This window comes from Colius striatus, chromosome 2, assembly GCF_028858725.1.
Source record: "Colius striatus isolate bColStr4 chromosome 2, bColStr4.1.hap1, whole genome shotgun sequence".
Lineage (NCBI taxonomy): Eukaryota > Metazoa > Chordata > Aves > Coliiformes > Coliidae > Colius > Colius striatus.
This window is the reverse complement of record NC_084760.1, coordinates 60,124,650-60,196,738: the sequence shown is the minus strand read 5'-3', so window position 1 is coordinate 60,196,738 and position 72,089 is coordinate 60,124,650. Positions and strand designations below refer to the sequence as shown.

Here is a 72,089-nt window from a genome sequence, read left to right as displayed (position 1 = left end):
CTGACTGTCACCCAGTACTGATGACTCAAATTTTGGAAATGGCTCTTCTATGAATAGCCTTCTAAAGCTGGCCTTCTCTACAGCCAAAAAAGCCATCTGTGCTCTTGGTATTTCACAGCTTTGGGAGGGGAGAAAACCAGAAGCCTTTCTGCATGTTGTGTTTCATTTGTATCCTGAGGATTCAGTAGTTTGGTGGAGTCATTTTCACCACAAGTCTAGGGACCTCCTCAGATCCCTGAACTCTTCTCATCTTGCTACTTATGTTCTTGTTTTCTGCTAGTGCTGCAATTGGATTGAAAACATGAGGACTGGAGCAGAGGCAGATGATGCTAGGAAGGCTTGTAGGAGGATTAAGAAGACCGAAACAGTGGCATCATAGTAATGTTAAGAAATTGAGATATACAGGCATAGTTCAGTTTGGCTATGCATCAATTGTTACAAGACAAAACGTGTACCAGTCTTGAAAGTTAGACGTTTAGGAAATCAAAATTTCAGGAAAGCATAGATATATTCATCTTGACAGCATTTTTAAGGTTGCAGAATGTCCAAGTGTGTTGATATTTGAATTACTTCTGATTCCAGTTTGCTTTTGCATCTCCTTATCTCTGCTGTTCTGTCAGGGAGGAGCTGGTGAAGGAAATGGGCAGTTCCAAGTGCACATTTGTTCATTTGTGGTTTTCACCACGATTCCCTTGCACCAACATCATATCCGCAATACTCTTATGTTATTCTGTAGGGATGTTTCTAGCAAGAACAGTACCTGAAGCTGTGTTATCTGCTCCCATTGAGCAATTACAGTCTCCAAAACAACACAGGGCAAGGTATGAAAAGTTGAAAAGTGTATTCAAAATGCCACTGCAGGCACCAAAGATGTAGTAAAATCCTATGCTTATCTGAGATGCTGCACTTTGATGCCAAGGACACATTGAATACTTTCAGCTGGCAACTAAACCTTTTTGGGGTTTTTTTTGATTCACAAATTTGGGCTGGCCTTCAGTAGTCATTTGTAAAAGAAAAAGGGAGAAGTTGCCAGAGTTTGATCCTCAGTCTTTCCTAGTTAGGCTTTTCCATGTAGATACACAGAGGATCTTTTGATGAAGTACTTAACAAATTCAGCTCAGAAGTGTTTAAGGTAGGCAAAAAGTACATTATCAAACACTTTATCAGGAAACTTTTTGTTTGATCAAAAATTCGTGAGCGCTAATGAAAAAAACATATGAAGTTTATAAATAAAAATGAGATACAAGAATGCAAATTTAACAAGATTTAATGTAGCTGCTAACACACACTCTTTTTAGGAACTGTGTGTTGAGTTGGGTTTTTTCTGTTTATCCAGGGTTGTAAAATTTTCCATGGATATGCATTACAGAATACTTCCCACTGTGCTGAGTGGTGCTTAATGACTATTAGTCATTACGGTGCTAATAGTACTGATTTGCTTTTAGTGCCAAAGTACCTTGAATGTTTACTTTATTAAAGGTGCTGTGAGCAAGGAGATGAAGTAGACTTAACAGGGCAGCAAGAGACTGGGGCTAGACTGGACTCGTGCATTGGTGTCACCTCTCATGAGAACAAGTAGGTGACAACTGCACCTCAGAACTCTGCTGCATCCGAGCTGCTGATGGAGAAATCATTTATTAAAGAAACAAACAACAAAATGAGCCAAACCAACCAACCCAAACTGATCATTAGCTGAGATGAATATTAGCTAGAAGACTAAACAGGTGACTGTGGATGTCTCTTGAACCAGCCATGATGTCCTTCACACAGAAATCTCTGACAGGAGGCTGTGAGCACGCAAACTAGCAATTTGCAGGGAAGTTTGGGTTGGGACTGTAACCTCACATTGCACCAGGGTTAACAAGAGCATGGTGTTAAAATAATACAGAACCTCCTGGAAAATGCTGAGGAGTCAGACTCTGATCTATACTTAGCACAGTGAAATTGCAGTACAGCACCAACAAACCAAAGTTCATTACTCACAGACCATCACTTTAATGGAAAACGGAGAGTTTGGCTGTCTCAATGTCAAGCTTGTGAGAATAGGGAAAGATTAATGAAGCTAAACAAAAAAGACATTATGATTTAAAGTTCATGAAATGTCCCTATTTACTGTAAATGACATATGGGACAACTAGATTGGAAAGAAGTGGTCAGCAACAGCATTGGTATCACATGAGTCTTCTGAGGTTGTGACCACAGATGGATGTGTATTGTGACTGCCTTCTCCAGCTTCCACAGAGGGTTTAAGGGAGAGAGATGAATTCACTGCTTCCTCAAGGACCTCTCCCTCAAAAGCAGAACTATTATGTGCCCAGATATGTGAGATCCAGAGCATTTTGCTGCCAGATCAAATCATTGTCTGCTGGCAGTAGTCTTATTGGTATTTTACAGAAAAGTCTGTAAAACACTGATAGGGCAAGGGGCCATCAGAAAGAAAATGTTTGCTGCTAATTGCTAGTAGTGTGTTGACTGGGAAAGGAAGATGTGGTATTTGGAACTGTTGTCTCTAAAGTGCTTGCCTTCCAAGATGGAAATTCTGCAAAGCAGTGGTGGAAGTGCAAGTTCCTCGGGCAGAGCCCCTGGGACCAGTCCCTGATAGAAAGAGAGCTTCTCTGTGACCAGAACAATTTGCCAACACTGCTGACTCAGTTGCCTGTCTTACTTCATCGTGTATCCCTTCCCAAAGGAGAAAGGCTGATCTTCTCTAGTGGAATTCCCCCTCCCAGCAAGGATTGCAATCCCCTGCAGTCTTCTCTACTGAGCAATATCCGCATTGGTTGATCTCAGTAGGATGATTTTTCTCTTATTTGAGACAGAAAAAGAGAAAAAAAAAAAAACAACAAAATTTCTTTTTCTGCTCTGAGCTAGTGTACCATCAGGGGTCTATGTGGAGCCACTTTTTGCTTGGTAAAAGGAGGAGGGAACTGAGGTGCTGGTCCCAGTAAGCAGTCCTTGAAACATCCCCTCCTCTGAGGTGGACCCACCTCCAGCCTGGCTAGGCCAATTCAGCACCTCTGCCATCACTATTTAAGAAGGGAAATCTGAGCCAGAAGAGGTGGTGGAGGAGTGGTACAAGTTGGAGGCAACCATGCGGACCCCATAGTCAGAGAAGAAGGAAAGAAGGAAGAGTGCTGGACCGGAGACCCCTCTGCAACCCATGGTGAGAACACAGGCTGTACCCCTGCAACCCATGGAGGGCAATGGCAGCAGTGAGTGCCACCAGCAACTCTGGGTGAGTGTGCCCAGATAGGCAAGAGACTGTGTGAGGAGGCTGCCATGGCACAGGCCATGCTGGAGAGCCTGCAGGCCCCTGAGCAGACCCACATAGGAGGCAGAGAGGAGCTGCAGCCCTCGGGATGAACACATGTTGGGGTGACCTGTGCAGGGCTGCCAGGTGTGTGAGGGACCCTGCTGTAGGAGGACCAGTGAGGAGCCCCGTCTGCCTTGAGGAGAGAGAAGTGGCAGGAGCCATCAGGAAAAGACTGACTGAAATCCCCATTCCTTGGCTCCCTGAGCCATTCATGGAAGGAGTAGGTAAAGACACGAGGATCAGGGCTCTGATATAGGGAAGAGGGGAAGGATGGGGAGAAGGTGGTCTTAAAAGGCTGGTTGTACCACTCTATGTTGTTTTCTGTTTGTTATATTTTAGGGATTTATGGTTTTAGTTGGTGATGGATTAAATTTTTGTTTTCTTCCCCAAGTTGAGTCGTCCTGTCTGTTTTGCCTGGGACTGTAAGTGGCACTTGAGCCCTCCTTGTTCTCAGGGATTTCCCTAAGGTGCTTACGGCTGATCATGGTCCTTTGTTCCTAGATGGGCCCAATCCAGGATATGTATGAAAATATTAGTTGTTTTCAAAATGCAAGGTGCTTCACAGGCCATATCATCACACGGCATTACCCAAGTCAGTCGCTTGAAACTGGCACCAGCATAGGGCATTTAAGGTGTAAAACACACAATCCTTTGCAAAAATATGGTTTGGGGATGCCTCTGGCCTCCACTGGGAGGGAGTTGTGAGAAGATTGTTTTGTACACAGGTATCACTATATCCAGACTGCACAAAAGCCACAGCTCTTATATTTGCACCATTAATAGTTTGCATGTGCCGTTGCTCCAACACACCCCTGGAGCTGCTGGTTTTGTGAAGGAATACTCCTGTTGATTTACAGCTTGTAGACAGGCTAGCTCTAATCCTGCAGGAATGAGGATCAGAGTTGGTTTCCTATCTTTATGTTTTTTTATCACAGAAATCTTTTCTCTTTGTAAGTGGGGAAAGGACAGCCTCTGCTTTGGTGCTTCTATATGAGTGTAGGACCAGGGAGGAGAGGGCTTCCACGTCTTCTCCTGCAACATTTTCCCTGCTTTCCTCCACCGCAATCATGTAGCAACGACACAATCGGACGAAAACAATTTAGATTCAAGAAATCAGTCTTGATCCTCATATTTAAATGTAAATGTTTTCCTAAATTAACATAAATATTTAACATTTTTCACATTAAAGAGCTACTGTTTCTGGAAGTTGAAAGGAAGCTTGGTTATGGGAAGAGGTCTTTTCTTTTTCCCATAGCCCAGAGATGTTTTGTCAAAATGGAGTTATATATGTATTTCGTTAAAACCTTGACTGGTGACTAATACAAAAGGAATTAAAGCCTTTGTTAAAAAGCCAGTTGCTTCTGCATGATCTTTGTTTCCCCTCACACCCACACAGTTTGGCACGCCTGGAGTAATCCAATGCTTCATAAAGAAAGCAAGGATCCAAGTTCTTATCATCAGCAGAAAGTGTTAAATACAACCCTACCCAGAAATTCCTGCGAGTAGTCAGTGGCTATTGAGCTCAGCTGGTACAGTCACATGTTGAAAGGATGCTTATGTAAGTATAGGTTTCAGGCTTCAGTCTTGTGGGTATATTAACAAACCTACAATTGCCAAAAATTTGAATAACATGTATTAGTGCTTCAATGGTATTGTGTGCTCCAAGTAATGATTTGTTCAGTTTTCTTTTGAAAATATTTGAGCTTACGAACATTAGACAGCTGCAAATCTGTACAGTAGTGCTCATGTGCAAAGATCTGATGGCTGCTTTTCTCCTGATGTTTACAAGAGACGTCCATGACTTGCTGTGGTCTGGGCTTAAGCTTTCTCAAAAAGTCTAGAAATCTCTCCATCATACTTATTTTTTCTTCTGCAACATTTGCATGATGTCTTTGAAAAAATGTCAGTAATTCACAAATGTATACTTATGATGCTGAGATGAGGGAGAAACAATGTTGGTGAACATTTGTGATTCTGCTGGGAGAGCAATCTTTTTATCCAGTTTAGATGCAGTAAGAACAGGACAAATAAGACAGTCTGAACATGCTTGTGAGTTTATCTTTTTCTGCACTTCATGTCATGGTGTTGCATTTTTATATTCCTTCTTCAAGTCTGCTTTTTATCCCCTGAAATTAGGGATTCATTGCTGGCATCACCAATGTCAAGAAGTGATGTCATTTGCTAATATTAAGAGTTTTAATTTCATTGCTTTTTGTCATATTTCTTTCACTTTCATAGGTACAGTTCTTGTCATTCTAGGTTTGAAACTTGACATCAGCATTCATGACCGTGAAAAGCATCTCAAGATATCCAGGAATAAAATCAAGACATTTTAAAGATGACCACGTGAATCTTAACAGTAAACTTCCCTTCAAATAGACAGGCAAAGACCTCATTCCTCAACCTGTGTACACTTTAAATCCATAAACTTTCTAAATAAACTCCACATTGTAACAAAACTTTCCTCTTTGCTTAAATACAAACCATCTTGTGTATGTGTAAGTGTTTGGAGTGTGCGTTATATATGTAGGAGCAAAATGGATTACATTGGTTCTAACTAAAAAAACCTCAGCTCAGCAAAGTGTTTGAAAGTTTTAGAGATGGGCATTTTTTTCCAACGAGGAATATTTTCCTTCTAAAAAGCAAGGTTACTTCTCCTATTTGCATTGGGAATTTACCGCTGACTCCAGCGGAGACAGGATTGGGTTCAATAGTATTGAAACATTCTAGAAACTTTTATGTGATGGAGTAACTGCAAGCTAGTCTTCATAATTTGTTGGGAAGGCAGATATTACTGTTTTTATCCAAAGGATGCAGTACATTGGGCACCCTCTTTCTGCTCTACTTTTGCTTCTTGTGGGTATTTATAGCTTTGACTGGCTATGCAGGCTGTTTGCACAGAGGGTAGGGCACCGGGATACTCTCCAGTTCTTCAGAACAACACATTCCCCTAAAGGCACTAAGTCCCACCTCCTGCTCCCCTTCTGGTTTGTGTTTGTTCTGCTAATTTTGACATTCTAAATAAGAGAGGGAAATTAAACACAGAGGTAAGTTATGGTCTCTGAATCCATCTGTCCAATTAGGAAGGAAAAAAAAAAAGAAGTAAAGATTTTTCATTTAGATTTAGAAAACTGGATACTAATTGAGCTTTGTGAAGGCTGCAGAGGAAGGATGGTATTCAGCTTCTTAGAAAAGTCATAGAGATGGAAAACCTATATCCACCAGTTGACTTCTGAACTATACCGAGACAGAGTAGGTGGTAGTGAGGGGTAGGGATCAGGAAGCACCTCCCTCCCCACCAAGAGCACCTGTGTTGGCTTCCACAGGCAAATATATACATAAGGTGCAGAACAGCAGTCATAAGCTTAAACTGCTGCTTCCAAAATTAGCCACTTACTAGAGCTTTCTACTGAGAAGAACAACATTGCATTGGAGTGTATTTGATCCAAAGGGAGAAGGAGAGAGGAGAAGAAGAAAAAAATCTTCACTGACAAACATTGTGAAGGGAAGGCTAGACAGACACCTCTCAGGTCTGATGCAGGGAAAAGGTGATCCTGCCCCACTGTCAGGTTGGATTAGATGGTCTTGGGAAGTTAGTTCTCACCTGGGAAGTGCATTACTCTGATAAAGACTTTCATTTTGATTTTAACTAGTCCTGAGTTAAGGGGGAGGGGTTGGAAATAATCAACAAGTCTATTCTCAATCTAACAATTAATTGTCAATCTGTATTATTTATTTTATTTAGTAAAAGAGAGATTCATATTAAATCATTGTTAACCCATTAGCTTATACTCTGTCTCTCAGAAATTCAGTATTATGGGGAGATAGCAAAAATGTTTAGTTAACCAATAAAATCTATGATACTCTGTCTACAATCTTGTTATAACCTGTAAAACAAATGAGTTGAATAACCTTGTTTTTCCAGATTTCCACTCATGTTTGAAATTACAAAGATACAGTAAAGAGAAACAGTTTAACTCATTCTTTTTTCACTTTGTAGTGAAAGTCTACCTGGCACCAGACTTTTCTTCCTGGGTCTGGCTAACTTCCTACACTCTGTCTCTCCTCCAAATAAATAGTTTTATCTGACCATATGAAAGGAAGAGTAAAGAAGGTACTTTTTACTGAAGAAAGGTTAGAAAAGAGGAATTATTTTATAGCGTTTAATCCAGATAGATGTTTTGTGTAATCACCAAGATCTTTGGGACTGAATTTTTAATGAGACTATGAGAAATCAATTTAGAGGTGTACCATATACCATCTAAAATTAGAAGTCTCAGACTACTTGCTTGTTTTGAAAAATTAATGTATGCAACTCTAAATTCTGGGGGTTGAATTTTTCAGCTATGGTTTGTGTGTGTTTGGAGTTAGATTTCTCTCCAAAAAGTACACTGTTTTCATACTCATTATATATGATGACTTCCTCATTAATTCAGGCCTACATGTTACAAGCATAACACCTGCACGTAAAATAAACATGGCAGTTTTTAATGCTGTGTGGAGCATCTAGGTTTTGTAGATGGTAGTGAGTTCTAGGAAATGAGACACCTCACACTTTTCTGGTCCTACCTTATCAAGGATGCTCCTAGCTGTTGATAGAAGCTGGGGAAGGAAGGCCAAAGACATGATGCCTCTCTGTTGTTCCTTAATGGGTCAATTAATTCTGAAGATTTAGCCCGATCATCAGTAGTGACCTGACAATTTACCAGTGCTGATGTGTTGAGGCATGGAGATATTGTTGCTAGAGAGCAGCCCAGCAAGAGCTGTCTGTTCTGACCATTTACAGGCAATGGGGATACCTCAGAGACATCCAAAGATTTTATTTCAGCCTGTTTCTGATGTATCCAGTGCTCTGTGGCATACTTTGGGTTAGATACCTGCTGGCTGTTCTCTTATGTGATTTAGCTTTCATGCAGAAAATTAACAAATGCTAAACACTGATGATATAGTTTTAATTAGTGCAAAGTCTTCTATAAACATTTTATAAGCTGCCTCGCCAACAGCAAGATGGTCTTGGTAACAAAAGGTAACAAGAAGTTTGTTCTGGCTGTGAAAATGAAATGAATCACTTTTATTTACTCTTTTAGTTTAATGATTTCTATTCCTCATTGGAGTGACCTGCTCAACTCCAGATTTTGACACCAATGTGATGCAAGAGGGGTAGAGAATTAGCTTGCAGGTTTATCTGGAAGCTTGTTACAGTGGGAGAATACCTACACAAACTAAACCCAGCTTCATTGACAGTCCTGTTTGTGTTCACTTGAGGTGAGAGACCAAGAACAAAAAGGTTTGTGAGTTCAACTTGATGTTGTCTCTGAAATGCTGAGCCAGCAGAGCAAGCAGTTCAGGCACTGGGGAAACATTGCTGCCAGCAAGAGGAGTTGGAAAACTCTTCTGTTTTGATCCAAGATCAAGATTGCTTCAAAAAGAGAAAGATGGAAATGTTCTGCCTGTGCCTCCACTGGCACCAAACATTTCCTCGAGCACACATAATGATCTGGCTGCTCTTAAACATTTGTTTAAAGAATTTAACATAGAGGAAAAAAACAAACCTTCAAATTGGGAACAACTGTTTTGTCTTAACCTACTCAATTAAGGTGGGAGAACAGAGCATTATGCTTATTTTATTGATGTTTATAGAAGCTACACTTAGAATAACAGCAACATGGCACTGTAAATACATCAGAAGTTGTATATTTGCCATTCCTACGCACTCCCATGGCTTTTTTAGAAGATATCAAAGACATTGACTAGCTCTGAGAGGGGAAGTACATACATGGCTCCTTTATGTCTTCTAAAAATGGAAGCCATTCTATGATTCTATGAAACTGAGATATCAGTCAAAGTCAGGATACAAGCTCTCCTGCTTTTCATTATATATTTTTTTTCCTGGAATGTGCTCTGTTGCTTCATTTTTGATCTATAAAGTTTTATTTTTCCCCTTGACCCTTTCCCACCCCATTTCCCAAATACTTGAAAATTATTCTTACATTGTAAAGTGTAAGATGCCTACAAATATAATTTATCAGTCAGAACAGAATAACTGCATGAAGGCTTTCATAAGTTTTTTTAATCCTCCTTCTATGCATTTTAGGCACTTGTTTTGCATTTTTCTTTTCCTTTGCTGGGGGCGGTAGAGAAGAACACACAATTGGTTTTGCTTTAAGGTTGATGTAGCGACGAGATACAAACTCTTCTTATGAAGTAATACATATTAATCACTGGAGCTGGAAGCAATGTTTGGGACCAGTGAATACAGAGATGGACCATTTCTACCTCTCTGTTCTTGAAGTAGTCTGACCTTGGTTGAAGTTAGGATAGTTTTGAAGCTTGCCTGTGCTACATACAACCTACATTTTAAAAGCTTTGTTAATATCAGACTGGTATAAACAAAAACTAGTATGCTTTCAGCTATGCTTATGATGAATTTGGACTCATGTTGCTTGATACTTTAACTGAACTGCCCAAGGATAGAAAAATAATGTTAGAAAACAATTATTTTCCAAGTTCCACACTGAGGGCATAGCATAGCAGAATTATTTATCTTTCTTTTGCACTCTGGCAAGCTCGTTTCTGCAGACATTGCAGATGCAAATGCCTTGACTTAGGTTCATAAAAACTTCTTGCTTCTCTTGGGAGAGAAAATTGGAGGACAAGAGTTTTATTAGACCAGTTGGAAAAGCAGACAGGCTTTCTAGCAAAGAGTCTCTCATTTCTCTTGGTTGTGGTTGTTGCCTTTCCCTTCTTTTACGAGTACCTCTGTGAAAGGAGGCACTTAGCTGCAGTCAGTCACACCGCGTAATACTGGGAGCTGACTCACAGCAAGTGCCAAAACGGGATACCTCGGCAATGACATTTCTACATGGCCATATCAGCTCAGGTATGGGGAAGAATTCATTCCCTTTTGTTTGAATTTGACAGTCTCATTTTTTTTTACTTTTCACTAGGTGTATCTATTCTGATGCTGATGTTCACTGAAGAATATCTTTTAACTTACGTACCTTTAAGTACCATTTTATAATGGTTACTTACACTTCATATTTATCTTTACTAAGTTAATACATGTGTAATTTGAATTTTACCTGTCTGTCCAGCTATCTGCCACAGAGGGCATACACAGTTTAAATGCTTTTTGCACAGGTTTCATAGCAGACTGTTTTTTGATAATAATTGCTCTTGACAGCATTACTCACAGGTACTCAGTGCCATGCTTGTATGTAATGAATCTCTATGCATTTCTTGCAGGACCTGAGAAGGTCCTTATGCAAACAGTTTCAAATGTCTCTATACTAAGTGGACAAGAAGTGTTTGGTGTAGGGGTATATTTTAGGTAAGCAGTGTGTTTGAGGGAGGCAGTCATGTTGTTGCTCTGGATGAAACCCATGGTCACTATTGTCTCCAAGTGATTTTTAAGATTTGTTTCTTACACAGCTTAGTTAGCTCATTAGCCGAGAAACAGCTTTCTTCTGGATAGTCACAGGTTGTTGTTTCAGCTATGCCATGTTCTTTTTTTCCTTACAGTTTTGGAAACTGATGGGTGGAGTATCTCCTACAGCAAAGTGCACTGTTTCATACCAAAAGATGTCTACTAAAGTTTTTAGTGAGTTTTTTATGCTCTATACAACTTATGATTTCTTTTTTCCCCTCAAATATTTGTGATATGAAAAAGAAGGTGCCATTTTTTTCATCAGTATTTTGGTATATGAACCATGCTGTGCAACAGTGTGAGGGAGCAAGATCATCTTCAGTAACAGCAGTGAGATTTTAAAAAGGGAACTACCTGCTGAATCCTGTTGTGCTTGGTTAGGCGACTGCCTTCCTAGAGACAAGAAGTAGTGAAACTGAATTCAGACAGAAGGAGGTAGTAATCTGATGTTACACTGTGTTCCTGCCAGCAGTATTACTTCTAGGCCAAGTGTCAGATTTAGACTGTTTTCTTCATATGTTTGGTCTCTTAATCATGCAAAAAAACCCCCAACTATGAAGTCATCAAAGTCTCTTAATGTGAGTTTTGGGAATTGTAGTACTCTGCCCACAATCTACTAGGAAAGTTTTATAATATGAGTATTGTTCTTGGGATTATAAATAGCAAGTTTGAAGAAAATTGGTTTTGTCACAGTATTTGTAGATCAAGTGTGCAGCTCTGTGAAACTGTTTGGGTGGTTTGTTTTAACAGAAAAATATCTGCTGGAGATTGGAAAGCAATAGGGCTGCTATTCCTGCACTTACGCTATTCTAAATGTGGCCATTGTGATGGGGTGAGCAGTGCTGCTGGATACAATTCCATTGCTGGAAGACAGGCTACCAGCATTCCCAGGTTTTGGTGAAGGGCCACAAGGCTTTTGGGAGCAAAGGCTTCAGAGCTGCTGGGAAGCTGCAGACTGACCCTCAAGGTGTTCAGAGAGTTCATTCAGTCCCACAGGAGATTTCAAGAACTCAAGCATTGTTTCCAATCCAGATCTCAGCCTCCAAAATGTCACTTTTCTCCGCAAAAGGAAGTAAAGCCTGGGAGTAGTCTGGGGTTAGCTCCAGAGCCATGGAATAGAGACACTCTGACCACAGAGTCTGCTCACACAAGATACTCATAAATTGGCCTGTGCAGAGGCTGTCCACCCCCAAGGCCCTTGCAGCTCATCAGAAACACCAGGCTATTTCCAGTCAGTGTTACCACTTTTACCAGACCCTCTACAACAAACCTCTGTCTTGTCTTGTCTGAGATATTTCAGGTAGTTCAAGTCTCTAGATGATCCTGCTGCTTTGACTGTTGGATGAATGACTGGAAGGAGCTCAGCTGACTCCAAGTTTTAGGCCACTGGAGTCTGTTCTTCATTTTTCTGTTGATGCCTGTTTGCTGTAAGAGGAACAAGGAGTTGGTTGGAGGTGTAGGGGACTGAGAGGGAGGTGCACAGCTATTCCTGATGACAGCCTCTGCAGTGCACACCTACCTCCAGCTCTGCTTCCCTTGTCCAGACACCCACATTCAGGCTGGCTGGGGAGCCCTGCTTCTGCATGTTATGCTGTACAGTATAGTGTGTGTGGGGGATATCACATCATCTTTCCCTATAGAGCAGTATCCCATGTTGAGTACAGGCTTCTAAAATATCATTGGTACCATCCTTACCAAAACGACACATCATAGTGTACTTTAAAGTGAGCATTTATAATTATTTTGTAAAAAGGCTTAAGCAGCACACGTTACAGGAAGCATTGAGTTAGGCCTAGGTGCCCATCGTTGTGACTGAAAGGCAGCAACTGTTCTACCAGGAGTGTCACTTAACTATTCTTTCTGACTGAAGTACTCATACAAGCCTGTGGCATTCACATTATTGAAACTGTATCTCAGGGTTTCTGTTAGGTAAGAAAGTGATGTATAGTCTTATAAGAAAATTAAGAAAAAGATAATTTTGAGAAACATCCTTCATTCCTTCTTTGTCCCTTCTCCCAGAAAACAGAAACGTACTTCTTTTTGTAGCTGTCGTGAGGATCTTTTATTTAACACATATATTTGACACATAGTTTCACAAACAGGACATCCACCCAGCTGAGAGTCCAGGTCACAGCTAAGTCGTCAGAGATATTGAGCACTTGCAATTTCTCCTTAAATTAATCCACATCCCCTTGTAGGAGTTAGCAATTTTCAAGAAGAATTAGAAGAGAATCTAAGTGCTCATCATCTCAGCATTTTCTGTCAGTCATCTGAGTTTGTATCTTTGAAATTTTAACTGGAAAAAAAAAAATCACACCAATCTATTTCCTTTAAAGATTATTTTCATTTCATCAGTATCTAACTATAGATTTTCTCTCATTTCTTGTGGTATTTTAGGTAAAAATAACGTTTGGTGCTTTTTTTTTTTTTTTCTTTTTTTACAATTTCCTTTTCTAGACGTTATTTTGTAGTTTGATCATATTCCTCACATCACAGTAGGTAGTGATATTCTGGAAGCCCCAGTGATTTTTATGAAATATTTTTGTGCAAAAGCCTAAAAAGGAAGCATTACTAATTTCCCTTAAATAGTGGCTTGATTGGTTTTCATCGAATTACTGTTACATTTCGGCTGCCAGGCTCTTTCTCTTTTGTTTAATCACAAATAAAACAAAATTCTAAGAGCAGAACTTAATTTAAAAAATGTTTTCTTATTGTTTGTGTCTTTCAAGGGTCCGTATGACTCCTTGTGAACCATGACTTTCCCGTTTTGGGTGCCCTGTTATTTTTATTTTCCATCTAGCTTTGCAGGGGGGCCGGGAACACTCCTCCAAAACCATGTTTCCCGTCTTTACTGTCTCACCGCAATGGCGGTACAGGCAAGAGAGGACGTGGTTGCGGCTCCTGTTCGTAGGATGTCAGCTGAGTGATGGAGGCACGGAGGACAGGGTGCATGGGTGTCCAGGGACGCAGGTGGAGTTTCCAACTGTGCTCTTGGAGCCGTGTCAGTGCAACTCAGTCTGCGAGAGTCCCTGTTTTCCACTTAGGGAGCAAAAAAATCTCTCCCGACGGGGTATCCCCTGCTCAGCCGTCCGGCCGCGGCACCGTGCTCTCGCACTGAGTGATGAAGCGGCCGAAAGCTGGAAAGCGCTCGTTTGCCTCCGGGCTTCCTACCACGGGCTTTTTCCGCTGGAGTTAAAGCCCCCGTGGGGCCAGGGCGCGGGGAGGTGCCCAGCGAGAAGGGGGGAAGCCCCGTCCGCCCCCTCGTGTCCGCTTCCTCCGTCAGGAGGAGGAATTTCGCTAACGCCCCGCAGCAGCTCGGCAGGTGCTGCGGCCGCGACGAGCGCTCGGCTCAGCCGACTCCGACGGGCGGCGCGGGGGAGCCGGGGCGAGCAGTGCTGCGGTGCGGGACGGCGCGGAGAGGGGAGCGAACAAAGCGGAGGCCGGGGCCGAGCTGCCCCGACGGGGCCGGCCGGCACAGTGCCGCCCGCGGCGGGGGCGGGGTGACCGGGGCACCCGGCCCCCCCTTCTCCGCGCACACACACGCACACACACACACATACACATTCGCCGACACTCATTCTCTGTGGAGAGAGGCAGAGGCAGCCGGCGGTGCGCGGCGAGAGGATGCGGCGGCTGCAGCCCTGGGCGCTTGTGCTGGGGGGGCTGCTGTACGCCTGTGCCGCCGCCGGGCCGCCGGCGCGGAGCTACCCGCACAGCGCGGTGCTGGACGGCGCGGCCGCCTTCCGCCTGCGCTGGGGCCGCCGCGGCAGCGCCCTCGCCTTCCTCCTGGAGGTGCGCACCCACGGCTACGTGGGCTTCGGGCTCTCGGCCAGCGGCGGCATGGCCTCAGCAGACATCGTGGTGGGGGGCGTGGAGAGGGGCCAGCCCTACCTGCAGGTAAAGCCCGGCTCCTTCCCTTCTCTTCGCTTCCCCGTGCCCGCGAGCCGCCGGACCCGCCGGGGCACAGCTCTCCTGGAGCCCCGCGCTCCCGCCCCACGTCCCGGGTCCTCTTTGTCCGCCCATCTTCCCCCTGCTGCTTCTCTCTCGGGACGTCCCGCTTTCCTTCACCCTCTTTCTTTTGCAGCTTCCTCGCCCTTCATCCCTCTGTCTCTTTGCTTTTTCCTTCCACCTTTTTGGTTATGCCCGTTGTTCTGTGTTCCTCTCCCCTGGAGGAGTGCTTTCTCTCGGTCCACTCCCTGCTGTCCTTCCCATAAACTTCTACATGGGTTTTGTCAAAGGTGTCGGGTTTCCTTCCTCTTTATCCAGAAAAAATGCAACAGCCCTTTTCTCTCTCCCTGGACATTTCTCCTGCCTAACCCTAAGACTGGAGGAAGAGAGGAGGGGGATGGCAGGGTTTCACCCTGCGAGTTGCTGCACCAGCAAGTGACAGAGCTTGGATGTCCTGATGCTGCCTGAGCTTCCTCTTTGTAATCCCACTGGTATGAGGGCACAATCCCACCAGTTTCCCAGTCTAATGATGTCTTCATCTGCTGTGGCACACTCAGTGCTGCTGCCGTCCTCATCTCCTCACCTGGAGGTGTGAATTGAAAGGGAATTACAGAGTAGCCACTGAGGCTCCTGGTACTTGCCCTGGTAAAGCAACCTCAGGAGAACTCAGCTGTAGTGACATAATTCTGTAGGTATGTTTCTGTAGTCATCTACATATTGCCAGGACTATGGAAGGGAACGAGAGTGTGAGATATAGGTTCTGCTGGTGCTTACAGTGAAGCATCCCCTCCAAGAGGCACTTGGTGGTTGGTGGGTAGGAGCCATGAGAGGGCAAGGTCCCTTCAGTCACCTCTCAGCAGCCTGAGACTCAACCTGGAAGAGCTGCTCTGGGGCACAGGGAGCAGGGACAGCTTGTCCCATGGGTGAGGGAATGGGAAACCGGGCACAGGGTAGCATCTTATCCACAGTTGCCTCAATAACACCTTTCAGAGAGGCAACTTAAGAACAACATCCAGTTACTGGAGTATAGTGTTTAAGTTGTCTATCTTTTCTTCATTGTGTTAAAGCTAGTTGATCTTTGAAGCTGCCACTTAAAGTTTGAGAGCTTTGTCTTTAAGAATATGGATTTTAATTAACATTTCACCATATGAAAACCAAATGTTTAACATGCTGTCCTTGGTGTTTGTCAAGATTTTTAGAAAATCAAAACTTTAACCAAAAAAGGGAACTTTTAGCATATTTTGCTTTTTTATTAGTTTACTATATAAAGTTTAGGCAACTATTTGTCTTATTTAAGTTCAGACTTATGATTTAAAGGTATTTTTCCCCCTATATTTCAAAATTAAGATTTTTTTTTTCTAAAAACCTCAATCTGTACAAAATACTGCTAATAAAAAACATATTCTGATCATCAAGCAATGCTCAGTTCACAGGCTTTCTGGAGCTTTACACATCAGAGGATACACTTATTCACCAATATAAAAAAAAAAAAAACCACAAAACCAAATTCCCAAACTTTGTGTTTGATTAGGTCATGGATCCTTTTAGGGTAAAGCAAGTCTTTTAGAAAGGTGTCTAAACATATTGTAAAGACATCCAGTGATGAAGGATCCATCACTTCCCTTGATAGCTTGTAGCAAGATTGAGTCTGTGTTGTTCCTGATTTCTAGTACAAGCTTGTCTGGATTCACATTCCAGCTATGTATTTTCTCTACTATATTAAACACTCTACTCCCTCCTCCACATCCCACCTCCATAAAGTTATTTATGTGCCATTATCAAATCACTCCTCAATTTTCTTTTCGTAAAATAAATAGATGAAGTTCTCTAAGTGTCCCACTGCAGGACATTTTCCCCAGCACTCAAGGCATTTTAGTGTCTGTTTTCAGCATCACTCACTGATTTTCAGCATCCTTTAAAAATGACCCAATACAAATTCAATTCTTCTTTCAAGGACTTTATTCACTGTCTTCCCATGTCAAATGCAACTGAGATGGAAAAGGGAAGGACCATAGCAAGCGCTTCCTGTTACAGAACACCTGATATTTTTTCCTGAAATGCTAATATAGCACAAAAACTTCTGCTATGCTAGGAGCTATGAGTTATTTTGTTTCACTTTTGAGCAGGTAAAGCACAGAAGAAATGCTTCTATTAAGCTTCCTCACAACATGAGATTTTCTCCATCCTTATTTCTTCAGTTCTAGACAGCAAGGTTTCTTTTAAACCAGACTGAGGTCTTCAAAAAAGTTGCTCAGTTAAAATATTTCCATACTTGCACCACCAAGAAAGAAAGATGCTGAAGAAACAAAATTTGTCCAAAGTTTGGTTTGTTTTTTTGTTTGGTTGGGGTTTTTTTGTTTTGTTTTTTTTCTTTGTTTGGTTGGGTTTTTTTTTCTGGCCAGTCAACAGGGACTGTTGTGAAACGATTAACTTGTTCTAGAATGCTATTTCATTAACATCTAATTCTTTCCTTTACTGGACATACAAATACAGTTAATTATTTAAAAACACATTCTGTATTCAGTGCATATCATTATAATTTACATTATTTACTACTGAAAAAGAATTTTTCATAGATAGTACCCTTGAAAGTATGTGGTTTTATGCCTAGCTGCACTCTGTAAAATATGTACACCCTATAATGAAAGAAGTTACTTTTCTTTTCGGTTTTAGAAATATGTTTTTATTCCATGATCGTCAGTTGGAAAATGTGCATCGTGGTCTAAACTCTTAGAAGGGTCATTTTTTGGTTTCTTTGAAAGCTTTGAGATGTTTGTTAATGGCCTGATTTTCATAAGATGTTCTGAAACACCTTTATAGCCTTTCAAGTGGGCATTGAAATTGCTAGTCTCTTGAGAGAATTTAGCCTCTTCCCCCCACCTCCCCCCCCCCCTTAAATTCTCTCTCCTTTTTTAAAAATAGAAAGTGTTCTCAGAAGGAAGACTGCTCTTCTGGGAGTAAACATGTACATGCAGTTAGACTACATCCATGGTAAAGGTAAAAGTAGAAACTCCTTAGTCTGTGGAAGATTGGTGTATCCAGGTAGATCAAAACTTCCAAATAGCTTTCAGTGAAGAGTGAAAACATTCCTCCTGACATTTATCCTTCATCCTCTCAGTAGATGCTATTCCCATCAGCAGCAGGCACTGCTTGCTTTGGAAAAAAAACTGGTGACCTAAAGTTCTGGATATCTGAGACTGGCTTTTATTCTCTCCGTTTTTAAGTGTATCCTAAACTGGAGTGTAATATGTTATTTGTTTTGGTTTACTTTTCCATGTTTGAGCTGTTTTTAAGCTAAAAGGATGTCTAGGTTAAGACTAAAAAGATTTAAAAGTCTAAGGTTTAGTTCTCTCTGAATATATCAAGGTGAGAAGTGTTACGATGTCTTAGGAGAAAAATAAACCTTCATGGTATACCGGAGCAGTTTTTTGGAAAGCATTTGAATGATTGGAGAATTATACATTTAGTATCCAAATGTTTCAGAAGGTTGGTATTTGCAATATGAATTTAGGCATATTTTGGAAGGATGTAGAGAACATAGAATTAATATATGAATATATATTTGTATATGCATAGCTTTACTATATTGTCATGAGCAAGACGCCTCTAACCAAGCAGAAGGAGAAAAAGAGGGAGAACAGTCAACAAATTATTCTCACATGTTACTGAGAGCCTTGTGGTGACAGAGTGGCAGATTATGTGAAGTTTGGGTCAGTATGTGAGAGTACAAGTAGAAGACACCAGTGGCAACTGGTGGAAAGCTGGGAGCTGCCTTTGTCTCTGTAGGGAGGGGGTGGACTTGGAAGGAGAGCAAAATATTACCTTGAAATAGTGCCGTGGTCACTTGCAAGGCGTGTTACTCTTCATAAAAGTTCTTGGGACAGCCTTAGCTTTTGCATCTAGTTTATTTCTTTTTTTTTATTTTTAAATATTCTTTTTTTTTTTTTAATAATGCATCTCTTTTGTGTTTATGAATCAACACAGCATGCATTTTCTTGCTAGACCCATGCCTTTTCCTTGGTCTCCACCCCTGTCTGGAATTGTGCATCCCCACCCACAGCACGTAGCTGCTGAGAGCCCCGTTTTGGGGAGAGTAATCCTCCTTGATGAATGCCTATTTTGTGCAAGTTATACAAGAGGGTTGCATTGTTAGAATCTTCTGTTGAACTTGCACAAAAATAGTCTCTACTCAGGGTGAATAGGGACTGTGTGTCACTAAAAAGTACTTTATTATTCATTACAGCCCTGCTTGTTAACTGTCACCCAAACCAAAGAATATCTGTTATCAAATGTATCCCATAGAGTTAGCTTAATTGCTCATAGGGAAGTACTTGGAAGAGATTTTAAAGGACATAAAACAGTGAGCATTCTCTGTACTAAACGATATGCTGCTTTTAAGTGCACTCATGCCAACAGCAACAAAAGAAGTGTTTAGAAAACAAATTGAAAGGCACCAAGAGAGAGATGCAAAGTGAGTGCCACACTGACATATCTCTGTTGGTACTTTGTTGGAGGTATTTCATGCCTTTGGGCACTGAGGCAAAATCCCCAGATGACTAATGAGTCCCTCTTGGCTTCTGTGTGAGCCATAAAGAGACACTCCAGTGTACATCTCCACTGGCTGGGTGCTTTGTAGTTCCCTTTCAGAGGTACAATAGCGAGGACAAGGAAGCAACAATTGGTGAACAAAAGATGAGAAAAATTCTGTAGCTCTTGCTTATTGCAGGGGGAGTTGTGTGCTGTTTTGCAAGGGTTTTCTGTTATTTATTATATTTTTTCTTGTCCTGTGGATTTTGGAAACACTAGGGAAATGGAAGTTTCCCTACAGCTCCCCGAAAAGAAGTATTTGGGGCAGGATGGAAATGTAGCCACTGTGAGTGATGCAAGGGCTTAAAATAATGGGGAAATATTTAACTCTAAACACAATCAAGTATCTTAAAAGTAGGAGAGGAAAGAGAGGAGATTTTCCAAGGCACATACAGAAATTTTGGGGATAAGTATCACTAATGTTTGTGCTTCAAAAATCCCTTAAATGTTTTTAAAACTACCTTACAATTGAAGTAATTAAAGTGATTAAAACAGGAAAACTTCTACTTGTTAAATGAGTCTCCAGTTTAAGGAATGTTCCTTGTGATAAAGGGCAGTTATAAGATTGGATCATACAGTATCTGCAACTAAGAGATTTTCTTTCCCTTAAGACACTTTGCTACATGTTTTGTCTCGTCTGTTTGTGTTAGGACAGCCTTTAATCTAGCTTTATAGCTTCTGATATAACTGAAATATAACTACTTAAATCAACTTTGATTCCTGATGTAAAGACTCAAATACGTCCTTGGGAGTCTGTTGCAAAGTCAAATTATCCATGCTGATAAACAATGGCATATTTCAACTTCTAACCACTCATGCTTCCTACACCTTTGTGTGGTAAGTTATAGAGCCCTCCTCATTCCAGTGGTTTTCATTTGTGCATGGAGAAGGCAGTATTTTTTCTGTCTCCCAGGAATGCACAGAAACCAAGGGATATCACTGCTGGCTGTAGGGTAGCAGGAAGCTGCCCCTGTCAGTATTTAACCAGATATAAGAAATACACTGAAGTGTATTCAAATAAGTTACAGTTTGAATTAGGAAAGATGTGTACTCTAAGTAAATAATTTTGTTTCATGTGTAAAAAACCACACAACTTCTTTTTGCAAAAGAAAAAGTGTACATGTTCACACACACAGATGCATTATCTGTTTCTCTAAATACACAAGTGGAAAATGTGTGGGTTTGTGTATATGTCTGCATTTAAAATGCAGATGCACCGACAATTGCTACAGATCAAAATTTTCTGTCCTTGTCAAAGGTAGTAGTACACGTGAAGTAAGTAATCCACATTGCTCCAGTGTAATTCAACCAGTTTAATTGGAATTGTACCAGGAATTGTGCACAGCTTCTCAGAACTGCCTGTGTGAGTGAGATCTGAGCTTCCTAGCAAGCACTGAATCACTGTAGGCTAAGATGCTGCGTAGGTAAAAAGCCTAAATCAGGAAATTAACAACAAACAGACTGCTCATAGGACAGCCACTGAACTTGTCCATCCCAGTTACTTTAGGAACTTTTGCAACTGCTTGATTGATGTTGTTGTACCATTTCTGGGGTTATTTTTTCATTTGGGGCCAATCCCAAGATTAGAGCAGTCAACTGGAATGCTCTCAAGGTGTTTTTATATGAAGCAATGATGCTTTCAGACTCCTGCTTTGTGTTAGTTTTCTGTGGGTGGGCTCTGCTTTTTCCTACCATAAGAGCCTAGTAAGATCTTTGGAAGAACTCAAGCTGAAATGTATTTGAGGTTGCAAAAAAAGTTTGGTTTGCTTATTTGTAAACTCATACTCTGTTTGCCTCTTTGCAAGTACAATGTAAAACCAGCTTCTTTTTGGTGGTAACAGCCAGTGTGTGCTGGAATCATGAGCAGCAGGATTCCGTCTAAATTGAATGCAACAATAAAAAAGAGAAATGTCAACCACAGTTGTTTTTTTTTTTAAAATCCAGAAAGGCATAGCTTGGTACTTATTTCAAACAAATGTTTGGGTCAATTCTTTTGCATATTATCCATCCTATTTATACTCAGATAGAGTATACTCTCCTGTGCCAGTGTTCATCTTGGTTATAGCTTCCAAATTTCTTTGCCAAACTTGTCTTCAGTCCTGGTCTTAGATGTCAGTTAGGCAGTTTGGAGATGTTCAGAACAACATGGACTGGCAACAGGCCATCAGAGAGGACTAGTTGCACCACAGATTGTTTTTCCCACATTTCCCATTCCTGTATTGTCCCTTTACTTACTTGTAAGTTTTAAATGTAGCAATCTCTCAGTTAGAGACAGGCAGCATGTGTAAATCACAGCATCAGAGCTGCTTGCAGGCCTGTCCCGCCAGACGATTGTAGCCCACCAGGGGCTACAGTTTGAGAGTTATTTTATACAACTTAAAGTTGAAAGGTGCTGCATATAATTTAGGATGGGAAATGGATATAATAAACAAAACAATCTTGTACATTGTAAAGAACTGGGGAGGGAGTCCCATAAACACCTGTTCAAGTCTGCGATGACAGCTGGTGGTGCTTTTGGGGTCAGACTTGCCTCTGCAGCTGTGCTTACATTCTCCAAGGAGAAACCAGCCTCTTTTCACATCCTTCAAAAATTATTCTCCCTGACTGTTCATAGAGCAGCAATCAGAAACTGTATATGCTGGAAATAATTTTTTTTAAATGAAGAGAGAGGTTAATGGGATTTGAAAAGTAGCATAAGATGATGGGCTTCATATCTGGAAAAGAATCTAAAATAACTTATACTGTCAGGAAGAGTTTTCATTTTCCTTATGTTGTTTCAGCTTCTGGGTAGTGTGAGGAAGGAGATACTTAATTATTTGACTGATAGCATAGCTTAATCCCTTAACGTTTAAAACGTTATGCAATATTATCAAAAGAAGTACAGAAAATGTAATTTTTTCCCATATGAAGTTTATGTAAGCAAATTCTGAAATAAAAAGAGCATCTTTATGATCATGTAGCATGACCATTAACACTTCTGAAACTTTGTTTAAAACACTTACTATTTAAATAACTAAAATAAGATATTCATGCTAGAAAAAGTAATTTCATTTTTATATTCTCTTTCTTTAATGCTTACACTTCTGTAAAGCTGATGTGAAACCTGAAAACTTTATCTTATTTAACATATGATATACATTTTTTTGTGTATAAGAAAATGAAGAATCTGGATGCAAGTGCTGAGTCAGTATGTAAATTCACGTTGTTGTGTTTCAGAAATTCTGTTTTAAGGACCTGATAAATATTGTAGACCTCTGCTGGGACTCCATGAAATTCAGGGGGACTTGTATCTGTATAATTTATCATACAAAAGACACAGGTTTTCTAGCTAAGTTCTTGGGGTGGAAAGAATAAATCTGTGTGAAAGCGATTGCCACATGAGAATCTTTTCCTACCTGGTAGAAAGAATAAATTGCTCCAATACAAGGCACATTTCAGACTATCTGTGATGGATATTGAAGCACTCTAATTCCGTTGTTGAAAACATCACGCATTTGTAGACAAATCTACAGAATTAAATGAGTGAAACTTGTGAATTTAGTTCTGTGTTATACAAGTCTCCCTCTGAGAGAATTTTTTACCCTATTTAGATATCCTCAGTTCAGCTGGAGCCCAGGTGCCTAACATTCTCTGTTCTCTGGTGGATTCATACTGTGATATCCTTTGGCTTTGTAAGTCACTTTTCAAAGGCCGTCAGTGGTACCCTTCTTTCTCCTCTGGCTAGACACAAGAACTTGAATGGATTCTAGGCTGTCCAAATGCAGTGGTTTTGATCATATTTGTTCCATAGGAGTAGGACTTTCATTTATTCTTGTTTTTCTACTCTGGAAGGAAGCATAAGAGATGTATAAAGATATAGACATACATCTATGTAGATATATCTAAAACTAAGTTTTTCTTACTTTTCCAAGATGCTAATGATAAGGGTGCAGCATCACAGTTTGTCAGCATGTCTTCATTTTTTTATAACCTCCTTGGTTTTGTTATGTTTTGTACACAAACACATATCTTAAAGGCTTTTAATGTCTGATGAGTAAATTGAGCAAAATCTGCATAATTCAACTTAAAATCTCTGTGAGCAGAAAGAGATCAGTATGTTTCCTTGGCAATGTTATCTTATTTTGCTTTAAAACTAATAAACAAACCATTTTCAAGTGAGAAGATGAGTAATCAAATTCTGAGCTGTTCAGAATTTTTTTTGTTACATTATTTGATTTTATTTTTGTGATGAATATCCAGATAATTTTCAACAAAGGCAATAAAAATAGTAATAGAGGCAGTTTTATAACTCCTAAATAGTTCCTGGTAAGTGTACTTATACTTGATTCCTCTAGGGCAGTCCCACTGCACTTGGCGGAGTTGTTGGATTTGGGGAATAAATGGACATCTCTGTCTTCTGGGACACTACATAGAATTGCTTCTTAGATATTCTCAGCACTCCGATAGTCAAGGGCTGTTTCGAGGGGGTGTGTATCAGACAGAGAAAGTAAGTACAGACGAGGAATTCATTACTTGAAATTTTCACATGGGAAAGATTAACATTAGTTGGTCAGATTAGCATCTACCCACAAAATAATTTAGGGTGAGTCAGGGATCGAGGCACTGTTCAGTGTTGACATCAGGGGTAGGCAGCAAGCACTTGGGCAGACAGGCAGTGCTACAAGTGCCCAATGCAGCTCTCCTCTTTTCAAGAGCAGCGTGGTCCTCTCCTGAGACCTGGGCTTTGGGACCACCTTTGCCAAAGAACTTGCTGGTAGCCACAAAATGATCAACTTACAGTGAGCCAGAGCTGTGAGGTGTCTTTGTTATCCAGGCGAGTGAAATAATTGCAGTGACAATCACATTATCAAGGCACCTCTGAGCTAATACCTTAATTACACAATTTCTTTGAGTTATTTTTGCATTCTCCTCCCACACTTATGGTAGTCAGGGTTGTATCACAAGAGGTTTTTTGTTTGTTTGTTCACAATTGTGTCCTCTAGTCTTATTAAGAGAAAATATTTAATTGTGTATGCCTATCTTTGCTTCACATTTCCAAGCTTTCCTTCATGCCGGTTTCAGGCAGAGGCTTTCAACCTGTTCACATGAAGAAAAGAACAGGCTTATTATTTCCCTCTGGAAAAGCAAATCCAAAATTCTTCTCCAAACAAACAAAACTCATCAGTTCCCTTTCTTTCAGCATATAACTTCAGGTCCCGGAGTCCTCCTTTTCTCTTTTTGGTCATGATTATTCCATGTGTGTATTCTTTTACATGTGTACTTATGCATTTGTAGCCGTGAGAAGTGTTGACAGGGAAAGCACAACGTTTTTCTATAACTTTCAATGTTTTAAAAATTCAGATTTGTTCCAGAACTTAAAAAAAGAAATCCAAACTGTAGCAACATTTTTGGCAAGACAGAATTAAGTCTGTGTGTTTTCATACTGATGAAAAATGATCAGATTTTAAACTTTTTCTTCCTTGAAACCTTATAATGACTGAGATAATTTTACAGAATTTTTAATCTGAATTAATATACTTTAATGAAATGTTTGGACGTGAAGTTATTTGTACACTTCTAAAAGGAAGACCAGCTGGTGAATGCTGACTGGTGTGTATGTGGTCTGTTGCACACACAGATTTCTATGGTGTGGTTAAGTTGAAAATTAAAGCTCCTAAGTCCTTTAGAATTGTAGAATCATTTAGTATGTTAAAAAGTATCAGCTGCTTTTACTGGTATCAAAATATTTGGACACAATATTTTATGGTTTTTCAGCTTGATTACCTGCAGTTAAAGAAAAGGAGAAATCTATAAATCTCTCTAAAAATGAGTGCAGGTCCAAATAGTTACAGGAGTAAATGCCTTCCAGGTTCAACCATCGCTGCATTGTTTTGCAAACAATACAATTAACGGCATGCCTATAGATAGCCTCATCAGCTTAAGAAATGTACTTGTTAGTGAAAAGCCTCCCTCTCCATCCCAAAGCAGGCAGGAAGAGCCTAAAACCCCAAGGAAGGGGACCAGGAGTAGTGCATCTGAGAAGATAGCCAGCCCTTTCCAGGTGGCCTGAGTGGGAGGAGAGGGAGGGTCGGGTCCCAGCTGCGCGGGGCCACAGGAATTTGGGGTGAGGAGGTTAATGACCCTGCATCAGCTGTCCTTCATACAAACAGCTTCCTACACCAAAATCGCCAGCCTAACCCCGATCCAGCACCTTTTGTGTGAACCCTGCTGGTTAAGCTGTAAGGTTTCTGGTTGTAGTCAGTGTTCATTCAAGGGGTTTGCTTTTCGTGGGGAAGAAAAAAAACAAAATGAAAAGTTGGATGAAAAAAGGGATAGACAATACTGTTGATGAAAATATTAAGTCAAATTCATGATCTCTCTAATTTCTCCTGAAGTTCATGGCATCCCAGTTATGATAAATTAGGCTTCTTGGCTGTTGGATGTAGTCTTTATTTCTGCAGTTACGTACAGACAGCACATTGTTTGAATTGTTCAAGATGTTCTTTAAGCTGTTTATCGAGGACACTTGTTCCTTGGAGATTTTTGTTCATTCTGTGATTTTTATTGCTACCTCAAATTTATCACTGATACAAAACTCTGATACTTTAGCATTTTACATAAAGATGTGTTTTAAAAGGCTTCACTATTGGACAAAAAGTTTCATTTTTAGTTTAAGCTTAGATTTTAATGATGGGCCACCTTTTCTTCTCAACAGGATTATTTTACAGATGAAAACAGAGTCCTGAGAAAGGATCCTCAACAGGATTACCATCTGGAATATGCCATGGAAAACAGTACACATACAATATTAGCTTTTAGCAGAGAACTGCACACTTGTGACACAAACGACAAGAGCATAACGGTAAGAGGCTGTACATAGAGAGATGAAATATTTAATACAGACCAAATGTTCACATGGTTATGAAGCCAGGTATTAAAACATCATTTTAGCCAAAGAACACAATTAGAGAAATCAACTTTCCGAAACATCTGTTTGCTTTACTTAAATTAACCAGGTAAAATACTTATGCTAGTTTTATTAAGCAGTTATATTTAAATTTCATCTTTCTTTGTCCTTCTACCTTAATGCATTGTGTTCTCTAACACACCAAGTGGGCACAGGATTGAAACAGCTACCTCTAGGCCGTCAGGCCCCATATCCCACAGTTAAAATTATTGAAGAGGTGCCAACTTGGGAAAAACTTTTTAGGTCTTACTTGTAATTGATCTTAAGGATAGACTTCTTTAAAAGTTTGGAGAAGATATAGTTAAAGTACAGATTTCTTTATTTTAGATTAATTTTTAATTAGTTTTATTTCTTTATTCAAAATTAAGAAGTTGAAGACTTTATGATAAAACTCTTTCCTTTGTAAAATACTCTTAGTAGTAAATTCTTCTGTTGCCCTAGGGACTGCTGTGTTGCTTCCTAAGCATAGTTTTAAATTACATGAAGTCTTTAACTTCTGTATTGGAAATTATAGATATGTTAGGGAGATTTGTAAGGCTTTGTGTGCTTTGACTTGTTTACTACTCATTTTGGAAGCATTACTGTAGTAGTTCAACACTCTTTTCGTTATCTATGTTTTCACAATATATGTAATAATAACAAGATGAGAAGCTGAAAGATGCAGGAAGCAAAACACAGCTGTATAAACCATGATATTTCCAGACAGTCAATGGATCTATGGTTTTCACACCTGCTCCAAATTCAGTATAATTTAACATTCTGGTGTACTTCAGGATTTATTGGAGTACTTTGTCTCAAGGGTGATTATTGCAATCTGAGAATGGTTTACAGAGAGCTGATCTGTGCTGTGGCTGTAGATTGATTTTTAAGATATAAATCTGTTCTGGAATTGAATATCTGTCTTTCCTGACATTTAAAGACCACAATTCACGGAAGGTATTACAGAGCTGAGCCTGGAAAATGTTCTGGGGAAAACCTTCTGGTTCCTCTCCAAATAAATGATATCTCTAGATTTTTTTTTTCATACCTTTAGTTGGTTACCTCTTGATGAGCCTTTTCTGCTATTTGCAGATGTTTTAAATTTGCTACAGTAGTGAAGCAATCTATCAGAGAGAGATTCAACTTCTGTGTATCTCCAGTGAAGCCTATGAGTATAAAATATTATGAATTTTAAAGGTAAAACTGAATTCTGTCAGTAGATGTCTGCTCCTTTGCTACTCATTGTCATTGTTCCAATAGAGCACTACCTGCATCATACCTATCATAGGAATCACGTTAAGTATGTAAGGAAGCTATTGTTCCTATTCCTTATGGACTTTTTTCCCCCCCAGGAGAGCACAATGAGGGTAATATGGGCCTACCACCACAAAGACATGGGAGAAACAGGCCAAAATTACCATGGGTCTAATCGTGGTACAAAGAGTCTGCGTTTACTGAATCCTGAGAAAGAAGAAGTCTTGTCTGCCTCTTTGCCATACTTTGACTTGACAAACAAAGACGTAAGTTACTCCGGGTTTTGGGTTCATCTGGAGATGGGGGTAAGGTAGTAGCCAAAGCTTTGGGCTTAGGCAACAGGGTAATATGACTTTCATAATATTTTGTTCTTGCCCTTTTTATTAAGACAGGTGCCTGTACCAGACAAAGATACAACATATTGGTGCCAAATGTTTAAGATTCCTGTACAGCATGAAAAGCATCACGTGACAAAGGTGAGTGATTCAGACTGAGAGAATTTAGAGGAGCTCAACAATTACACATCAAATAAACCCTTACACTTTTGAAATTTCTTTCACTCCTTACTGGAGTGAAAACAAGACCTTTTCTCTGTCTTCACAAACATGGGTCAAGTCTGTTTGTGCCCAGGACCTGATTGTGGTGTGTCCTGACAACCGAGATGTGCAGGGATAGAGCCTCTTTCTTGCACTGCTTCTACATTCTCTCTTCCTTAAGAAAATGAGGTTGAAATCTATTTCCACCTGTAAACATTTTTGGCAAAAACTAAGTAAAATAATCTAAAAGCATATACCATCAAGTTTCTAATTTTTAATTGGATGGAGAGTAATTTTAGACTAAAAAATAATTTAACAGGAAAATTGTTCCAAATAAAGGGTCAGATTCTTACTTGATTCTAATAATCTCTCTTGTGATGACCACAGTGGTGTTACAGCCTGTTGGCACAGACTCCTTTATCTTTGTATAAAAGCTAAATATTATGAAAAAAAGAGATGGATGTTGTACTTTATTTAAAAATTAATGAAAACATGTAAACATCCACATAAGATTCAATGGAATCCAAAGTGATTTCAAAACCCACATGCAAAAACATTTTTTCCTTATGACACATTTTCTACCGTTTCTGTTAGTCAAGAGGGTAGCCAGTAGGTCAAGGGAGGTTCTTCTCCCCCTCTACTCTGCCCTGGTGAGGCCTCATCTGGAGTACTGTGTCCAGTTCTGGGCTCCTCAGCTCAAGAGGGATAGAGAATGTCTGGAGAGAGTCCAACACAGGACCACCAAGATGATCAGGAGACTGGAACATCTTTCATACGAGGAAAGGCTGCAGGAACTGGGGCTGTTTAGTCTAGAGAAGAGGAGACTGAAGGGGGATCTCATTAATATTTACAGATACCTAAATGGTGGGTGTCAGGTAGCTAGCAACAGAACAAGAGGTAATGGAATGAAGCTGGAACACAAAAAGTTCCACTTAAATATAAGAAAAAACTATTTCACTGTGAGGATGAGGGAGCCCTGGCACAGGCTGCCCAGAGGGGTTGTGGAGTCTCCTTCCTTGGAGGTCTTCAAGACCTGCCTGGACATGTTCCTATGCGACCTGATCTAGGTTGACCTGCTTCTGCAGGCGGGTTGGACTAGATGATCTCTAAAGGTCCCTTCCAACCCGTACCATTCTATGATTCTATAATTCTATGATTAAGAGTGCTAGGGAAAAGGTGGTTCTCACATTCCTTCTCACGGACAATATACTGAAGAACTAAAAGAACAACTTATTATTTTTCTGAACTGCTTAAGATAGCATGGTGAGATATCTCCCTCATTTTTATTTGAACTCATGAATGCTTTTAAGTATATAACTCTATTCCTTTTTTTTTTGTATAATTGTCAGTCATATTTCTCTAATGCATTCAGTAAGACTGAAATTTTAAATTAACTCAGAGAACTCAACATGTGATCGCCAGTATGAGAAATATCTATATTTATTCCAAAATACTATGGGCTTCCTCACTTTATCAGAATGAAGAATTGCAAGGTCCAAATCTCTGCCTTGAGGTGCTTGATCTATAACTACATTTGAAATTTGTGACAGCTGCTTTCACAGATCTGTATTACAAGCAGAATTTGCTTGTAATACAGTATATATCAGGATTCCTACCTTTCAGCCTTCAAGTGAGGGAGGTTCAAAACGGTGGTATCAGAATCACGCTTTCCATGTTAACTTCGATAGCCGTTGTAGATAGGGGCTGTTCTGCTAAAAAGTTCTCTGGAGCAATTATTTGTATTTTCTGAATTTATTTTTAAAATGTTTTTCTTGACTGCACATACAATCACAGAATCATAGAATCATTGAAATGTAGGGGTTGGAAAGGACCTTTAGAAATCATCTAGTCCAACCCCCCTGCAGAAGCAGGTTCACCTAGATCAGGTCACATAGGAACGTGTCCAGGTGAGTCTTGAAAACCTCCAAGGAAGGAGACTCCACAACCCCTCTGGGCAGCCTGTGCCAGGGCTCCCATCACCATCACAGTGAAATTACTCATTTTTTTTAAAAAATTATAATTGGCTGAAGCTAAAACATAATTTTAGTTCAGAAATACACTGCCTAATTTATGAAAGTAGTTTTATCTTCTTTATTTTTATGATGCTATGTAAAGAATATTACAATTTTATAAATATTTTGAAACTAGCAATTTGTTTACTTTTTATTAAGTTAAAAAGTGGAGTAAAATCCTCAATGGTTTCCTACCCTCAGAAAAGAAAACAAATTTCATCTTGCCACTTAAAAAATATTTGGAGAGAAAAATGGTTAAAGAAAGAGAGAATAATTATGTAGGAACACTCCCTTAGAATTTCTTTTCAGTGACACAACTTGTATTTTCATGCATATGACTTTGGTAGATGGCACATAGAGGATTGTTGTGGAAGTGTATCTATTCACTCCTGCAAACTGATTAAACCTTTCCTAAAGCCTACTGATGGGGCTTATGGCTACTTAGGAGGATATTAGCTAAGCAAACAAAGATTGAATTTCACAAAAGGGAGGACAAATGAATTATTTGGCCTGATCAAACTGTCTGTATTAGTTAAATAAGTCTGTTGATGTTGATTTTGGATTCCTTCTGTAGCATCACTTTCATATAACCCTATACATCTCATTTTTACAGACAGAACAAAAGAAAAAAAAAGATCCAAATTCCTGGTGTTATTCAGTCTTCTTGAGTAGTATACATATGAGCTGATTTTGGCCATTTCTGTCCCTCTATGTGATTTTGTGGAGGACTGATATCCAGTTCAGCTCTTGTTGGATGTGTGCCATCAACAGTGTGGAAGTGTGTGCCTAGCTGTGTGTATGTAAAATCTGCTGGTGATCTGGAGTCTTAAGTGGGTACAACAGCAACAGTAAGATTTTTTTTTTCATACTGTTCAGCTGTTCTCTGCCAGTCTTTTCTTTTTGAAAATTACTCTGAGTATTTTATAATACTGTATTTTTAATGTATTGATTTCATTGGGAAAACATAATAATTTAATGAAGGAAATTATCTGTGAAAAAATTAGACCTATCATTAAAGGTAGAGGCCAAGACTTTTAATTGTCCCTGGCTAACAAATGACAGATTCTGAATCCAGATTCTGAACTTAAAAGTTTTTAACTTGCAGTAACCATTTAAAATTTTTAAAAGGAACAATGATATGTTGTCAGGCAGAACATAATCAAAGAATTTACAAATAGATTTTGTCATCACCATCTAGTGGTACAACAGCTGGGTAAGTGGTAATACTTGATGGTAGGATGCAACAGTGGTGTTTTAGTTTGGATAAGAAAGCAAATCTTCAAGCTATTCTTACTTTCTTTGCCATGGTTATTGCCATAGAGCAGTTATTGAGCTCATGAAATGAATCCATTTGGGTGAAACTCAACAAGAAGTTGTGCACCAGGAGCATCACAGAAGCCCCCCCCTTCCAGGTGAAAATGGGATATCGGTCCATGGGACCAGACTGATGCTTGTACATATAAAACATTGCTGATGCTGGATACTGAGGGTGTCCAGAACATATTCTTTTTCTCTTTTGTGCTTGTTCTTCTGAAAGCAATGTGCCCTTGTGTTGGAGAAGGCCAAGAAGGCCAATGGCATCTTGGGATACATCAAGAAGAGTGTGTCCAGCAGGTCAAGGGAGGTACTGCTCCCCTTCTACTCTGCCCTGGTGAGGCCTCATCTGGAGTCCTGTGTCCAGTTCTGGGTTCCACAGCTCAAGAGCGACAGAGAACTTCTGGAGAGAGTCCAGTGCAGGGCCACCAAGATGATCAGTAAAATGGAGCATCTTTCATACGAGGAAAGGCTGCAGGAATTGGGGCTGTTTAGTCTAGAAAAGAGGAGACTGAGGAAGGATGTCATTAATATTTACAAATATCTAAATAGTGGATGTCAGGAGGTTGAGACATCCCTTTTTTTGATGGTGTCTAGCAACAGGACAAGGGGTAATGGAATGAAACTGGAACACAAAAAGTTCCATTTAAGTAAAAGAAAAAACTATTATACTGTGAGAGTAACAGAGCCCTGGCACAGGCTGCCTAGGGAGGGTGTGGAGTCTCCTTCTTTGGAGGTCTTCAAGACCCGCCTGGACATGTTCCTGTGTGACCTGATCTAGGTGAACCTGCTTCTGCAGGGGTGTTGGACTAGATGACCTCTAAAGGTCCCTTCCAATCCCGAACATTCTATGATTCTCATGGAGAAAATTCTCCCAAACGGAATGATTGTCTGGGTATCTTTCTGCAGATATCCCCATATGCTGCTTTTGCCTTCCAGGTAGATCAGGTACAGTCCTCCAGCTGATTGCTTGCATGAGCAAGCTTTTGAATTGAAATGAATCAAAGGGCTTGTTTGGGTAGTGATTGCAAGGCCTGGATTCCTCTGTTAGGGCTAGATAAATAATGCTTAAGAGATCTCAAAATTAGTTGAGGCTAAATTATATAAGACCCTACGTCTCTTCTTTGTCTTTACATAATTTTCATACTACTTTCCAAGAAGCTCAGGTAATGAGAAACAGCGTATTTTCATTGACTGTTCTTGATCAAGCTGAACTATGTAAATTGTGCAAGAGATAAGATTGTAATCTTGTGTTCATCTCATAGGTAGAATAAGGACACGAGTAATTAATTTCTCCTTATACTGCATTTACCAATGGAGAAGTGAACTTCACTGTGATAAGGAGGCACCCAGCCAGGATTAGGACTTCTCCATTTAATCTTCCTTTGTCTCATATCTCTTGCAACTTATTCCCTAGGGAAGAGATTGTGTCTTCCTGCATGTCCCTACAGTGCATTCTCTTACAAGATCTTATCTGATGCCTCAAGGAACTCCTGGAGAAATAACTCATAATAACATTATGCCTACTAAGAAATAAAACAAAATGTGATGGCTTCTTGATAGCTGGGTATAATAATGATGATAAGAATTACCCAGATTACAACCTATACCAGGCATTGAACTGGCTTTGTGACTTTGATAGAGTATGTCACTCCTCAGCTTCAAGCTGCCTATCTTTCTGCTTGAAAATGTGTTATACTACAGTTTTTTCCTCCCATCTGTTTTTTGGTTGGTTGGTTGGTTGGTTGGTTGGTTGGTTGGTTGGTTGGTTTTTTTTAGCAGAACAAATAATCAGAGTAATAGGTAAATTTTGGAAATAACAATATGCAGAAGAGATGAAAGGGGATGCTTGGAGATAATAACAGGCAACTGCCTTTCTTCAAATCAGCTGTTTACAGGATGGACCTGCAGTGGTCCTGGAGTGATGGACCTTGATGATTCTTCCTGTGGGACAGAACACATTGCTGCCTGACTGCAAACAGCTCCTGCAGCTACATGTGCATTGGCCTGTTTTGCTGCTTTGAGCTTCAGGCTGTAGTATGTGCCTCGGGCTTACTATCTGGGAGATTTTTACTTTGCTCACATGCTGAAGTTATCCAGGAGTTTCTCAAAAGTAGCTTTCTTAGAAAAAAAAGCATGCCAGGCTTTCCAGAGATGGGCTTAACATTATATCTTGCTAGGATTTTTGCATTTCTCTGTAAATATTGTTACTCTATTTGGTCCTGAGTGTGCCTCTTAATCACATCCCTAAAGAAAATTCTCTGATTTTATGGACTGCACGCAGGGAAGGATCTCTGCTCCAGCAGGACTTCCCAGAGGGAAGGAAGGAGGAAGCTACTGGTAGAGCAGACACACAGGCATGTCCATACACTGACCTCTTCATGAAAAGGATCCTGTCTCCCTGCTTACTGGTTGTGGAGAACCCTTGCAGGCAGATCCACTGCCACGGCAGATGTGAGAGTGGGGGCTTGCAGAGCAAGATACTTACCCACTGGAGCACACACTGAATCTTACTTTTATGTCTGGTAAATTACCCATTTTAAGTCTCTTTCTTATTATTTCAGGGTTTTTTTTTAAAGTTATTCAGTGGCAGCACACTGGAGCTTCCAAAATCCACTTGTACCATTAAGATGTCCGATTTTCACGTTTTTCAGTGTGCATGGTTATATGTGTGCTGGCACATCTCTACTGTAACAGTTTGTATGACTATTTGTTGATGGTTGGATTTTTTTCTGCCTAATGCTGAATTTATTTTTTTTTGCTTACCATGAGCTGGCATCACACAGATGTTTACCAGCATCATGAAAGTGAAAATCTATTTCACATTAATAAGAGATACTTGCCAGTATTTCAGTAAATACGGCTTTTGCTCTATATTAAAAGATTGTTTTCACTGCTCTGTTTGTGGTTCTACGGATACAGCATTTTTATTACTATCTTTAGCTTAAGTTTCAATACTCAGTGTCTTCTATTAGTTCAATTTAATTGTATTGCTTGTTCATATAACTGCGTCTACTAAACACTCATTTCATTACTTTGACTTTGCATTAGCTGCAGGTCTTCCGTGTGCTCCACTGTTTTTCCTGCTGCAATTAAAAAAACTGAGGAAAGAGCATTATTTCTACTATCTAGATTTACTGTGATTTTTCTATGTCTGTGGTCTGCCACTGGCAAAGTGTTTAATATTTAAGTGTGTAAACTTCAGAAAATTTACCATATATACTGGTGAAGGAATGGTTGTGTGTATTCTACGCCAGACATGCCATAATCAATTTGTGAGAAGCTTTTCAGCTTCAGTGTATATCATGTTTGTGCTAGTTTCAACAGTCAGTAATTTTTTCCTTCTAGATTTTCTCAGTTTCTTAGGAATATACTGTGTTTTTCTGAGGGAAAGTAATTTCCTGGGCTTCAGTAGTAGCCCATAGACAACAACATATGGGATCTTGAATTTCACTATTAAGAATGGGAAACACTCGTATCAGTTTATGTAAAATAACAAATACAATTGGACAATAGGGTCATTTAGCTGTATCTGCATGTCTTTTCTCTTAAGACTTACTAATTTTTCTATAGTTCCAAACTTTCTGGATTTTATTGAAACTAGTATAGTCAGACTATATATATATATACTGGCCGAAAAGCTGCAATGCAACTATGCTTGAGACCATAAAGCGTTTGAGATTCTGTCAGAGAGCTTTTACAACCGAACACCTAGTTTTAGAGAGCATTTGGCATTGGAAAGGATAGTAAGTTGCAGTTTACAAGCTCTTCAACTTCTGATTCCTGCATGAAGCCCTCTTTTCATACACATTATTTGAACCAGCTTATGAGAATGGAGTGAAGAGGTTTAGCTTATGAGAATGGAGTGAGCAGATTTAGCTCTGCTGAAGTGGAGAAGCAGCCCTATTCTAGTGAGTAGGCTATGTGGTCAAAATTCAATATCTCTTAAGCACACCTCATGACTACTAAATGAAGCTCAGGCAACATATTAAAGACACTAAATTTCCAACCAAGAAGACAGGCTTCCTTTCATCTAGTTTGACTTATCTACAGGTCTGAGCCAGCTGCTTAAATGACCTTAGGGTGGCAAAAAATATCTTTTTCTATCATCCTAGAGGAAGTGGCTGAAACACATGAGCTGAGGCATCTTCTGTATAGTGTTTCTCTCCATTCATGAGAGAACCTAGATAACCAGCCTGTATTAGATATGTAGCTCTCAAATGGATCAGGGGAGACGTGTCCCATCAAAACAGACCAAAATGGTTAGGGAAGAGAAGACATTGTGAAAAGATCAAAAATTGCAATTTTGTGGGGTTTTTTTTAATTCTCCTTTGGGAAAAAATGGTTTTTTTTCTCAACCACAACCCTGTGTCATGTTTTGGCACTGGACTTAGGGTGTGACTGGTGAAAACAGGCCAAACGTATCACCAGAAATAACATAATTATTTAAAATTATTTGTGAAGTTTTACATTGGGTATATTTTTATATAAGCACCAAAATTTTCCATTGTTGATCTCCTTAGAAAGGGGAGCCTCTTTTCAGTTAAAGAAAAGCCTGTATTAGAGCACACCAGCAGCTGCTAGTTAATCTTCATGTTCAGTTTCAGGGCAATCTCTGATAAGGAAGCAGAAACTCCAAAAACACGTGTTGCCAAGGGTAACTCTGTTTTTTGACAGTGGAATGCTTTAGTAATACCAAAGACCTCAGTGTGAAAATACAAAGGGACTCCAGTTTAAGAGACTGATTGATTGAAAGCCAGAAGGGCAGCTTGTAGCCTTCAGTGCTTAAATGAGGGCACTGATTTTTAACTTGAGTGATACCAGACAGTAATGGCTTGTTGTTCTCTGGCTGGAACTTTTACGTTTTTCTAAATGTGATAACTCTAGCAAATTGCATCATGCAGCCTGACATAAACAAATGTTCTGTATTTTCCTCTGTGTTTCCTGGCAAAGCAATTTCAGCCTCTGTAAATTAGATTGGCAATCAAACTCATCTTACTCTGCAGAGCTTGTAAACTATCTGCCCTTTGATCTCGAGGACCGTCTCTTTAGTGAAAACCTGAATTGACCCATTAGGCTTTGCAGTGTTAAAGAATCATACAACTGAACTGGATGAAAATTGTAAGTTTCCCCAGAAACTGTCTCAGGAAGTGAGATAAATAGTCTTGCATATTCTGATAAATTACTTGATCCGTAAAATTATTTCATATATTATTTCATTCTGTGATTAAAGATGAAACTACATATGACCGCAGATTTTATTGTCTCATCAAACTTTATACTTTGCAGTGGAATGTATTTTGCAGTAGTTTTATTTAGTTTCATTTGTAAATCTTTACCAAAAAAACCCCTTAAACAGTGCAGCTATTACTGTGTGTGGAGTCTCCTTCTCTGGAGGTTTTCAAAACCCGCCTGGACATGTTCCTATGTGACCTGATCCAGGCAGACCTGCTTGAGCAAAGGGGATTGGATCATCTAAAGATAATCTTTAGAGATGCCTTGTAACCTTGACCATTCTGTGATTCTATGATTCTGTGTTTCTATGATTTATTCTGTACTTGGTATGCAAAAGTAATCTACTTCATGTCTGTCATTAGTAAACTTGAACTTCTAGTTAATTTAATCCAGATTCTCTGATTTTTTCTTTTAAAAATTAAAATATTATCCATCCATTTTGGCAGTCTATTGACTGTGGTTGGAAAATATGTGTTTTATGTGATTTCTGGATAAATGAAAGTCAGAAGTTATTTAGTTTCTAGTTACATAGAAATTGTAGTTGACAGGAACTTTAACTTAAAGCTTGACCAGGGCAAGCATGGAGAATGGGAAGGTCCGATGTCAGTGAAACTCTTTTGAGTTTCACCTCCCAATTCTGAGATGATTTGTGGAGTGATCTTCAGGAGAGGATTGCTATTGATGAACCCCATTTTGTCTTGAACCGTGTCTTTGTTTCTTTTTCCTTGTCATTAGCTTTATGTATGATTTTACGGTAAGATGTGATTAGGTAGTGCACTGAAAAGATAAGAAAATTGTGTTTAAGAATTGTCTGTAATCAACACTTACTGTAGCAGGCAATCAGACATTTCAGAGTAGAACTGGAGCTTAGATGAGCAGTTATTTAGCATCTTCTGTGCAAATATCAGAGCAGAAGTTCATAGGCAGTAAAAACTGGTTTGATGGGTCTTGCGTTGTGAGGTGTCTAGAGGGATCACAGAACAGATCTGCTGTGGTCCTACTAGCATCCTGGCATTGCTGCTGAAGATCAACTTGCTAATCCAGACAAGTCACATAGTAGCAGCATCTTAGGCAAATCTTCTATAGGGCCACATTTAATTACTCCAATATTGTTTAAATGGAAATGAAATTTAATTTATGATCTGTTTAAAATGTTTTTCTTTAGTACTGACCTCTGACTCTGTAACTCCTGTTTTAGCTACTAGGGTTAGTTTCCAAATATTGATGTTATGATATCCTCTCCATCCCTTCTTCCACTTAAAATGCACAGTAGTCACAGCTATTCATTGACTCCCAGGGATATAGAATCATAGAATGGTAGGATTGGAAGGGACCTTTAGAGATCATCTAGTCCAACCCCCCTGCAGAAGAAGGTCCACCTAGATCAGGTCGCATAGGAATATGTCCGGGTGGGTCTTGAAGACCTCCAAGGAAGGAGACTCCACAGCCTCCCTGGGCAGTCTGTGCTAGGGCTCCCTCACAGTAAAATAGTTTCTTCTTATATTTAAATAGAACATTTGTGTTCCAGCTTCATCCCATTACCCATTGTTCTGTTGCTAGATACAATGTTTTGAAGTTATACAATAGAATTCTTCCGTTGAAGAATAGAATTCTCTTCCATTACCATCTCAAAGAAATAGAGGGACGTTGCTGCATGAACAGTGATTACATGAAGAAAAGGGAGGATTTTAATTGACTTTATTATTTATGCTATTAAAATTATATTCTCCTCTTGAATAAATACAAACTCTTCAACCATTTTAGCTTTAGATCTGAAATGTTAACCTGAAATTTGATTAAATATTACTTTGTTATGATATTTATTTCACAAGGAAGTAATGATATTGCTGATTAATTGCCAATTCATTTTGCTCGGAGTGTGTCAGCTGTGCTGAGAACTATGGCCATACTGAGTACTGCAACCACTCACCCAGTGTTTCTGTTGCTTAGGAGTGCAGTAAATGCATTGCTAGGAGTCATAACCGAATGAAACATGTTTTTTCTTGACCTGAGCTGTTTATCAGATTGCTCTTCAGGGTTATACTTTTAAACTCTTACTAAATGCGGTATCTTAAATCTTCAGACACACCTCAGGCAGAAAAAATGTTTTATTAATACTTCTTTGAGGTATACTTCTTTTGGATTTAGCCTAAATTACTGCATTCTTTTAAAGTCTGAAACTCTTTCTGAGTGGTAGAGTTACAGGTGATTAATTAGGAATAAGAACTTAGAAATGGACTTGATGGCAGAGAGAACAAGAAGCCTTAAAGCCATCTCTAGTTCTCATTTAAAAATCTTTGTTTTTACTGATTATTGTGTCGATTGATTTTTCTTTCCTAATTAAAATATTTAAGTTGTTCTGCACAGTGACCTATAGAAATTCTGATGTACAGTGTAATCATTAGCAGTAGTTAAGTAGGGATAGAGAACTGAATTTAGAGATATAACCTCTTCTTCAAGCTAATAACATAGCAAGAGTAGATGCCAAAAGTATGTATTCTTTTCAGTAAGAAAATCTGCAGCTTTTTAAAGTTTTAGTTGTGTTTTAAACTGCACTCAAAACTAGTTAAACCCAAATGCCAATAATATAGCCCAAATAATTAATTAAATAAATGTCAGCACTGTTATTTCAACTTGCGATTACGTGCTATATTTAAATCTTGTTTTGAAAAAAAAAAAACCCTCTGTACATATCAAGGACAAACCATGCATATTTCTATGCCTTAAGTTGTATGGAACCTCTTTTTTTTTGGCCTGGAAAATTTCCATCCTTCAAGGAATTCTTATCACATTATGAGATTGGCAATGGGGATGGTTGCTGTTGCCTGGACCTTTTTCTTATCTCCATCTCTTTTTTACGAAAATTCAAGAATTAAGATATGTCACTGACTACATGGGTTAGATTTTCCATCTGGAAGGTGTGAAAAATATGTATGAAAATAATGTCTGTGAACATTTTTTATGTTTGATGGACAAAGCAATGAAGCAGTAATGCTTTCTAGTATACACAGATGACCAGTCAGCCACAGTGTCTTTGCTCTGCCTCCTGCAATTCACTCACCAAAATACACTCCTTTCTACATACTTTCTGAATACACTCAGAAGGATATGGGACAGACAGAGAATTAAAAAAACTTTTTTGGTAGTGCTCACTGAATTTTGGATCTGAATTTATGATGAGGAAATCAGAAATGGCCATTTAGCCGTGCATATGCAAATGATATCATAGAATCATAGAATGGTAGGATTGGAAGGGACCTTTAGAGATCATCTAGTCCAACCCCCCTGCAGAAGCAGGGTCACCTAGATCAGGTCACATAGGAACATATCTGGGCGGGTCTTGAAGACCTCCAAGGAAGGAGACTCCACACCCTCCCTGGTCAGCCTGTGCCAGAGTTCCCTCATCCTCACAGTAAAATATTTTTTTCTTATATTTAAGAGGAACTGTTTGTGTTCCAGCTTCATTCCATTACCCCTTGTCCTGTTGCTAGATACAATAAAAAAAACAGGGATGTCCCAACATCCTGACACCCACTGTTTAGGTATTTGTAAATGTTAATGAGATACCCCCCTCAGTCTCCTCTTCTCCAGACTAAACAGCCCCAGTTCCTGCAGCCTTTCCTCGTATGAAAGATGTTCCCATCCCCTGATCATCTTGGTGGCCCTGTGCTGGAGTCTGTCCAGCAGTTCTCTGTCCCTCTTGAGCTGAGGAGCCCAGACCTCAGGAAAAATTATTGCAGCTAGTTCATGCTAGACTGTAGCCAGTTGTGTACTGGAGGTATCTCTTTCAGCTCTAACTATTCTGTGGCATTAATTTAATGCTTTCTGACAGACAGAGTAAGGGTGGAGGTACTGGGAGAGTGGTCACTGCCTGACCCTGGGATGCCTGAACTTGAGTCTGCAGTAAATTAATGTCCCAGATGTGATGCTGGCCTAGATAGTATTTTCTGCTGACATGAGATATCTGTTAGGTTGGTAGGGTTAAAATCCTGATCTACTCTCAAGTCATGGATTTAAATATCTACCCCATCTCAGAGTCTTGTTTCCAGCTCTTCAGTTTTTGCTGAGCACACCTCTGGATTGTGTGCAAGAAGTAATGTTAGGCAGCAAATGACTGGTGTTTTTATTTCAGGATAGTTCTGTGAAAATAAAACCATATTGATTTTTTTTTCTGGAATACATGGACTTTTTTTTTTCCCGAAAAAGACCTACCTTTAGTAAAACAAGTATTCTAAGTATTTTCTGAGGAAAAATCTAAAATCTTAAAAGATGTTTTGGATGAATACTTGCTCATTCCCCAACCACACTTTTGAAAAGAAAAAAAAAAAAAATTGAAAAAAATCTTGATGATTCCTAATAAGAAGACATGTCTACAATTGAATATCTTAATTCCAAGTCAGACAAATATTTCAGCACTATGTACAAGGTGCACATTTGTGAAAGAAGTACAAAGACTACATTAATCAGTAAGAAGGTAATACATTCTTCCTGAGAATGAGTATAGAAAAAAGAGACCCTATAACTTGGTGTTCTACAAAAATTCTCTTGAGTAAACTCAGCCAGTATTGAGTTTCACAAGCGTCACATTTTGGTCTGAGATAATCAGGGACATGGCAAGCTCATATAAACAAAATATCCAAGTACAGACCTGAAACTCTCTTAGATGCAGCAGTGTCAGAACAAAACCTTGTGTCAAATTTTTATTCTCAATTTTGAGACTATAGAATAGTATTTTTTCCTCTATTCCTACATCCAGTGGGCTGCATTTTGTAACATTGACACAATGGGAAGACTGCGAATATAGTTTACTAACTTTCATCATTTGCCCAAGCAGGCATGAAGAACAAACCACAGCTGTTAACATCAAAGAAAGCAAAGCAAATAAAAATGGAGAAAAACAGGAATAAGCAAGAAAGAATTCCAGGTTTCTGGAGATATTTTTCCTTGTAGGGAATCTAACTTCTTGGACCATTTGAGCTGTTTGCCTTTTCATCCTGTTTAATACATTGTACATCAGTATCTTGACCCTGCTTATCAGGAGTTTGAGATGCAAAGCTCTATTGTGTTACAGTTTTAGCTTATTTTTTTAAGGATCAACAACATGTGATATATTCAGTTTGAGCAGTACATAAAGGGATAATAGTGAATAGAGAAGAGAAGAAGAAAAATTGAATCTGAGTAATCCAGCAGTTTTTTCATGTGATGTCAGCCTGATGACTAGAATAGGGCTTCTGTTAAATTAACAGATGGAAAACACATGTCCTATGTCCTCTCTGTTTTACCTTGATAATAAATTGAGAAATTGTTATTTTGTATTCTTTGAAACTCAGTATTTTCAGAAGTGCTAAGAGATCCAGTATGATGAGAGGAGCTCTGTAAAACCTCTCACCCTACCTGTTCAGTACAGGTCATGCTAACTAAACACCACAACCTATGCTTTTGCTTGCAGAAGGCAGTGTCTTCATTTTTCATTTGAATGCAGTGTGGTTTAAATATCTTCTTCTTTGGAAACCCTGAATTGTTGTGGTGAGGGATTATAATATATCTATTATTTTTTTACCTCTGTTAGTAGGAGTGAGATAGATTCATATATGTCAGTATGCTTGGTTAGAAAGATCTTTTGCCCAAGCTTTAAAGAAAGGCAGGGAGGATGCAGAAAGCAAATCAACATGAATAATAAAATAGGAGCTTATTTCTGAAGGTTTCCTGAAAGGCAGGAGAGATTATGCCTTGTTGCATGCACTTTATTTTTTTGCAGTCCTAAATGCTTTCAGCGTTTTGGTAGGGTGGATATAGGGCTTTTGTTCTCTGAGCCTCTGGCAGTTAGGAAATGTCAAGCATAAAATGCATTTTGCCTTGAGGGGAGGAAGTCACTGAGGTGCCCCAGTGGTGCACTGTCTCTGCAGGCTTATTCACAACATGGCAAAGAGATGAACTCTGTCAACTGGGTCTTCCTTGCATGTTAGCAAAATGGAGAAAATGGGTAGTTAGATACATGTTCCCATTCAGTCTCTTTTCAGGCTCTTTCTTGACTCCCTTGGCTAACAAGAGCTAGGTAGGAATTAGCGAGGAAAGGTGAAGAAACTATATTTCAAAGTCACAGATTTCCTCATAATTGTTGGAAGTGAAAGGCAGATTCCCATTTTCACTGCAACCTATCTAAATTACTTACTTACAAAGTGTCATTTGAGAGTCCCCTTACACTACAAAATAGAGTAAACAAGGCTATCTTTAAGTAGGAATCCAAATAAAAAACACTTGTTCACTTAAATCTGCAGTTTCTCTACTGTTATGTACTATGCCTATTTTTATAACTTTTTTTTCTGTGTTTCATTCCTTTACCCTGACTTACTACAACAAATTATTATCTTTTCATAGGTATTCTAAAAGTTATATTGTCTCCTAAGACAAATTAACAATGATGACTTTTGGGGGTTAGTCTGCTATTATTGTGACTGGAGACCTGCAAAAGTAGGCCGTAGCTTAGTTTAGCTTTCCTTTGTGAGGGTTTGAGATTAAATGGTATCAAAGAATCCCAAACCTTATGCTTTAAAAAAATTGTAAAAGGTGGAAACTTTGCATGTATGCATTAAACAACCCACATTTTAAAAAAGATGCCTACAGTTACAGATCAAGACTGATAAAGATCTGTTAAAACAAGAATAACTTTGTGGGAGATGAGCCCTGCAAATTGTGTTATCATTCATTGAGTCTGCAAGTACTTTGAAAACCAGGCCACCCTCGTGCAGATATTTCATTGGAGATACCTACTCTAGCAGCTAATTTTACACCTGGGACTACTTATGTGCACTTTCAAATGCTGAATTTGACCCCACATTTGAGAAACTTGGTCATTGTTTGTAAGACTGGACAGAAAACAAGAATTTTGTTTATTTGACAAAAAAAAAAAAGGAAAAAAAAGGTTTTGGATTTTTTTTTCCAGCTTGAAGCAAACTAAGCTGTACAGATGCTCTTTGTGGAAAGAGAAAGAGCAAGAGTGACACAGCCTAAATAACCAACTTATTCTGTAAGGTAAAATAACAAATGCATGAATAAATTGGGCAGCACTCACTTGGGATGTAAAATCATAGAATGGTAGGAGTTGGAAGGGACCTTTAGAGGTCATGTAGTCCAACCCCCCTGCAGAAGCAGGGAATGTTTAAAAATGTTTAAAAATGGCATATTTAAATCCCTGTTCCAGTTAATAATTTCAGTAGACAATGAGATTATATTTTTAAATTTTCCAATGAATTTATTCTCGTAAGTAAATACAGTTAGCTATTCATCAGATCAGAGAAAGGGAACCCAGTGTGTCTACGGGAGTCTGCTCCTCTTCTTTCTCTTCTTTCAATACAAAAAAATGCTGTGAGCCTTAGGGAGCTGATCATTAAAATATTTCCCTACATTTCTGGGAAGTTAACAATTTGTGATTAATAAGATTTTTCTGACACTTTTGTTAATAGATTTTTGACCACTCCTAATGGTTTCTCTTTTTTTGTTCTGTTTGTTTTAAAGAGGAGAGAGAGAAAGGCGACACTTCTGTAACCAAGTTGTAGTAAAACTATGTAGAAAGTATAACTTCACTGCTGCTTTTCATTATTTTTTCATGCATCTGAAGAATAAAAGTTGTCCAGCAAGATGCATTGGAAAGATGCATTGAGACTTTGTTCTTTATTTTTTTTTCTTTTCTTCACTAGAGAAATCTGAACAAAATTACTGTTTGAAGTGCTATCATTGTTTAGGTAACCGACACTAAAACACGATGACAGGATGTGAGTTTTTAATTTCGGTGGTATCCCATTGTTTTTAGGGTAAACTGGTTTTGAAGTAGCAATTGTAAACACAGCAGGCGCTAGGATCTTGTATCAGCAGACTGAACTATCACATGTTGGGACAAAAATACTCTCTTTTTTCTTGGTACATACGGTGATAATATTCCTGAAACCGTTTCCCTGTCCTGTTCATTATGCTGAGCTTCAGAATTCCTGGGATATATACTGCTATTTGATGTACAAACCGCCATCATATGAGTGCAATTTTTTTCCTGGGTGTTTGGATAAATATGACAGAGTGAAGAAGCAACATTGAACTGAAACAGTTTTCTGAATCTTTGTCAGTCAATCTGATATATTTGGGAATAAATTCTTATGTGATTCTTATGGGAAAAACAACTCATGTCCTTCAAAAATATATTTATTTCCACAATTCATGGTGATGGTAACGCTAACTGAAATACAGATCACTGAGAACAGTACAGAAGATCTCTTGTGAAATATTTCAGTCTTGCCATCAGAATAAAACTTTAGTGCATCCATGTTGGCATCCTGCCATTGACTTCTAAGCACACTAAAGTGGGTGGTTTTGGGTTATGAACTTCTTGGATAGACATGCAGGTACTCAACAGCAGCTGGACTCCCCAAGAGCCCAACTTCAATGGTATTTTGCAGATTCATTTCAATGAGGGTGGTCTTGATATATACAGGCTCTGGTTGCTTCTTCCCGCCCTTCCTCTTTTGTAATTGGTTTAGTGGTTTGAATGCATAGGGATCAATTTCTGGTAATAATGTTGTACTGACGTTATTTTAATGACTGTTGCTTACCCTGTTCTAGTCTTCTGGTAGCTGGGGTTCATGTGTTGCAAAACAAATGGATGTAAAGTTAGGATATATATAAATTTGTTGCCTGTTTAAAATTCTAATATTTAAAGGCAATACTGTGTGACACCCTACACCTTAAAAGTTGCAGTGACAAAACGTTACTTTTCTTTTAAAAACACTAATGTTTATCACATTCAACTTGAAGGTAGATATGATGAAATGAGATACAATCTTTGAAAGAAAAAGAAAGGGAAAATTCTTTTCATTTAAATACTGTTTTCTATATGCTAACAATTTATGGAATATGATTTTTACAAAAAGCAAAATAATGTTTTCAGAAGTATTCATATTTGCTCCAGGGATGTCGTCTCTGACAGAGATGATTTAACATCATCCATCTAAAGAGAGAGTGAACACTGCTATATGAGAATTAAATCATTTCAGCCAGCCCTGAAGTTTGGTGGTCAAATTATACTGGGGGCACCCAGGCACCCCTGAGAGCCCTCCAGCTCATCACTGCCATAAACAGGCTGGAGCACCCAGCTTCTCAGGAATGACTTCATGTTAATAAAGTCTTTACAACTGAGGAGATTGTAAAATTATTTTAATTTCTTGTAGATGTCAAAAAAATGTGTAAGTCCATCCTGAGCTGCTGAGGAATGTGGAGTATACCTCCAGGCTCACACTAGATGTACAGAATCTAGGGGCAGCACTAATCTGAAATAATACAAAAGAGGAAGAAACAGGAATGAAAAGTTCTGAGTAGTTCAGATACTAAACTGGTTTAGCTGAGCAGAGTTTCAGCTGGTTTATATCCCCTTTATGCTGGAATGTGGCTAAACAAGATTGGACAGGGAGAAGGACAAGTGACTGCAAGACTAGGGTGGGAGAATAGGGAACAAAACAGATGGTAACAGAGATTTTGTCAAGTCACAGAATTTTCTTCCTGTACCCCCTTGATGCACTTGGTCAATGAAGTTTTCAGTGCTTCGGGTTGCAGAGTGCTGAAATAACATCTCAACTAATTATAATCTAACATCAAGTCTCCTCTTTTAAAATAGATACACCATGCGATTTTTAGTTCTGTTTGCATACCTGCATTAAAATAGTCACATTTGAGATGTGTTTTACTTCTTTTTCTGTTTCATTTTAACATTGACAGGTTGAGCCATTGATTCAGAAAGGCCATGAGAATCTGGTGCACCATATCCTACTCTACCAGTGCAGCAGCAATTTGAATGACAGTGTACTGGACTACGGCCATGAGTGTTACCACCCCAACATGCCAGACTCTTTTCTTACATGTGAGACAGTCATTTTTGCTTGGGCCATTGGTGGAGAGGTAAGAAGAATGGCTATCTAGCATGGTTAATCAGTGGGTTTTTTGAAAGGTGTGTAACACAAGGAAACTTCTTCCTAGTGTATTAGTGGTTACTTAATCTGTCTGGTTTTAAGAGTAAACAATCATAATCAAGTTCTTCTTGGCCTTTTAAGTATGAAATGCAATAATCACCCTGAGGGACAAGCTCAGAGTAATGAAAATAGTATAGAGAGTGTTGATGCCTTAGGGAAAAAAAAACGTAGCTTGGGAGCATGGAAGTCTGTCACTATCAGCTTGTCCCATCTGGCAGGGAAATATGCTGCCTCCATCTATGTCTCCTATCTGCTGCCTATGGAGAGTGACAAAAAGAAAAGAAGGCTCTGTAAGTGACTGTATAAAAGACATGGAGGCAAGACTTTCCAAATGAAGTTAGACATAGATTTAGTTATTGTTTTGCCTTTCCAGGACCTGGTTACACTATTGCTCCATTCAGACTTAGCATTTTGAAACTTCCTACTCAGCCCAAAGAGACACTATTTCAGTGTAGAAATGATCCTGTGTCAGTGTGGAACCAGTACAGGGACCACTTTGCTCATGGTAATGTGACGTATCTACAGAAAACACACTCTGATGCACACCACAGGCTGCATTTTCAGCTTATTTCATATGCTGATTCAGGCTGCAGTAAATACTTTCTGCTGACATGAGGAAGCATTACAACTCAAAGAATCTAACCCCTTTTTTTTACCCCCTTAATTCACTGTGTCCACATGGTATTTTCTGGAGCCTTGGTTTTCCAGCCTGCAGTGTGAGGAAGCCAGACCTGTTACATGGACCCATCAAAAGAAGTTTAATCCATTATGAACATTATCCCTGATGTATGCTTTGTGCATTTTTGCCATCAGCTATGCTCTGACCTAGTATTTGTACTTTTAACTGTTTTAATCTAAGTGAAATAAAAAACTCATATAAATAAGTTATCATTTGACAAGCACTGTAGAGGCTTTTGCAAGGATGATCCCATTGTTAAAAAACTGTAGGGAGGAATTTGGCAGATCTGGGTTACATTTGGATTTACTGGAGTACTTGCTTCAGTTTACCCTTATGTACCCTTAAACTTCAGTTTACCCTTATGTAGAATGGAGATGATAATGTTAACTACTATGTATTATGATTAATTTATTGATGTTCATCAGGCATAAGAAATTTGACATCTCAAAATGCACATTTCAGAAAGTCACAATCTTAAATTGTGTATTAAAATATTATCACTGTATTATAAAATGATGCAGATTATTTCCTGCAAAAGTGAATTTGGAAAATGAGTTGGAATGAGCTTTTGTAGTACATCTCCCAGTTATCCCTACTTACCAAATTCTGTTTATCATCACAAGTGGCTTGAGAATTTGCACAGCCACCTTTGGGATGAAGTTAAACTAAATGTGCAGGGATGAACCCAGCACCTCCCAGCAATAAATGGGGTTCAGTTTATGGGGTCTACCCAGAGCTGGTCCAAGGGAGTATCGCTTGAGACACATTGTCACGTTCAAAAAGCTTTCAAAGAAGTTACCTTTGTAAATTTTATTATTGTAGCATTGCAAAAAAAAACCCAACCCAAAACAAAACAAAAACCCAACAATGTATTTATTAAAAAAAAACCCAAACCCTTAAGAATGGCAAAATATCTTAATTCTCTGTGTGTGTGTTGGTTTCCAGGGCTTCACCTACCCTCCTCATGTTGGCTTATCCATTGGAACAGCAACTGATCCTCTGTTCGTTCTTATGGAGGTGCATTATGACAATCCATCATACACAGAAGGTTTGTACCCTCACACTCTTTAAAACATGCAAGACTGGAAAATGTGCTGGACACAAGGGCTTCTCATTGCATTGCGTGGCAAACAGAACAAATACAAAGCTTATTTTTCTCTGCTTACTTGGTCCTGGTTCCCAGTGGTTTTTTCACTACACTTAAAAGCTTAATCTGAAGTCATCACGAGATTCAGATATACAGAATTGCAGACCAAGTGAATACACCTCATTTTATCAATACATTTTTCATGTTATCTCATCTCTCCTTTCCTTTTGCTAGGAAATCCAGTCAGTCTGAGAGAGAGCAGTAGAGCATCCAGACTGTAAGATAACAACACCTGGAATGAGCCTTTTATTTCTTTTTTAGGCTTTTTTTTTTTTTTTTAAGCTATCTGCTTGAACTGTGGGCAGCTTCTGCAGGTGAAGTATAGATTCAGGTTGCTGGACTATTCATTGAGTAAAACTGTTTATCTTAAAGGATAAGCTTTTAATTTATAATGGTGCTTTTAAAATCTTTTTTCCAAAATTCATTTATATTTAGAAGAGACACAAATTAATGGAAACAGGGAGCCCTGGAAACTCTAGGGAACTTTGAAATTGAGTTTTGGAAAGATACTTTTTTTTTCTGAAACAAACGTTTATTGAGATACTGTACCTGAGAATATTCTGGTGAGTGCTACATATGAACTGAGTAAAATCCAGCATAGCACAATGTACTGGTCTTTGTTTACACCTCCATGTGTTAAGATGGAACCCTCTGTGTGGTTTAGTGTTACAGTAATAACAGCCTTACCGTTATTCCCCCTCTTTGTGTTATACTAGCTGAACTATCTCAAAATTATTTAATGACAGACCCTATCCCTTCAGCATGCACATTTACATGAAATACAATAAAGTTCATTTTCATCCTTGATATTGCATACTTTTCCATCAAATGTTATCTGAAAGCCTGAGAAGTTGCATGCAGAAAAAATTGTTTCCAAATTGATTGTGTCTCTAAATTCACTATTGTATTTTAATAGATTGTGCTGTTTGATGTCATTGCTTTAGTCTAGGTGACATCCAAAAAATGGGAGTCAGTATTGTTTCATTTCCTTTTTAAGTAATGGCAACCACTTTGTCTTGCTGGAACAGTCCCAGGGGAACACAGAGTCTCACCAAAGACTTGGGAAATTTCAAACAGCATAGGCAGAGCAAGATGTCTGTAATCCAGGTCATGTTTCTCTCCTCCCCAACAAAATACACTGTATAAGGCCATGCTGGGAGTGTAAGGAAGTAAACCTGACCTGGGTGCTTGTCTGCTTCAGGTGGGGGCATGTGAGTCCTCTTGACATAGCACCAAACCTGTCATCAAGTCACCTTCATTTTCATGTTTCGGTACCTACTTTTTCCCAGTTTGTGTCTTGCAGTTAACGGCTGCATTGTTAGCTTCACATTGGCATATGGGGTAATGTTTTCCTAAGTCAAATTGCTACCTTTAGACTAACATGGTTAGTTTAGAATCTTTATTTCTGAAATCCTTAATATTTACCTTTAATTTGAAAAGTAGCCTTTTTTGATAGTCAAAAACTCTTATATATCATAAACATTTCCAGCATTTCAAGCTTCAAGGAGAGTTATCAGTAAGGAAAAAACCAAGTTCTCAAGGTTGTACAAATAGCTTCAGAAAATGAATGAGTATGGATTCCCAAACACTTTAAAGTTGTGACAGTTGATTACCACTCTTAATTGACTATGCACAGTTCATATCCTTTGTTCCTTACCAATTATATACTACTCTGTCTCAGGTATTTTGCTGACTAGGTAATGTAGTCCCTGCTCTGTCCCATTATCATTTGCTTTTCTTAAAATAACCTGCTGATTTCATATTGATATAAAATTCAATTTCAGGTACTGATAAGTCTGCTATGGTTTTTTTGAAGACTAATATAGATCACTAGGAAATTTCTGACCTTCTCTGAGATAATTGGTCCATTTTTGTATTTTTAGTTTTCAAAATTTAAATTTGAAAAAGGACAATAATTAAGGTGGTAACAGATGAACTAGCAGAATGTAGGGCTTGTACAACACATATTAATCTTCAGTTTTTTGCTTATATCTTACCTAATAAAAATGGCTAATAGAAGAGAAATAATTACAAACATTTAGATGATGGAGGTAACATAAATTAAAAATAGATTCACAAACAAACACATATGGCTAAACATGTAGGTGAACAAAATAGATTCATATCATTTCGACTCTTAAAACCTCAACCTTTTCACAGCAGGCTGTGGTTCTTTAAACTACTTTTTTAAAATCAAGTCCTTGAGTGCACACAGCATTAAAATCCTCTGTAGTTCTCTTGTCAGCTTTATGCAAGGTGCTGGTATTATCTTCAAGTTTTGGATTTAGGAGGCCAATTTTCAAGTTTAATTGATGCTCTCTTAATTGAGGAGACTGTAAAATGAAGGTATTTGGTCATCTGAGGTAGGCCATAATGTGACAGGCAATTCAAAACAAAGGAAAAAATAATTAATACTAGGGATCAAGGTAAGGAAATACAGAAATTCACAAGTAGAAGACAATACATGGCTTGAAAATTTTAAAAGAAAAAAACAAAACAAGTTTAAGCTGTGTTTTAAATATGTTATTTGAAAATCATACATGGAGCCTTTTGAGGTCTTATTATTTCCTTGTATTGTTTGTTTTTCCTTCAATCTAACTTCTTTTCTCTGAGATCCATGTTGTGCAACTTAGCAGAAAAGCCGCAAGGGCTACAGACAGCATGTATTTTTCATTCACACCAAAACACTAGAGATATCAAGATACCTTGTTTAACAACCCTACTGTGGGCTGCCCCTGTTTACTACATCATGCTTATGGTTTGGCTCCTTTCCAGGTTATTGAGGTTGATCCTTTGATTTTCATGTAGAAATCTTAGAACAATCCTTGAAAAATGTGAAACAATTGGATTATTTTATTTCTTTAAAATACTGATTGACAGCCATAGCTGACTGTTCTTTTGTTGCAGGCTTGATAGATAACTCTGGTCTGAGGTTAATCTATACACCAGTTTTAAGGAAATACGATGCTGGGGTTATTGAAGCCGGTCTTTGGGTCAGCCTCTTCCACAATATCCCACCAGGCATGCCTGAATTTGTGTCAGAAGGTCACTGCACATTGGAATGTCTGGAAGAGGTATGTCTCCTGCCAGAATCCAGTTGGTTTTTCATTCTTAGAAATAGTTTTGAATGGACATTTTAACTTCTTGGAAATATTGATAGTTACCAGTTAAATACAGGTGAGCAAAGGGATCTGTAACCTATAGCCCTCCAGAGGATTGACTGGTTTTGAACTGGGCATTTGGAATCTTCAGTATTCAGACTGTCTTACTGATATGGGCGACACTGGATGATACAGTGCTTATGATGTTTTCTGTGTTCAATATATAAGCATACATTGCTTTCCATGACAAAGCTATTAATAGCCTGTAATAGCTAGCCCTGAAAAAAATGTTTATACTAATTAAGATCTATGCCTGTGCAAAAGGCTCCTGACAGTGAAGTAAAAGCCTGAAAGGTATTCTTAGACCAACCACAGAAACTAGATACCTGAACAGGTTTTCTTGTATGGCCCGAAGTATAAAATTATGCTTTCATTAAACACTTGGCTTCATTAAGATAATTTAAATATCTCTATAGATAATGGAAGCATTGTATAATGTCTGTTATTAATATATCATGAAAGATTCTCATCTACTCGGTCATCTATAGAGAAAGATTGAATCAATGCTTGTTATAATGTGGTTTAGAGTGAAGGGCAAATTAGATATGGAATTTAGATTTGGTTTTGGTGTTGTTAAATGTTGCATATTGTCATAGAATTTTTAAGCCTAAAACCACTTGAGTAGTCTATCATGATGAGGTTTCTACCTGGAACTTCTGACCTGGCTGTACTTGAAAGCTAATGCGGTAACAGAATATTTCTATTTTTGTCTCTGAACAAAAATCAAGGTTTAGCATAATAAAAGCTCAGATCCATAGATCTCGGCCAGAATAGGAGTAATGTCAAATTTGTGTCAGCTTGAAAAAGTTAATCTCAAAAATGTTTTTGACCCAGAAAAAAAGTTTCAGATGTAAACCTACAGTATTTGTCTACCAGTTGACTTGAGAAGCAGAGCATATTGTAATTACAGCCTCTTAATTTAGAGTGCTTCTCTTGACATAGTGTTGATGATAGCATTGTTCTTAACTGCATAGAAATTCTTACTCAAAATAAACATTCCAATTCAATCTGTATTCATCAATATCAACCTTTAGCATTAAAATAATGTGCAGGGTTTAGTGTAATTTCCTTAATATCATACCTACAATAAGAATTATTGGCAATCCAGTTAATTTTTGTAAAAGCTGTGTGCATAAGGAGTGAAAATATGTTTTTATTAAAAAAAAAATCACAGAAAAAGCCCTAATCTTTTTACTATACAACACCTGAATTCCACAAACAGGTTTGTTTTTGCTCCAGATGGTATCTTAATGTAAAATGAGGGAATGTAAAATACATTTATTAGTATCTTTTCACTCTGTACATTGCACTACATTACACCTGGCCACATTGATGGTGTTGGCTTCTTCTGGCCAGGCTCTAGGTGCTGAGCGACCTGCTGGGATACATGTGTTTGCAGTACTTCTTCACGCTCATCTTGCTGGCAGAGCTATCAGGATGCGCCACTTCCACAACGGCGAGGAACAGAAGCTGCTTGCTTATGATGATGAGTTTGACTTCAACTTCCAGGAGTTTCAGTACCTGAAAGAAGAAAGAACCATCTTGCCAGTATGAGGCTCTTAATTCTTTTCTTGGAAGTGTTTAAGAGATAATATGCCTAACATTTTCTCACATTTAGGATTAATTTTGCTGCAGATCTTCTTATCATAGAATCATAGATTTCTTGGATGTTAAATTGCTCACTTATTAGAGTGACTAATTCCTTAAAGTTGCAGTGTCTCAGGAGTGTCTACCCAATTCGTTACAGAACTGGCCCATCAATTCAAGCTGTTATTTGTGTTTGATTCATCCACAGTTACTTGATTTGAGCTTTACCATCATAAATATTTGAACAAAGTAGATTATAAAATCACATATATGCTTTGTTGTGCATCCATCCAGCTGAAGAATGGAAATGCCACCACACGGCTTTATGGAGCCATTGGAACCAAATAGCATATCCTGAGTATTTTTACTCAGTGAGCATTCAGCCTTGCAAACATGTCTACAAATCAGCCAAGTCTTCTGTTTGTTTCAAATTTTTATTTCTTCTTGGGAATAAAACTCCATGCTCATATTCCACACGAAAAAACCCTCTGGAAGAAGAAATCATGCAATTCTATCTGCTGTTCTTGCGAGAAAAATGTGATGTAACTTTTAGAAAAATCCCAGCTACAATTATATTACGAAACGGTAGCTATCCATAGGTATTGCATGCAAGCAGTCTATATTTTTTAGGATGAGTCATTTATATAAATATTATTTATTAATATTTTGCTGATTCCATCTGGCATCTGTTTCTGAAGCTCTGCCCTGAGGACGGAAAGTTTAGTGCTGCAAAGGCTGGGTGCTCCGGATCTGGCCAGCAGAGCAACTGGAGATGTGCTTATCCTGGTGCATGTGAACAAGCCTGTTGCTTGATGGGATTGGTCAGATGGAAAATATCAAGAACTGGATTTTGGTTACAATTGGAGCCAGTAAGGGAAAGGGAGCTGAAAAGACTGAACTTTAAACATGGTCAGGAGCCCCATGATTTAAACTTGTAGAGTTTTCTTCAAGTTCCTTTCTTTCTGATGTCTGTTCTCCCACACTGGGAGACTTTGATATTTGTCTTTTAAAGACAGTAAGATAAAATGCTAACTTTCTAATTTAATTTCTACAGCAAACTCTGGGTGTTCAGGTGCAGCATTTGGTCTTTGAAATCCAATTGTTTGTAGTCCACAGGTACTTCAAAGACAAACTGGTGTTACCTCCTCCAGGAAAGAAGTGTTGAAGGGTTGAGGAAGAGGGCTGGCAGAAGATGACAAGTTTGCAAGGAAAGCCTGTAATATTTTTAGGAAAATCCATGTAGATTACAGAGAAGGGCCTATTAAAATTCAAGAACAAAGGGAGCAGAAAGACTAAAAGAGATATTTGATAGTATCAGCAACTTAAAAAACTTGGATAGAAGTTGGAATTCTTTTTCTGAAGTGAACCCTTTTCACTCCTTTAACTGTTTTCATCTTATGCAAAACTACCAGTACAGCTTTACATATATCATCTAGTGTAGTTCAGACCACAGTCTAATCAATTAACAAATAACATAACAAAAATTCATTTAAATTCTTGTTATTCTTTCCTTCTACAAGCTCTTCGTAGGGTATATCCTTCTTTCAGCTTGTGGAATCCAGATAATTGGTTTTCTTTGCATACTAGCACTCTCTGAATTTGGAAGCAAAAGATCTAATCTCACAGAAGGAGCATTTTTAGTGAATGTAATCCAGTCTGTAAGCCATAAAAGCCAGAGACCTCATTGGTGAGAACCAGCATATTCTCACTGGGAGCAGGAAAGCTGTACCAGCTCACACTACTTCAGAAACCTGCATCTCCATTTGGCTGACAGGCTGACACACCTTCTTCTAGCAGCCCAGAGTACAGTTAGTGCGAACATTCATCTGGTAATGAGCCTACAGGAAAGGAGAAATTCTCAGCTTTTGAAAGGTGGTTTCTTGTTTTCAGGGAAGATTAATAGAGTCAGTGATAATGGAAGATGATGATATAAGGCAATGAACCAAAGCAAATAAAACCCCGGCATCCTTGTCATATGAAGTTGTCAAAAAAATATCAGGTTTTTGACGTCTGGCTATGTTCTGTAATATTTTAATTTCCACTTTATTATCATGGTGGATTTGAGATTTGTATTTGATTAGATTTGGGGAGTAAAGGTACTACCAAATTGTAGATCAGTTTGTCAAGACAGCAAAATGTTAATTGTATGTACTTGAGAAGGTAAGTATTCTGCCTTTCCCATACATATTTGCCAATGTAGTTAAGTCTTTGCCTGCCACTCCTCTACTCCCAGGCTTGGCAGATAAATAGTTGTTATTGTGATTGGAAAACCTTTTTTTTCCCTCATTTGGAAAGTAATTCTACTGAAGTTGGCGTGTTCATTTAGCTTGGGAAAAGCTATCCAAAGTAGCACTGGATGGGTTTTTGGAGCAAGAATCATACATATACACCATCTATTTATATCATTTTCCTGAACACAGAATTATAACTGGGCACTTCCATTGCTATTTTTAAAAAAATAGACATGACTTTTAATAAGACTCTGTTTACATCCATGAGGATCCCTGAGGATCCGAGATAGTAAGAATGCTAAGTGCCAAGGCCTTACCTACACCAATTACCTAATTCTTTGCTCTTCCAAAAATTCAGATCCACTGCCCTAATACTTATTTCTAAAGTGTTTTCTGTCATCGGTGGTTACCTGAAGCTGGTGATGATAAACTTCAGAACTGTGAACTTCCTTAATCTTGTCTTTCAGGGGGATAATTTAATCACAGAATGTCACTACAGTACTGTGGACCGAATTCGCATGACATGGGTAAGAAAAGTTTTAGTGTATCAGAAGAGGTAGACAGATAATGTTGGGGAATAAAATGTTTTTCATAAAATGCTATTAAAAAGTGTGAACTTGCTTGCTAATGCCTGTGTGCATGTTATCTTTCCTTTCATAGATTCTTAGGTTTTAAAGTCATTAAGACTATTATGATCACAGTCTGATCTCTTGCATAAGTCATTCATATGACTAGTTTATAAAAACAAGCAAACAAGCTCATAAAAGATCTTTAAAAATCAGACGTTGCTTGTGTAAGGAGTGCTTTCTTTATAGCATGTATTAACATGCAAATTCTGCATATTCTAATGGATTATTTTTAGGAACTTGTTTCACATTTTCCCCTCAAAGTTATAATTGCCAGTTTTTCTTATGCTGTGACCAACACCGGACAACTTGCTTTTGTGCCTAATGTATAATCCAGGCAGAATGCAGTTCTCTCGGGTTGAGAGGAGGAGGTTGGACTCAGTTTGCCTCTGCCTGTTACCGTTCTACCACAATGGTTTTTTTCAGCAGTAGGGACCCTCAGGGAGATCTGCTGCCCCTGGACCAGTGCAGGAGGAGCTGTACCTGTGCACTCTTACAGCTGAGGCACAAGGATTGGCTGTGCCACAGCCCCAGGTGCATGACCATGACAGCAGACAAGGCAGGGCCATGGCCAGAGGGTGAACACAGAGTCAAGACCAGCTCAGGTTTGGAACATGGTAACATGTGGTCTCCCAGACTCAGCTTTTTAGGTTAACCAAGGCTAGGCACCAGCTATTGTGATATGACCACTTGGTTTTGGAGATGAAGCAAATTCAGTTGTTAAGGTGTGAGCTGGACTGTGTCAGCTAGCTATGAAACCAGAGTGATGCCAGATTTCACTATGTTTATGGGAGAGGTGTAGCTGCCAGTATTCAGCCTTCACCAGGAGCTGATCCTACTTCCTTGGATGGGCTTAGATCCAGACCTCTGTGAGGTGAGACCCAAGGGGTTTCTGTTGAGCAAGGAAGACCTGTTCCTGGCATCCAGAGAAAACCTCTTCCTGGATACCTCTTCCTGAATCATGCTGGCATGTAGGTGCATGCAGTAAGAAAAGAAAAGCAATAGTAAAGAAAAAAAAAAAAAAGCAAAAGTAAAGAAAAGCAATAGAGTATGAATGAAAGGTTCGGAGTTTTTGTGCTATTTCCCTGTGTGCTATTTGGCCCTTGATTCATGTGTTTTGTCTTCTCTATTTTTATACCTGTATATGTTTGTGGAGCTGTTCTCACATGGAATTTAGGAATGTGCAGCTCCTAATCTTGTACGTGTTTATCAAGATTAATTTTTATTTAGTTGTTTGCCCTGTTGCTCTCAATGAAAGACTATTGAAAAGTCTATTTCTTCTGCTAGTTAAAAATTTTACTTGAATTAATAATTTCGTAGATACTGTTCTTTTATTCTTCAGGCAACATTATCTGTTAAATAACTTTTGCTTCTTATTATTTATCTAAGTATGTACTTACAAGGAGAGTTCCTATAGATACAGATTTCACTCTGGTCTCCATTTTAGTAGGCAAAGCTCATTTAATATCTTATTAAACAGACTAATTGTCCTATTAGATTTTTTTCTAGATCTGCTTCACTTTGAAGTGTGTTTTCTATTATGGTAGATGCAAGTATCTTGGAGATAGCTGGAAATAAACCTGAACTTCTCAGTACTCTTCAACATAATAGGAATCTTATTTTATTGATAGTTGTTTCTGACATCTTTTAAGCTCAGGAGCTACTGCTTGAGTTTGCAGTGTGTTCTGCAATTAATTACATAACAACTTTGTGCTACTTGACAATTTAATGTGCAAGATAAACTTGTTGAATTGGGCCTCCTGATGCACATTTCATTATCATATAAATGCTAATCAGTGTTTTAATCTGTGGGATTCCAATGCTATCTTGATTAAAAGACAAATCCCATTTTCAGGGTGGTCTGAGCACCAGGAATGAAATGTGCCTGTCATATCTGCTCTATTACCCGAGAATCAACCTCACCCGATGTGCAAGTATTCCAGATATAATGGAACAGCTCCAGTTCATTGGTGTTAAGGAAATTTATAGACCAGTCAGGCAAGTAAAATGTTGATGAATATGTGTAGCACCTCTGTTTTTGTCTGTCGGATTACAGGATCATTTTTATATGATCTCTCTTTCTTTCTGGTAGTGCAACATGTTACAAGGTCATTCGTGCCATTTCTTTTTGGTCCATACACTGTCTATTACTTATTTTGCCTGCCAAATCATTTTATCTTTTTTTTTTTTAATGAAACAACAATTTCTTCTGTTAAAAAAAAAATATTTCTCACGGTGGTTTTTTTTTTAACCACAACCATCTGTCAAAAGACTGTATCAATATCTTATCAATGTTTCAAATCTATCAACTTGTTAAAACATTTCGGTGTTTCACATATAGAAAGACAATTTTGGAAAAGGAGTTTGGGAGAATATATGTCTAATTACCCTGCATAGGTTTGTTTTCAGTAGTTCTGCTGCAGTCAATCAGATCAAATCAATCAAGTCAAACTGATCCTAGAAGTGTTGTTCACATATAGTGCTTAATGCTGTCTCAATGACACTGACAAAAATGTACAAAAGATGAAGAAATTGTAAGTTAGAAAGGATATGGAGGGATTGAGAGAATATTAGATAGTTCATAGTAAAAAATAAATGGTAGATAAGCACCATAATGAAGACAAATGATAGAATGGAGGCTTTGGAGGAATAACAAGTCAGAGGATGATATCCAAGATGAGAGAAAAACATGGAACGAGTGTTAGGAATCTAGCTAAGAGGAAGAAAAGAGGTTTTTAGGTGAACTGCTGGCCGCAGAGTCATGTAAAGCTGTGTAAAGACACTGTCTCCTGAGTCTTCGACTTCTACTGTACAGAGAAGCAGGACACTGCACATTTTTGAGACATAAATCCATGTCAGAAAGAAAAATCCTTACCTCATTCATCAGTTTTTCTTCCTGATAAAAATAACCCATAAGAATCTGAATATTGGCTCACTGTACAGCTCGAAAGAGGTAATAAAATTTTTTTCTAAGATCTGACTATTTTAGTACTCCACAAAAATTAAATATTCCCTCTGTGAATGGCAGAGGGTGGGAACTGTTACCATTTTGGTTGCTCAGGATCTATAATAACCATCATGAAGGTCCATGCAATTCAACTGACATCCGACTGCTGGGGTAAACCACAGGCTGGTGAATTTTAGCCAAGCATTTTCTCCAGTACATCAGGAGAAATCTTGCTGCCCATCATGAGAGTCCTCAGCAAGAGCACAATGCTTCCCAGTGTGTTGTCTTTTCTGCCCCTTAATGTCAGTGGGATGACCTGCACAACAATATTGCTCACTAAGAATAAGAGGAATGCGGATCAAGATTTCTAGAATCTAACATAAAAAGTAAATTCTGGTAGGATATGGAAGGAAGCCCACTATAGACAGGTTAAATGTGCATGAATAAAAAAAATTAATAAATAGCATATTTCAGTTTTTCAGTGTTTCCTTACAGTGTTTAAAACAAAAACATCTCAATAGCAGATCAGCAGTGAAAATTATTATAAATGGAACAATAATAGTTTAAAGAGGAAAGTTCTCAAATTAAATGCAGAAAAGTGATCAAACAATAGAAAGTAGAATTCACTATTACCAGTGAAAAGTGAATTATTTTTGTATTATTAGTTGTACTAAACAAAGGTAACGGTAGGTAGGATTTTAAAATAAAACAGACTCAGTGTGTGTCACACATTTACATTTTAAAAGCTGTCTGTCATTACACAGTTTGTAAAACTATTACTGCAAAATAATTTGATGTACAGGCTTACTGGTCTCAGTTCTGAAATTTATACCCAAGGCAGAAGAGTATTAAGAAAGTCACAATGCAATCAATCTCTGCTTTGTTTTCCACACTATTTCCATTTACAATCTCTTAATACAGGGAGAACAGTTTCTAATTTAGTCCTATCTAAAGGAGTCTTTTTGAGCTTATAAAGAAAATATTCTAACAAATGTATGCTCTCTTGAGTGTTCATTCATGATAACTGTATTTAAGGGAAAAAAATGCACATTTGGCCTGGGGAAATAAAGATGTTTTGAACAGAGTAAGTATGCAGACTGTCTGCCGCAAATGGAATAGTAATTAGAAGAAGAATTTATTAATGCCTCTAGTATTTATGACCTAATCCACAATTCTTGTTTCATTAAGCTCTGTCAGCCCAAGGATATGTGACCTGATATTCATCTCTCTTGTGTCAATCTTACACTCAAATTGCTTCACTGACTCCTCTAAAGTCTGTCTTGACTTACACATGAAGGCAAACTGGAAGGAGGATCAAGGCACTGTGGCTCACTTGAAAACTTTTTTTTGCCTGAGCCTGGTGACACAGACAGTAATATAAAACCATGAGGAGCTGAGAGTAAAGCAACTGGACCACCATAGTGTAAAATAGGTGCTTGATTAAAATTATGTTCTCCATGCCTTGAAATTGAGTAGAACAGCACTTTGGCATAGGCAGCACTTCACACAAAGCAAGTAGAGGACTGCTTTGAAGAGGTAACTCATGCTCTAATCAAAGTATTGATTAGGTTACTTAGATAAAGTTTTAAGTGCTTTCATTCCTTCACTAGCATTATTGGACTTTCTGTCTTTAAAAACTTGACCCCATACACCATGTTATTTCCATTTATCCCAGCAGAGTCAAACAAGAAAGCAAGAACCATGGAAAAGTTTTTCTTTTGCTTTGTTTCTGTTTTATGTTTTTATATTATTATTATTGAGTTTTCTTTACTAAATGAAAGGGAAGAAATCTTGTTCCTCCCCTTTCCACATCTTTGACTGTCTGGGAATGGAATTTGCCCCACTGGTTCATGGGGAAGATTCCCACACACGGGCAAATAGTCAGATCTCTCACAGCAGCAAGCAGGTCTCTATCCCACCCCTGGCCATCCTTGCAGCTAGTGCATAGGAACATGCCAGAAGGTAATGTCCACAGCACCAGTTATTCAATCTTTTGGCACTGCTGCCAACCAATGTGTGTTAGAGCAACTCCTGTGCTAGACTGAGTTTTGTATTATTATCTGAGTTACGACCCAAGCTCAGCAGAGCCATCTGTGAATTGCTTTCTAAGAGCAAATATTTCTTTGCAACATTGTTTGCCAAACCTAATAGATAGTGTAACTTTTTCATTTTCTCTTTTTGAGAAGCTACATAAGAATATCGGGTTTGTGTTACCTATATATTCCATTTGTAGATCAGAGGACAGCAATGTTATTCTTTTTCTTAACTTATATTCCTTAAATTCTAAACTCTTCTGTCTGAATGTCCTAAACTACCGACAAACTTTTCTAAGTCTATTAAAGTCAGTGAAACTGCATCATTTTTCAATAGCAGAGAACAAAACTGAGAACGTGAATTAGACCTAATATACATATTAATAGTACATTTGATTTTTTTGAGTAGAATCTCAAAAAGCTTTTCCTCAACAGTTCCAACGTGATGGCATTTATCTATCAATTATTTATTTACCGATTTTTTCTTTAGGACTTGGCCTTTCATTATCAAGAGTCCTAAACAATATAAAAACCTGTCTTTTATGGATGCAATGAACAAATTCAAATGGTCCAGATCAGAGGGTGTCTCCTATAATGAACTTGTGCTTAAACTACCAGTGAATGTGAGATGTTCAAAAACAGATAATGCAGAATGGTCGGTAAGTGTTGAAAAGGAGGTAACAATGTCATTTACTGTGCTTCATTGCATATGAATAAGTACCTGATTATGTATCTTCAGACTGTTTTACACAGCCATACTACATTTGCATACAATTACAAATGAGGAGATTTTGTCTCTTTTATGATGAAAGCATTTTATCAATACTTTCACCTAACTTGAGTTCTAGAAGTATTTAAAAAGTTGAGTTTTGACCGGCACTTGGGATTGCTAATAAGAGTATGGAGTTTATTAGTGTGTCTGGGATTGATGAGAGAGTAATCATATGTGTTCAGATTAGGTGACCACATTAGAAAGAGGATTTCCCTTAGCTGCCTCCGTTGTCAGGGACTTATGTTAGGGTCTCACAATAGATGGTTCAAAATCACTGCATCAGGTTTCTTCACTGAGTCATTCTGTAGGGGAAAGCTTATTGACTGTGTAAGGAAGCCTCACAGATCTAACTTCTCGACTCAGGCATCTAGACTACCTGAACTTACATGAGTACTCTTCCAATAGCTCATGCTTTTTTGTTGGTCTTGTATCTTAGAGATATATCTAGTACTAGGCCAAAAAACAAGTACATTTGGATTGCCTGTTGCCTGTGTGCACCTTTGGAAGATTTTGTCTTCTACAAAAGAAGACAATTCCTTTCCCAATTCTCTTGATGAAAGAAAACCACTCCGTAAGATAAAAGATAATTCCCTAGTTAGTTGTTTATTCTAAATGTCTATTTGGTATTTCAACTGGACTCCTGGGAAACGCTGTCATCTTCAGTGTTGATGTGTGTTTATAAAAATAATACTGGTGCATATACTATCATCCCTAAAGGAGACGCTAAAAATGTATACTCCTTTACAGAGTCCAAATTCAAGACTCAATTTTACTGTTTTGAGCTTTTCTTCACAGAGGAGGAGATGGTCTCATTGTACTCCCTTATCTCCTACAATGATTTTAGGACAACTTTACAGAGCTGATAGAGCTACTACTAATAAAATACTTCCTAGTAAAGGACCTTTGCCTCATTCTTCTCACCTTGCAAAACAGCCCATGCTACCTCACAGCAGGTCACACAGTGCTTTTGGGTGATGTAGAAAATGCTCTTCTTGTAGTGGTTGTTCTTGCAGACTCACCGAATGGTAGGGATTGGAAGGGACTTTTAAAGATCATCTAGTCCAATCACCTTGCTCAAGCAGGTCCATCTAGATCAGGTCACACAGGAGCACATCCAGGAGGGTTTTGAAAACCTCCAGAGAAGGAGATAGATCTTTCCAACATCAATCAAACTGTTCTGCCCACGGGATGTCAATGAAATACTGTGTGCTATAAGTAATAAAAGAGGTTCTGGTTTTTTTTCTAATATTTGTCCCACTGCAGACCTTCTGTTATTGACAGTACATGTGCTTATTCACCAATTTTCATTAAACTTCTTGATCTTTGAAACTTCTAACTAGTGGCAACTGTGTAGCCACTCTTTCACTCATTATTTGTCAGAAGACAATTTAAGATGACAAAAAGCATACAGAAAATTTAAGAGAAGGTTTCTCAAGAAGGGATAGGATTTTTTTTTTTTTAATGGCATGCTTGCTGGAAAATGGTGTTTTCATCTTAGAGGATGAAGGAACAATACTTCATAGAACAGAGATTATAGTCAAAGAATGCTCTAACTGGACCTGAGAGAGCTTATTTTTTTCTTTTAATCAGTTTCCTATTTTAAATAATTAGGGCACATTCATACAAGCTAAGATTAGGTCACTTTACCTTCTGTTATTAGTGATACTACATTAAGTTGGACATCCTCATCAAAACCAAGAACAGACTTTACCTGAATGGCCAAACAATCATTTAGTTGTTACATGAAGTAAAAAACTTGAAGTAGAAGTTTCATCCTTCTTTAGGGATGGTCCCTTGAAGCAGAGCTTCCTTTCTGTAACACATAGGGAGTATATTTAGGAAAAATGTAGCCAAACAACATACTCAAATATCTCAAATTTCATATCAGAATTATGGCGGACAGGTAGTTATGTCCAACTCCATAAAAATTGCACTGGCTTCTAAGGGAAGAGTAAAAAAAAGCGCAATACATAGAACCATGACACTGCTGTAGGTGACCTTGCTTATGCAGAGACATTGAACTTGATGACCTCCAGAGATCACTTCCAACCTCAGCTATTCTGTAGTTCCATGAAATGTATACACAATTAATTGCCTTTTGCATGCAAGTGTAAGCCTTGTATATACAAATGAACGTGTTAAAATGTAATCCAGTATCCCTATAGCAGTGTAACAGTGTAAACTTTCATTTTTATATGCCAGAAAACTCAAAATAAACCCAAACCAACCAACCAAACCCACAAAGCAAAATAAGGTCATGGAAATTAATCAAGAAAAGCCTCACCTTGCTATACTGGAGAGGATGCCAGTGTGTACAGCAGTTCCCAAGCTGAGAACAATGGATGTGCACACTGGCTGATCATTGGGCATGCACTATATTAATATTTTTACTGAGCTTGATGTCTTCACAGTGAGAATCACAACTCCATTACAAAACTAACAATAGATTCTCATGCAAGCTGCAAACTAGTTGGAGAGAAAAATACAGATTTGTAACCTTATGTGACAAAGCTCTATTAATTTTTTTATTATTTTAATTGCAGATCCAAGGCATGACAGCTTTACCCCCTGAAATAGAGAGACCATACAAGACAGAACCAGTAATATGCAGCTCATCTTCCTATTTAAGTTGCAGCTTATTCCTCACCCTGTTGTTTGTTGTACATGTCACGGTCAGTACTGTAGGAAACATTGGGCCCTTTGTATAATAATTTTTTTTCGTGTTCTATATGCCATGCAAGTTTTGATGTGTTTGCACTGTTGCTATTGTAGATTTATTTTTTTACATATTAATAAACTAAATTTACTAGTTCAAAATAAAATGTGTACTTCCTCTGAAAACTGTGGAGTTTTTGTTTTCAATGTAAAATATGTATAAAACACAATAGGTACATTACATATTGAAGTCTTTTCCGCTACGTTTTTGTTACACTTTGTCATGGCTCTTTCACGTGGCATTTTCAAAATCCACTATGTATATTGGTAAAATTAATAAACTAAAAGCAACTTAGCTAACCACATTCAACCTAATGTGTGCTGTATTTTTTTGTCTTGGTTCTTCACATCTGCGGGTTATGAAGTTATTGCTGTATGGACAGGTCTTATGAACATGTATTTGGGTGTTTCTGAGTGACATGTTCCTATGCAACCTGATCTAGGTGAACCTGCTTCTGAAGGGGGCTGGACTAGATGATCTCTAAAGGTCCCTTCCAACCCCTACCATTCTATGATTCTATGACATGTGCCATAAAGCTAAAGGAAGGACTCATTCAGGGAGGAAATTTCTGAGAGCAACACACTGCAAATTGTCTCAGCTCCTGAGAGATGTGGATACTATGGTGTGACAACGATGATAATGCAGACAGAACCCCTAATCTCCCCATAGGGATTCCCTCATGAATCCTTTGACTTGACAGGTATTGCTTTTCTCCAGTCATGAGCAAGTCAGTGTGTTTCTTTTATCTTAAGATATCTGTACAGTGAGCAAAGCTTTGGTGACAGGTAGGCACAACTTTGCTAGATCTGATCTGGTTAGCAGTAGCAATAAAGATCTACTTCACAGCAAGGCTCTGGTGTGCAAGAGGAAGCAGTATGAACCTGTCAGGAGCTATTGTTAACACATGCTGAGCATCATGATAGGCCAAACTTTTGTAAGAGGTTATTTTTGTGTCTTGTGCAGATTTTTTTTTTTATTTGGATATCTGCAACTTTTTTACTCAAATCGTCTTGGGGAGGAAAGATTTCTGAAAGATTTCCAAAGGATGTCTGATTTATTGCTCCCCAATGAAATTATGCAGTGCAGTAGAAAAGGACTTCGAAAATCCAAAAACCCGTCATTTTTTTTAGCCACACTGCAGTTACAGTAAACTACTTTTTTTTTCACTTTACTGGACTGTGGCTGCAAAAATAAGTTGGTTTGGATGTTGAAAGTGCTTCTCTGACCACTGTAACGTGAACAACTAACCTCTGTAGATTGTTATGTATGTGCTTTATTATGTACCTTTTATTTTGTTGAGCAGTCTTGTTCAGTGTGGTGAGACCAGTGCAGATAGAGAAGTTGACTGAGCTGAAATAAATTGATTTTCAGAAAACTATTATTCATTTACTGTTAACAACAGATAACAATTGCTTCTGCAGTTGCAACTCTTAATGAGGGCAGGCTATTCTGATGCAAAGAAATATAATTTAATGTCACTTGTAGTGATTTGAGAAGTGAGAAGGAAAACAACACAAAGTTGGTAAGGCTTCTTTGTGCCAAAATGACATGTGGGATAATCAACACAGATGAGAGGCACTGAAGCCAATGCCTCAAGTAGAGATGAGAGAATTAAGTGGAGATTAATTTTCTAGGATCTGTGACAATATCCTTGCAAAATTTGTGCATAAAGACACTCTAAAGTGAGCCACGAAGATATGGGTTCACAAGGCCTAATAAATCCTGCTGATGCTGCAGTCTGCACTTGGAGTAAGAACAACTCCCACCAAATCTTGGGAAATTTCTTTGATGATGTCATTGGCTGTCTGCTTGCTTGAAATATACCTATATGTGGTATGTGCTGCTGTTCTTCCCACTGGTGCTGGATAAGGTAAGGAAAAACTGCATGACAAATAACATATGAAATCTGGGGGATCAAATTCCTAAAGTTTCAAAAAGAAACATAACTTTTTAGGAGTCTTCTTCCTGCCAGCAGAAGAACTATGCTTTCTGTTTTGTGTTTCTGAACAGAAAGTGAAAAGCTAGGGCATCCTCCAGTGACGATATCACAAGAGTCCCGGGTGCATCTTTTTGTAAAAGCAGTCAGTGGGAGCCTTGGCCTTTCTTACACTTAAACCCATCTCAAGAGTGGGACTGTTTGAACAGCTTTTCATCAGGAAGTGAGAAGGAAAAATAATAGGAAATTAAATGAGGAAAGAGCATTTGTGTTGGATAGGGAAGCACTTTCACATGCAACGCTGCCTCTAATTTGCTAATGGGCATGAATTACTGGCAACTTGACTTGTTTTGCAACAAAGATACAATAAGTCTAGAGTTTATTTTCCTTGGCCCTTCTCTGATTTGATACAATTTCCTATCTAGAGGGATTTCCTTTCCATGGTCACCCATCCTAAGAACATGTGAATATATGGGTAGTTTTTGTTGCCATTTAGTATGCCACAAGGTGACATAAAACAAAGCAGACTCAGAATTTATGCGAAACATAACTACCAGTGTAGAAGGAAAACTTGTTATATATATTAAGAGTTTATTTTTGTGGAATCTGCAACTTTTTTATGACTTCTGAAGAAACGGAAAGCAAAATTTTGCTTCACGGGTAAATAAAAACAGAGACAGATATTGTCCTGGAATATTTGAAAAAAAGAGGATTCAAACTAAATATAAGCTCATTACATTATGAAAGAAACTCAAAATAAGAAAAAAAAAGCAAAAGTCTGAAAATGTAGAAAATTCAAAGCAAGGATAAAGATGAGAAATGCCATGACCTAACTCTATGCCACTAAAGAAAAAACAGGTAAGGCAAATAGGTACCTAAAAAAATGCATTCAGTCACAGGTATCCGTGATTTTCTTTCAATATTGTGCTATGCTAAAGCAAATAATCTTGTATTGCTACACAAAGCAAACCCTAGTAGAGGAGAAGATGCAAAATATACACTGGAAAATCAATGAATCAGGGATGATGAGCACAAAATGTCTAACAATTTTGCCTTTCAAAGCTTTTCTATGTAAAAAAATGTGTAAAGTGTGTGTTCTAGTAAAAAGCTAAATATCTAAAAGTTTTAGCGAGATAAGGAGTTGCATTATGGAACAGCATTTGAAAATCCCATTCTCCTTACATCAGATTCCCCACACAGTGGTCCAGCTACTTGTCACCTGTAGGCTGTCTATAAATATGTTACTAATACTATTTAATCCCGTTTAATTTTTTAGTTTATTCACTGTGAAGCTTCCGTTTAATGAACATATGATTCTCCTTAAATATTCACATCATCAGAATCAACAGCCATTTTAGATTTTGCCTATGGGACATAAAACCAGGATGTAGGAAGACTGAGAAGGGAATATTGGAGTTTGAAGAGGATTTCATACTCTGTTTGCACTTCCCACCCATGAGGCCTATCATACAACCCCATGTCAAACCATCTATGCCTGCATCGCAGTGCCATCTAAGCTGGGTGCAAATGTGGACCAACATAATGGTGAGAGGCAGAGCCACGGCCAGCTGGGATTGCAACTGTGCTGGGCTTAAGCCCTTTCACTGGGGAAGTCTGGCTTGGTAACTGGATTGGCTGGTTAAAAAGAGAGGCTGTATGGTTGAGTTATCTCAGAAGCAGAAAAGGCATGAATTTAATAAATAAAACATAGCAGAAACACTGGCCTCATTCTCCCTTTTCCTCCTTTCATGCCCATAGTGACTATTTTTGGACCAATTATTACTTCTGGAATGTTTAAGAATTTCCAGTCCTTCCGCTCTCTGCCTTGTATTTCTGATTTTTGGTACATCCCTGACTTGCATGAGAGAAAAAGATAGCAAACTTATCCTGAACCTGAGGGGAAAGACATGAAAAGTAGAATACATCTCTGACACAGAGCACTCTTGGCAGCTTCCTCAATACCCACTGAGATTTCCCTAGGCCATGGAGAGCCCAGAACCATTGTCCTCCCAGACACAGGGGCCCTGCAGCTGCACTGAGCCTGGCACAGGCTGAACAAAGGAGTGGTGGCAGTCATGAAATTTCCCTTCTTTAGCCCCACCAAAGTCTTTGTGGTGCAGACGTCTGTCCCCAGCTACTGAAACCTAGAACCAGGTGCAAGAATGAACAGAACTTTTGATTGTACATCATAAACGGCAAAATAGAATATTCTCCCAAACTGAATTTTTAGTTTTGTGGTAGCTCTAGTTGGCAGGAAAACTGTAAGATATCGCGTGAATGTAAGATAATTTAAGATGTATAAAACAGTGAGTTGTAGTCTGCCTCTGATAGCTGGCCATTTTCAGATGTTATGGCATCGTGCTCAAAAGAAGAAATATTAAAATTCAGCACAAGCTCTTAAAAACAACCAAACAAGAATCACATCTATCACCCCTTGAATGATCTCACATAATCAGACTTGCCTCTTCCTGTTACCCTCTCGGTTTGCACTGTATTCACAGACTTCAATGTTGGAAAGCATTTTGAAGAGGTACAGTTACATGGCAAAATTTTTACAGGTACAAATGTGTTTCTCTGTTACATTTGTGATAGATTCTCCTACTCATCCTATGGTTCTTTAAATATGAGTATTACCTATATGGCGTAATTGTCATAGAGGACCATGTTCCTCTTCATAGTATGTAAGCACCAACATTAAATGGTGTAAAATTGTTTTTAAATACTGTCATTAACATAATTGTTCTAAAATTTATTTTGTGCTCATTTATGTAATGGCAGAAAGCAGAGAATAGTAACTCCTGCTTCTAGTACATACACTATAACTCTGACCACTTTCAAGACAACATGCAAAAACTTTCAAGACTACATGTACCACAGCTGTAAAAATATGATGAGAGCAGGAAGCTTTTCACAGACAACTGTGGTGAGTAAACCACTGACTTCAGCATTTATTTGTTCCATGTCCTGCCTTTCCAATCTTTGTAGCATTGATGGGGAACTGTCATTTATGACTTCAGCAGTGACTTCCGTACTGGGTATGCATGGGGATGTTCAGAGGATCTGCTGTGCTTTGCCCCTTGGCCATGGTAAGAAAGACTGGAACTGACTGTGGCTACTGACTTTTTCACATCTGCGAATCACTTTGGGTCACAATGAAACTGATGAGTAGTTGAAATATGTTTCCTTATTTTTAAAAAACATTCAGAAACTTGGATAAAACAATATTTTTATATGTGGCAAAAACTCCGAAGAAACCACATAGGTGGATTGTATATATGTATTTTCAATGTACATCGCTGCTGAATGTAATGAAAGTGGGATGTTTTAACACTGCAAAAGAGGATAGTTGCTCTGACATACAGGGAAAAAGTTCAGTATCCTGAGAATACTTGCCTTAGAATCAAAATCTTTTTTATAATATATGACCGTAGTGCACAGTTAGGAAGGCTGAGGAGTGGTGTAGAGATAGCTGATTAAATACTTGTTGGAATGTCCTTTTAAAATTACTGAAGTTTAAACTTTATTATTCAGATTTTTAAGAATGTCTTTTGAATTAAATATCCACCTTTTTAGTTAAATGCAAACAAACTCTAAAAGTGTAAATAAATGACTTCAGAAAGAGGAATGGTGGCATGCTGGGAGTGTGCAAGCGTTAATGTTACAAGCTCAGATGGTCACAACTTCCTTATCACCACTTGGTCAGGATAAAGTCCTTGTGTGATTCTTTGCTTTCTTTCTTGACTGGGACTGCCCGGGATGGTCAGAGCACAGCTTGTGCTAGCTACAACAGGTAAAACATTTCATGTCCCAGACTTATTAGGATTAAACTATCTACATTTAATTTTATTTGAGTTAAGCTCTTTCTACTATTTTTAAACTATTAAAATCATGTCTGGATCATACTACAGGAATCAACTTCTATTTATATCATAGGCAGCATAAATGTTGCAGCAGGTCTTAGCTTGCAGAGTACTCTCTTTGAGAGAAGGTTGTCCCATCTGTCTTGGAAAATCACTAACTTTTAATCATTGAAAAGATACAGGATATCCAGTGGAACGTAATTTTCGTTAAATTTATACCTTTTCCTTGTATTCTGAGATTCAGATGTTAAAAGCATATGTGGATTGGTGGGGTTTTTTGTACTTACTGTGAAAAACAGCAGCTCTTTTCTTCCTAGATGCCATGCATATTTATGTACTGATTTTACCAGGCATATGCCAGAGCTCCTTAAATGATAAGTATTATTCTCCCTACCTAACTTTAAGCTGGCTGAGGCTTCTAGTTGCTCTTTTTAACTGAGGAGGATGGTGCAGAGCACAGGGACAATTGCCCTCTGACAGTATTTCACATCTGACCTAGGATAATATATTGAAGGTTCACTACCAATGACAACTAACACCGTGGTGCTGAGATGAGCTCTGAAAGACAAAAAACTCTTATTGTACAACACAGACAGATAGTATAAACACTCTGGAGATTCAGAGAGTTACTGGCAAAGTAAATTGCCTTTTGTAAGACAATTCTCTCCCACAGTTTACATATGCATCACCTTGCAAAGGCTTCCAGCTTCTTCTGTTCTAGCGAGCAAGAAACCAGCTGGGGACTGAATATGATTCTTTTACTAATGAAATCCTAGCAAAGTGTTTAAAAAACCCAAACAACGCTTCATTTTAGTTTTACAGGCCTGAGCAACCATTTCCCCGGCACATTGTCATTATTTAATCATGTTATCATTATTTAATCATGATTTTTAAGAAAGATAACAGTATTTTTTCACTGGAAATTCCTCATCTCTCAAAATGAAAATCCAAACTGCTGACTCCTTCCCCTGCTCTACCCTAGAGACTAGAGAATAAAAGGTTCTTATAGCTTGACACAGTACTGTGAAGAGCCTTGCTTTATGGAGGAAAAAAAAAAGTGACAATTCTTTCAGGTTTTCAGGTTTATTTAAGCATAGATTATCAGTACCATAGAAAATACATTAAAAATATACTCTCCTCCAAGGCAAATAGCAGTTGTGTGTGTATCTTGTTGGTTTTACCAAAAATTTCTGCTCTCTGAACTAAAAGAAGATCTTGTGTAGTATATTTTTCTGTTTCACTGGTTGTCTCAAGGTTGTATGACTGTCTTGACATCAAAGGTTGTCTTAAGATATTTGAGACGATAGGGTTCAAAAAATTCTTCATAACCTGTGCAAAACCTTGCAAGGCATTGCTGGGGAATATAAGAAACTTCTATAAATATCTATGTCTTTTAGACATCAAGTTTCAAGTCTGTAATATGCTGTGGAAACCATAAAAGCTGCCTAAGTGTTGACCATTATTTGTGGCATCATGTAATAAATCTGTCAGAAGCTATTCCCAGATTGCGCCTCTCTGGGGAGACTGTAATTGAAATACTGAACCTGGACACATTTTTAGACTTAACAGGTTGGATTCACTGCTGATGGAAGGTGATACAAATCCATTACAAAGCTATATGAGTCTACCTCATCCTTTAAGAGAAGAGGATTTGATCCTTCAAGGCTGGCAAAATGTAGAAAAGTGGGTCAGAAAGTTGAGTAATGCACCACAGGAACCAGACAGCAGGAAAAAAATGTAAAGACAAATATGTTCAGATAAACATACCTCCAGAGATTAGTGATTTTTAGCTAGTATGGGGAAGAATTGAGCTGTAGAGAGAAGAGGTATGATC

The 72,089-nt window shown here is 38.4% G+C and overlaps 1 protein-coding gene across 1 annotated transcript; it reads left to right on the top strand.

Moving 5' to 3' along the window:
* Positions 1 to 14,363: 14,363 nt before the first annotated feature.
* Positions 14,364 to 64,471, top strand: MOXD1 (monooxygenase DBH like 1). The gene is made up of 12 exons (XM_061990573.1): positions 14,364 to 14,636; positions 25,969 to 26,115; positions 27,552 to 27,719; positions 27,846 to 27,929; positions 46,310 to 46,489; positions 48,185 to 48,287; positions 51,294 to 51,460; positions 52,904 to 53,095; positions 55,833 to 55,892; positions 57,847 to 57,989; positions 61,462 to 61,630; positions 64,287 to 64,471. Exons 1-12 carry the CDS (start codon positions 14,364 to 14,366, stop codon positions 64,449 to 64,451), a joined length of 1,851 nt encoding a protein of 616 aa, XP_061846557.1. The 3' UTR covers positions 64,452 to 64,471.
* The last annotated feature ends 7,618 nt before the right edge of the window (positions 64,472 to 72,089 follow it).

What these genes read in the sequence shown, in the direction of transcription:
- MOXD1 (XM_061990573.1), top strand. Translation starts at nt 14,364, where the DNA reads ATGCGGCGGCTGCAGCCCTGGGCGCTTGTGCTGGGGGGGCTGCTGTAC. An exon ending in TTGACTTGACAAACAAAGAC is followed by an intron (nt 27,720 to 27,845) that starts GTAAGTTACTCC and finishes TTATTAAGACAG; the next exon opens with GTGCCTGTACCAGACAAAGA. An exon ending in GAAATTTATAGACCAGTCAG is followed by an intron (nt 57,990 to 61,461) that starts GCAAGTAAAATG and finishes TTTTTTCTTTAG; the next exon opens with GACTTGGCCTTTCATTATCA.